The 70,702-nt window shown below is 47.7% G+C and overlaps 1 protein-coding gene across 1 annotated transcript; it reads left to right on the top strand.

Annotated features, from left to right (window-relative positions):
• The first annotated feature begins 3,197 nt into the window (after positions 1-3,197).
• Positions 3,198-38,307, top strand: LOC129737385 (heat shock factor protein 5-like). Its single transcript, XM_055726954.1, has 8 exons — positions 3,198-3,252; positions 13,063-13,248; positions 13,620-14,231; positions 17,033-17,407; positions 20,358-20,455; positions 25,470-25,988; positions 30,721-30,880; positions 36,791-38,307. The coding sequence occupies exons 1-8, from the start codon at positions 3,198-3,200 to the stop codon at positions 36,970-36,972; spliced, it is 2,187 nt and encodes a 728-aa protein (XP_055582929.1). The 3' UTR covers positions 36,973-38,307.
• The last annotated feature ends 32,395 nt before the right edge of the window (positions 38,308-70,702 follow it).

Here is a 70,702-nt window from a genome sequence, read left to right on the forward strand (position 1 = left end):
CTTCAGAAGGGAGATTAGCCATAGATAGGTACGTGCTTTCTTTCTCAAAGTGGGGAAGGATGGTGTGGGATAGTCCTTTGCTCAGTGGTCCTGTGGGCATGTGCACTGGAGAGGAGCCATCACAGGCCACCTCTTCTTGAGCAAGCCACCACTCTGGGACGCACTGAGATGCTCAGCAGAGGCAGTTTAGGAGCGACAGGGGTGGCTGGTGATCTGTCCCGCTGCTTGGAGGTAATCCCCTCCATACAACCCTGAGATGCAACGTACCCAGCTAGAAGGAATCCCAGTAGAGATGGACAAAAAGATGAACACGTGCAGGTATTGCTCCCCAGCAACATGCAAAAAAATTCATCAGCAGTACATATCCTGGCATGTATCCGTTCATATGGAAGGTGGATATTTATGGTTTTTAGTGTAAGTCAAAAGTTGTTGGACAGTCTGTTTTGCCTTGGAACGAAACTATAAAATTAAATTTCGCAAAGCAACCCGTGTTTCAAATCCGTGGACAAGGTGAAATGCCATGTGCATGAGAGCGTTTCTCGTCAGCGCGGATCTTTGCTGTCTCTAAGGCAGTGCAGGCTGGGGCTGTGGGTGCTACTGGAGATATGCAGCCCGCCTGCACTGCAGGAAGGTCATTCTGGTCTGACTGTCAGATGGAGCTGTATGTTGTACAATATTGTACGTGTTGTGCCAAGCTTTCTGCAGGTAAAGAAAGAAGCAGTCATGTTATTTGACAACAGCAATCACAGGTGATTCTATGAAGAAATTCAGGGAAAATCTGTGGTGTATGTGATTTTGACTATTAGTAATGTGTCATCAATTTAAAAATAACCAGTGCAGTTAAAGAGCATGGGTGTTGGTCAGAAATGCCTGGTTTCTCATGTGTAAATTCACCAAGTCAGACGCACTGATGCAAGTGCCTGGATGAATCGGTAAAACAGGGCTGGGCTAGCCAGGGCTGGCACGGGCAGCGTGTGCAGCATGTAGTGGTTTAGGCAATAGCTCTAATTCAGAGTTATGATGGAGGTGCTGAACGTGCTTGGTTTTGAAAGCACACAGTCTTTGTTAGCTTCAATGGAAACTGCAGGATTCTGCTGTCCAAATCAATGAAACTGTGAGATACAATCCACTGTTCAGGAAAGTCAGAACATGTTTTTAAGGAGGTCTCTGTTGGGAGGTAAAACCGCTGCTGAAGCAATAGCAGCGATGGAGCGTGTGTAAAAGAGCCTGGGGAGACCCGCAGCCTTCTGGAGCCAGGCAGAATATTTCCTCTTCACTTGAGCTATTCCTCATGAAGGGAAGATGCTTCCTACAAACCGGGTTTTGTTCTAATGGAAATAGGTGACTGGTGAATAAAGAGGGCAGTGGAGAGTTGTCTTTTTCCCCATTTTTGGAAAACGGAATGCATTATTGTTCCAGTTTAACAGTAGGTGGCATTCGGTTCCAGTGCAAGTAGTTATCACTTCATTCCCTTAAAAAGAAATCCATACAATTCTATCGGTTCTGATTCTGAATCAAAGAATGAAAATAGCTTCTGAACAGGGTCTTGACTAATAATTCATGTGCTGTGATATCTGCATGGTGTGTCTTCATTGCCTTTCACTAAAATTCCTCTTTCCTGTGAAACCAGTTGTGTTTGTGGGTTTGGGATCTTTTTTTCTTTCCTCCCCTTGTTCAGGGAGCAGTAGCCCAGCACAGTTCCACTTGATTTTTTTCTGGTGGTGTTACAACTAACATTGTGCAGTCCTCCTAACTCTTTGTCCATCAGTAATGCTTTCACTTTTTTTGTTGTTCATGTTTTAAGATACTGTTTTCTTTCTAAGGGCTGTATTTTTGTTATGTCTTGCATCATGAGTGAATTCAAAGTACTTTCAATGGCGTAATACATTTTGTAGTGTAATTTTGTGAAAATGCTTCTCTATGAATTAAAAAAAATATTTCATTTTAGATTATTTCAGGGGTAAACCCTGAATTAATCAATCTTGGATGTGGAGTTTCTGTCTTCTAGAAATACATGAAGCTTAACTTTGTTTTTATAGGTTGAGAACGAAAAAAGCAAACAAAGATGTTCAAAAGTGCAGGCCGTGGCAAAACAGGAATGTGTGGATAAATTAAATAACATCACTAATCGGCAAATGAAACAAAAGATTACTGTAAGGAAGAATGACTGTTTGAAAATGGAGAATGAAAACACGATAGAAGAAAAAGACAAAAAGAGTTTTTCATCTGGGGAGAGCTCAAAATTGATTAAAATGCCAATGAAATGGTAAGCTAAGGAAATAATCTCTAATTCTTATTTGTAGTACTATGTAAGTGTCTTAGGTTTTCTAATACTGTAGTAGTTGAAGTAGTTTCCTCAGTGGTGAAAGCCATAGTGAGTAGTCCACTGCTTCTCAAAAAATGAAGAAAATTTCTTTTTAGAAAACACGAAGTGCATGATGGAGGTTCAAATTTATTGCCTGCTCTAAAAAAAGAAAAGGGGAAAAAAAAAGTAAACCCCCACCCAAATTCCTGTGATTTCCTTGTCAATACTGAGGCAAAATGCATCTTCAAAACCAGAACTGAAGACTAGAAAAAGCAGTTATTTTTGTAGGAAATGGCCACCTAGAAAAGAAAAGTAGGAACTTGCGGTTTGCTACTACTCCCTTTTTTAGGTGATTTTAGTGATCTCTGTGCAGTTGGTGTTTTCATTAAGTTAATATGCCCTTTGTCAGGAAAAGATGATAGTATCAAACCAATCTCAAAAGTCTAAAGAAGGCACACATATTTTAATGTAAACCTAAGCAGGAGTTTTTTCCTGTCTGTTCTTCAAAGATGAAGAACCTCTCTGCTCTAGATGCTTTCTGTACTGTGGCTATTTGGGTATAGTCCAGCTTAACCTGGATCTAGCTCAGATTCCATGTGTCCCCCTGACTCCTAGGGCAAGGATTTTAAATACTTGGGTATCTTTCATGATCATTGCAGTCAGGTCTGTGATTTTATCATAGATATTTGTTGTCTCAGTTGTTTCTGGACATCATCTTAAGTATATCTGTTTCACAGAAATATTTTTTGCAAACCTACTCACTTGGTGATTTTTTTCTTTCTTTCTGTTTAATGCAGTAAAATTGCCCTGAATGCCAAAGTTGCAAACAAAAGTAAAAGACAGCCTTCAAAGCAGAGGGCTCATCAGCAGATGAGCTCTTCCAGTGGCAATCATGGTCAAGTACCGGATGATAGCACTTCCAGTGAAACATCTGAGGATGAAGGAAGGTATGCATATAAGGAATGTTACAAATACAACTTACTGATAAAAATTGACCTGAGAGCTGGAGGCAAGTTTGGGGTTTTGTTGTGTTTCAGTTTTTTTGGCAAATATGATGCATATGAAGATTCTTGTTCTTTCGTGTGACCACACTACCTGATGCGCTTTGTGTTGACAAACACTTCTTTTTTGTTTAGAGTGCCTTGAGCATGCTGGCCAAGTTAACGATAAGGTCACGTGCACAAATTCTGATTAATTACATGAGTGTGTGCACAGGCATAGAAGTATTTCATGTGTTTAAAAAGGGTGAGGTATCTCAGGTTTTTGCACTGCAGGTATCTCAGGATTTTTTGCCCTGCTTCTCGCTCCACCTTTTCTCTTGCAGCTGTGTACCCTCCTGACTTCTTGCCCACCCTGAACTTACTTGTGTGGGTTGTGGCAAAGTGAGAAAGAGAAGTTGTTGACGCTGTTCAGCCCTAGGTAAAAATCTGGTGTGTTATCAACACTGTTTTGGTCAGAAATCTAATACACAGTGCTGTGTGGGCTGCTGTGAAGAAAATAAACTGCATCCCAGCCAGACCCAGGACAGCAGAGAATCCAAAATTACAGTTCTTTGACCTGTAGGGGAAGGATTCTCAGTACTGAAGAACTGCCTTTTCTGGTGGCCAGCTTTCCGAAGAGGGTCTCACACAGGCAAGAGACGAGCTTCTGCAGAACCAGAAGCAGGCAGGCTGTGTCCGGGCTGTGCTGGATGTGGTGTGCCAGACAGGAGAGGGGGTCTCTGCCTGTGCACTAACTCAGCCAGGGCCAGAGAGGTGCAGCACAGGCAACGCACAAAACCGACAACACGCTGTGCAGGATACAACAGGGCCACATCATTTTCTTGATGTCCACAAGGCCGAACCAAAACCTGGTTCATGCTCATCTGCGACCCAGGCACGTTCCAGGCTGTCTGCCCTCCCTCCTCTCCCCTCTGTGTGTGTAGCTCTCCACATTACTCTTGACCTCTGCATTGATCCTTTTTTTCTGCAGCCACTAATTCTTCCCACTGACAGCAGGATGCCCCAGATTATGACCTCCAGAAACTTTGCGCTAGCCTTTCCTCTTCCTTTAGTTTTCCAGAGGGAGGCAACTGGGTGTCTGTTATTATCCCTCCCATGGCTGGAGCTCTCTGGTTAGGGGCTTAGGATGGTCTGTCAGTTGTCCAGGCTCTGCAGCCACCGACTGCCTCTTGTACCAGGGAGATCCAGCTTCATCTGGAAGCCAGAGCGGCCACCCAGGCTCAGCCCACCCCTCCCGCCCACCCATCAAAATAGCTTTGGGGACCATGCTGAGTGCAGGAACGCGAAAGACCGGCCCTGCTTGTTTGCCCATGGTGTGACAGTGAAGCCACGGGATTTCATGTGGAAAACACCGAGGAAGTAAGAAGAAAGAGCAAGGAAAAGCAAATCTCTGAGACGGTAAGGGATTTTTCTGTTTGCTTTCCTTTTTTATCGTTAGTGTTTGTTGGGGGTTGCATTTTAGTCTGCAGGACTGTGTCACAGCCCCCGGACACACAGGAGAAACAGACACTTAAGGCAAACAATGTTTGCCTCATTAGCTTGCCCTTCTCTTGAGTAAGTTCACAGACGGCTTGTAAGAAAATGTCAACGTCCCACAGAATCTGTAGTATCTGAAGCAGGAAAACAAATTCCTCTTTTCTTGCTGGTGCTTAAAGACGGTGACAGTCCAAAAACTAATGCTCTCTTCCATTTGGCTTAATGCATATGTGGTACGTCTATTTCAATAGTGGAGAAAAGTGATAATTTTATAGGGAGATCAAAGCTTCAGGCACACTTACTGCATGACTAGTTTTCTGCTCTTTCCAAAGCCACAGCTAGTCACAGTTGCAGTATCAGGTGCATCATTCACCCTTCCACTTCCGTCTGCATCGGGACTTGCAAGCAGTGAGCTGCAGACACAGCATTTGCCGTGCACCGAGCTTCATGTCTTCTAGCACCACATCTCAGCATTCCCTTGCAGAGTTCTGCGAAGAACACGTGCACACCCACCAGCCCCGAGCCCAGCCATCTGCAGGAGGATAGCACAAGAGAAAGTCCAAGACCCTCTCTGACTCCCTTCCACCACTCAGAGGCAAATCACACCATCAGTCATCAGGGGCTGGTAAAGACTGAACTTTTCTTCATACCTTTACTTTGGTCCGTCTCCATTTTCTCTGCTGTTTATAAATTTGACATGTTGAGGCTACCGCTCATTTGTGATCAATACCTTTCACAGTGAAGTGACTAAGAATATAAATTTCTTGTGTCTGCCACCTACTACACTGTGCTTTACTACAGAGCAGGACATAAAACAAGTTTATGGTGCCATTTTATCACTAAGGACCAAGTGAAAGCAACCTGAGATGGGAGCTGTGAGAGAAAAGCAGAGCTTGTTTTATAAAGTATAGTTTATATTCTTACAGATTTGAGCATTACTTTTTCATGGCAATGAGGCTTTGGGTTTCTTGTGTTTCCAAATTAAAAATATGATGCACAAATGGGCCATACACCAAACTCCTCTGTAAATTTTGCTATGGCAAATGTCAAACAGGGACAATGGTAGGGAAAGTGTGTTTTCCTTTCGCTTTCAGGAGTAACAAGGGGCATATAAATACTTAACTACTTTTGGGTTTGGGACATTTTCAATAAGGAACACCTGGGGAACTAGTTCAGCTTCTTAACCTTAAGCACAAAGCAAGGAACAATTCCACGGTTAGAGCTCAGGCAGAAGAAAACAGAGCAGAGGCAAAGAAGCCCAGCAAGCCCCACTGTTCCGCAGGGGGCAAGGTGAGGTCTGCGGAGAGCAGCAGGAGCCACAGGCAGGTGCAGGCAGTGGTGCCTGGCAGGGGCGGCTGCATGGGCGACATCGGCCCTGGAAGGTGGGAGATCAGCAGGGCGAAGGTGGAAATAGTATCTCGACAAGGACAGAGGAGTAGGATTAATAGTAAGAGTGGGAAATGAGGATAGCCACCCTCCTTCAGTTTACAACATCAGGAGAGCTCCCAAGATCTGGTAGGGGCAGCAATGCAGCAACTGGGGAAGCGAGGAGGGGCTGCGTAGCAAGGGAAGAGCCAGCGCACCTGCTGGGAAGGGTACGGAGAGAGGGGCACATGCAGCTAGCAATTACTCAACTTCTCCTTCACAACTAGAAGGGTCCTGGTGGCCTCTCTGTGGCCCTCATTAGCAGGGAGGGATTTGGGAAGCATGCAGCTAGCAAAAGAAAGGACAGTCCGCAGGAGCAAACCATTCCCGTTCTGCTGAGCTCAGCAGCCACAGGGAAATCTTAGCTGCTTCCAAAGCTTTCAGTGAGCAGGAGCGTGCTGCGGCTGGACTAAGGCTTCCAAACAGAAATGACCTTACGTGTTTAAAACCTGTGTCTCAGCCTGAACTTTCTTGGCCTCAATATACAGCTGACGGGTCTTTTTGTAACTTTGCTGACTGGGATATCATCAGTTAGGCACAACATCTGCTGTCGCTTAAGAAGAGAAGCTGTTCCAAGTGTCCTGAGGGGAGCAGACCATAAGAAATGGCTGCACGGTGTCTAACCCTGTGTCCTGTTGCCAGTCGTGGCCACCAGCAGGTGCCTGGGGATGCAAAGCCTCCAGTGACACCTCCTGGTATGCACTCTTGCCAAGAATGTGCAGCTTATGGACCTCTCCAGAGGGATTCAGGAAAATCTTTGCATTTATTAGCTCAACAGAATTTCCTGTCCAGGCTTTTACACAGTGTCCTCTTGAGATCGTGTAAATGGCCATCATTCATAGCATCCTACAGCAAGGCTTTCCACCAGTTTAACTACATATTGTATAAAGATTCACCCTGTTTTGTTCGGTGTGAACTTGCCTCCTGCGAGGTTCATTGGCTGAACCCTAATTGTCCCACAGGGAAAGAAAATAAACAATAAACTTCTCTGGCTATTTGTGCTTTTATATGCCTCTGTCACATATTGGAGCTTTTCTGGGCTGAAGAGTCCTGGTCTGCACAGTCTTCCTTCACATGGAAGATACTCCATACCCCTGATCTTTGCTGTTCTCCTATGAGCTTTTTCCCACTCTGTCTTTATGAGATGAGGCAAATAAAGCAACACATTTAATAACTGGGTGCAAAATACATCTAAACAGTTTCTCAGTTTTGTTAGCAGCTTCTGCAGTCCTTGACAGTTGCTCCATCCTGAATAACTTCATATTATTTGTAAAGATCGATACCTCATCTGTCATTGATACCTACTCCTAAGTTGCTCATGAAGGTGAAAAACAGCCTTCTGACCATTTACTGAACGTTTATCCTTATCTTCTGTTCCCTGTCTTTTACCCAGTTATTTAACCATGCAACTGCCTTCCTCCTTATAATGTCTGAATTTCCTTAAGAGCCTTTGGTGAAGGACCTTGCCAAAAGCCTTCTGGAAAACCAGCAGTCAAGCCCCTATCAATATGCTTGTCAACTCCTAGAACCTGCAGGTTGGTGAGACAGGACTGCTCATCACAAAAGCCACATGACTCTGGCTCAGTATCTGATATAATGGTCCAAATCTGCATTAGATAGAAATTAAACTTCTAAGATAACACCAAAAAATCCCAGACATTTGATGTGCGGAAGGAAGAAGACAGAAACAGGGCAGTCAGTAATACTATTGGAGAAGTGCTTCAGCAGAGATGGTGAAAAATTGTGGAGGATTAAGAAATATTTCAGACGGAAATAGAAGTAGCAGTGATGAAATTTAACTTGGAGTAAGTAAACACACATTAGCCTAAAATAATCCCATACTTCAATTACTTAGCACAATTACTGTGCTCTGGGTAGGCAGAACCTCTCCGTAGGAGCAAACATAAATAGCAATATCGATTTCTGCCCAGCCTCCACCAGAAATTACAGAAAATACAGATAACACATTTTTTAAATGAGCAGAGGAAAATCAAACATATGACATCTTTATATTCTTCAATGCTATTGTTGTATTTGAAATGCTTTGCTAAAGCAAAGATTTTAAGACACAGGGACTAGCTGAAATGGTAGCAGGAAAAATAAGCTTTAGAGTTCCTTTTACTGTAACATTTGGCAGTGCGAATGGAGAGAAAGAAAAGGAAAGAAGCGGCATGTTTTACAATTATTGGGAAATATATTTAACATGTGTAAGTAAACTGTGGGATTCACTGCTGCAGGAGGCAAAATGTCTGTGATGACCTTGAATGATTAAATGACACATCCCAAAATATCATGAAGGAAATCACATGGGCAAGGCCACAAACAGGAGTCAGAAAAAGATATTCCACATTAATCTGTAATATTAGAGAACTGACTAACAACAATAGGAATTATTGGTCCTTGAGGAACTTTTCACTGGATGGATCAGAACATGGTGTGTGTGGGGTGATTTTCCTTTTGAAAATTGCAAAGTAATAAATATGAAATGTAAAAAAGTTTCTATTTTCCAAATGCTAACTTAACCCCTCCTAAATTATAGAAGCAGCTAAGCCAAGCAATGTGTGATCAGCCAGCTAGCTGTCTGCAGTATTTATGGGTGTCATGGGAATAACAGTAAATGTCAGAACTGAATGTATGCTGTCATAGCCACTAATGCAAAGTCACAGCAACTTAATTCTTCCGGTCTTCTTGTTAGTGATACAAGGCTTAAAATGGTTTTAAATGCATTTAGAGAGTTCTTTGTTAAAAACCTTATGAATGTCCAAATGCTGGCACGTTCAAAAGAATTTTGGAATAACGTATTATGCTAAACTGTCTGAGAATGGCTACGCATCATTGTAAGTATCAGCCTGGCTTATCCATCTCCCAGACACTGTGAATTTGGACAATGAAGCCAAATCCAGAATTCTCATTTTGTTGTACCTGCCCTGACTTCAGTGGAGGACCTTCCTGAGCATGATCACAGCATTAACTGAATACAGGAACTTAAGAGCACATTCTGCGCGACACAAACACAATCCCACCCCACATCCCTCAATATAGAAAATCAGACAAAATTCCTGACAATGTGTGCAGAAGTCCAGATTTGGTCATTCTACAACCTTGGCGAAGAGTGAGCTACCAACTCTTCCTTGAAGATGATCATACTCTGATCTTATAGTCATTGATACATGAGAGTTTCAAAGATGTGTAAAGAGAGCAATGAATTTCACTTCAACAATGATGTAGCCAGGAGATAGCTTTTAAGGACCAGATTATGAGAGTATGTAACAAAGCCACTGACTTCCCTATTGTCATATTTTGTTTGTCATTTTACATATAGTCATATTACAATAACGGTAATTTTTCATTTCTGTGATTGGTTTGTGAGGACAAAACTTTGGGTTTATCTTGCCTGAGGTAGTTCAGATACTTATCCACCTGGATCTGAAATATCTATGCTCTTACGATCCAGCCACTTGTCCTACATCTTGGGAACACTTCAAAATTTTTCCAAAGTATGTCAAAAAAGATGATCTGTGTGAATGGATAATTACAAGAGACAGTCATGTAAGGCTTGTCCTACCCTTAAAACTTTTTGTATCAGAAGATGCTTATCTAGCCAAACTGCTTTGCAACTCAGGCTGACCAGAACACACCCGTTGCTGCTGTAGCTCAGCTGACAGATAGTACTTTATTAAGATGCATTAGCTGGGTGGATTAGGACCACCGACTAAATTCCTGCGCTCTGCACCCAAAAATCATGATAGTAGTGCATGAATTTTTGGGAGCATGAATTTATAGAGCACTCATCTTGATAAACATCAAAGTCATAAACCTCTTTCCTCCACAGACAATGGAGTAGAGCCCTATGCTGGGAGCCCTCACCAGCATCTTCTGGTTCTCAAATGCTGACTTAGGGGGGGCTGCCTGTCCTTGGAGCGAGTGTGCCCTGGGCTTGGGGGGTGCCACCTCGGTACCCTTCCTACCCCCACCCCAGCAGACTGCTCACCCATCAGACCCCAATCCACAGCACAGAAGGGTGCTGTTTGCATCCTGCTGACCCCACACCAGGGAACAGCAGGGAGTGAAATGAAACCGGTTTTATAGAGGGTGCAATTAAAGGAAGCAAGGGGCAGAAGTTCATCATCCCCCTTTAACAGGTGGTGAGTTTAGGTAAGCTGCTCTGATGACAGAACTGCTGTGCAGTTGGATAGCCACAGACTTCTGAACTTTGTGGAAGATAGGTCTTTGGTTTACATTTTGGTCACAAAGGATTTTTCTTCCCACTGACATACAGTCCTTGCCCTGACATACAGCAGACAAGCTAACAATAACATTTTTGTTCAGCTCTGCAGAATCAGTTTGCAAAATGTGTAATTTCCATCGTTAAGTTGGTAGGGTTTTTTTGTACTATATATATGTATAAGCAAGGGAAATGTAGAAAACTAGGAGGTTATTACAAAAGGTTGGAATGGAGGTTAAGTACTGGCAGAAGAGGATTATGAATTTCTGGCAAAGGCGCCCCTTCTCGTCTGTACAATGGACACATCTCTGGTGTCCCGCAGCAGGGAAGGAGGAAGAAAGCTAGCTGCAGAGAAAGGCACAGCTGTGAGAGAGGCAGACACCAGAGAGTAACTGCCATGGTACATGGCAAATAGGGGCGTGCGGGCTAACAGCAATTTGAGTTCATATGGGTGAACAAGAAGGAAAGCACTGAGTTCATATGTCAATGACACAAATTAGTAATAAGCTATTTATTCTTGCAGCTCCCATCACCTTTGGCTAATAACAATCTTTGACGATTAAAGTAACCATTTAAAGTCCTCAGGACCAAATTTAACCCACTGACCAAGAAGTGGCAAATGAATCCACTCTTGTGGCTGAAGTCAAGAATGGCCAGTGGTACGAAAGGGACCGCTGTTTCTGTGTGTTAGTTTTAGGGAATCATGCTCTGCATTTCAGTTATGGACTACGTATTGCTGGCTCTGCCCTGAGTTACGGATGATACACTAAAAACCTCATCTGTCCCACCATCAGGTAGTCATGGTCTTCTGGCACTCTTGCTGCACAAGGAGAGAGAAACCCAGATTCATTTCACTGAAGTAATGCAAAAGACAACCTCAGGAATGCCAAGAAGAATTTATTGTGAAATGGACATTTTTCTGGATTTTTCAGATTTGCTTTACTTAAGTTTTAGCTGTTTACACTGAGCAACATAATTCTTAATAAGTTATTACCGAGGGGAAAAAAATTGCAAAGCGTCTTGGGAAGATGACAGCATGAGCTTACTAGAATCGCAGGCCATTAATTCCTTGGGTAAAGCAGCATCCTTCTGTGGTGCTGGATTTCAGCTTTGATGACAACATTGACAAAATTTCTGCTTCTGGTTTAATTTGAAGTGTGAAACTCTGTTAAGCAACCCCACCCAAACATCATTTTCCTCACTTCAGCTATGCAGAAGAGCAGAGGGATTTTGCTTTCAGTTTAAAAATAGGAACAGTTTCCCATCAGCTTATTCAATTTTGTTCCCTTTCTGGAACTTACTGCGCTTTTACTTGCCTTGGTGGTTAGGGGCTGTGCTGTAAACCAAAGCAATAAGGACGACTTTAGTTAAAGAAGAGGTTTGGTTTTGTACCTTCTTGCTAAGAAAACTTACGACAACTCCAAGATAATGTATTTTGAGGTCACAAAACACACAGGTGCTCAGTCTTCTCACTACTGTCTTGCTTTGAGGGCAGCCAAGACAGAGGAATGTCATTTTCTTCTGCCACTGCTGGTGACCTGTGGGCAAATGCAAGCAGAGAGAGAGATCACCGCACTCTTCCTTCCCTGGCTCCCTGCTCTTCTTTGCCTGTTGGTTCGTAGCAGATTCCTGTTCTGCAGCGGTAAGGATGGTTCTGCTGGTTCCTGCAGTCTGCCTGCAGTCACAGCTGACAGCACAAGGCTGAGAAGAGGGCAGATCTGCACCAGTGCAGCTCAGGCACCGCCTCAGAGCTGTGCCAGCGCACAGTGCAAGCACTCGCAGTGACAAAGGTGCCGCTTAAGAGTTCTGGCCTTTGTGAATGTAGCTAATCTTGTTCTTTTTTCCTCTCTCTTTTCTTCACACACACGCACCCCCCCACACCCTCCCTTAGCCAAGTAACATTGTGGTACCCAAAACATCCTGTGGCAATTAGTTCCCCGGTTTCCCTGTGATTAAGTACCTGATTTGATTTCTCCTGTTTGAAATCCTCCATGAGTCGTGCTTGCCTCCTTTACACTAACTACAACTTTACTACCTATATTTTTATATAACTGCCCCTCTGAAGATTCCTTCTTCAGTATTTCCTTCCGCTGAAGCTAGTTCTTACCCTCGCTGCTGATTTTCTCTGCCCCATTTTAACTCCACTTGATCTGTTCTGGCGTGGGGATCAGAACTGCACAGGTCCTGGGGGGTTTTGGGGCAAATGTGACACAATTCCCGATTTGTTCCGCGTTCCTCTGCACTCCTTATAAATTTGCTTTTCCTTTTGTGAACTGCCAGTGGTTTTTAAGCCGACACTTTTGCTCTGCCGGCTGCATTCCTCCCGGAGGGGTACGCACCAGCCCGGGGTGCCCCCGGCACATGGAGCAGCTCCCGAGCCCCCGCCGCCCGCGCCCCTCTCCGTCCCCGCCGCCCGCACCCCGCGGCAGCCGCGGCGCCCGGGCAGGTCCGGCTGCTCAGCAGAACCCGCCCCCGCCCCCGCCCCGCCCCTCCCCTCCCTGGGATTCGATGTTGTGTCACGTGGTCCTGCGGCCCCGCCCCCTTTCCCGCGCGCGGTCCCGGGGCGGCGGGCAGCCATGGCGGGGCGCGGGGCTGCGGAACGTGTGTTCCCCGCTCTGCCCCGCCTGCAGCCGCTTTCCACGGCCCGGCGCCCGCCCGCGCCGTGGTTCAAGGACGTCCAGGCTGCCGCCGGGACGGCTCCGGGCTGGCGGCGGGGCCGCCCCGAGCGGCAACTTTCGGCCCCGGGCCTCAGCCGCCCGGTCGCTCACGGAAGCTAGGGGAGATGCTGGTGGCAGCGGAGCTGAAGGGCCGGCGGGGTGAGGGGACCGGCGGGGCGGAGGGGGATGGCTGAGGGACATGGTGGGGGCTGAGGGACATGGCCCGGCTGAGGGGACTTGGGGAGCTGAATGGACGGGGGGAGTGAGAGGGATGGCGGGGCTGAGGGGGGGCTGAGGGCAGCGGCGAGCTGAGGGGGATGGCGGGGCTGAGGGGGAGCTGAGGGGTTGGCCGGGCTGAGGGGATGGCGGGGCTGAGGGGGGGCCGGGCTGCGGCCGTGCCGTGCCGAGGGACCGGGGCGCTGCGCGGACCAGCGCCGCGGCGGGGCTGAGGGCCGGGGGCCGCGCGCGGCGGGCGGCGCCTCGCAGGCGGGGCACGTGCCGTTCGGCGCGTGGCGGGGGAAGCGGAGGAGCGGGGCGGCGGTTGAGCGCGCGGCGGTTGGTGCCACCTACCGACACGGACGCGTCGCGGCAGCCCGTCCCCGTCGGTGCCGACACCTTCCCCGCCAGGCTGTGGCGGCTGGTCAACAGCCCGCGCTGCCGCTCCGTTCGCTGGGGCGCCTCCGGCCGGGGGCTGGTCATCAACCAGCCGCGCTGTGAGTGCGAGCTGCTGGGCGCCGGGCCGGCCGTCGCCGCGCAGCCGGGTGGCCGTGGGGCAGCGGCAGCCGCCGGTTTCTTCAAGAACTTCAGCAGCTTCATCCGGCAGCTCAGTCTCTATGGCTTCCGCAAGGTGGGGATGTTGCCGGGGAGCAGTGTGGTGGGGCCCGGGCCTGGGCCGGGCCCAGAGGGTGGACAAGGCAACGGTGGCAACTGCACTGGGCCCCTGCATCGCTTCCGCAGCCCCCACTTTCACCGCGACCGCCCCGACCTCCTTGTCCACCTGAAGCGCCTGACGAAGGGCAGCAAGGCGAAGATGGCAGCGGGCCTGGATGTGACCAGCCGCCCACCCAACCGCTTCCAGCGCTTGCCTGGCACGCCACTGAACGGGCAGCCGCTGCCTCCGCCCTCGATGCTCAGCAGGCCTGGTGAGTCAGAGTGGGCCATGTGGGGCCTTGGTGGGTTTTTGAGAAGCGCTGGGTGGCATGGGATTTGAAAATCAACGCTCTCCTGAGGGAGAAGGGTTACCTGTCCTTGCCGGTGGCATCTCAGTTCACCTGGTGTAGGGAAGCTGTTGTTGTTTATGCAGGTAGATCTGCTGCCAGTAAGCATGAGTAGCATGGTTCACATGTATTTCAGGCTGCCTGTAGACTACAGTACAGTCTCCATTGCGTACTACACTAAGAACACCCTTGCTCGATCTCTGGAGCTGGCACAGCTCTACCAGATGAACGTTACTGCTTCTTGCCTGTCAGTAAGGATGCCCATCAGTAGGGATGCTTAATAAGCTGTCATTACGTGTGTGTGAAACAGTGAGTCATGTGAAGTGATAACTAGAGCATCCTGTTAGTTTTGTGCAAAGGCGACAAGACCTGGTAGTAAGATTTTTGTCAGTTGTCTCCTGAAAAAGAATTCACAAGCTATGTAGTTTTTAAAATGGAATGAATAAGTAGGTGAGAGCTAATGAGAAAATAATACTGCTGAAAAGCCCTAGAACATGTTTTCTTTCTTTCTAACCCTCTTTGAGAGGATCTGAGTTTTCCCAAGATAAGTGTGAGCCCTCAGGATTTTTCCACAAATTTTGTATCAGCCCTAAAGCTTTGTAGTTGGCGCTGTGTAAGGAAGATGTGAATATCTTGCTTTGCAGTGCTCTTGGGCTGCTGCCAGAAGAGCACTCCGGCTTCCCATTCCCTTGGTGGCATGTTAACTGTCGTCTTCCTTGCAGCTGATACAGCAACATGTTGGTTCAGTTCAATGATCGGAGAAGACTTTAATAGCCTGGCTGGCTCTTGGACCTGGGTGATGCACCCCATGGGTGCAGAGCTGTAAGGTGCGGTGTAGGAGAAGCGGCAGGACTGTGCGACCAGGAGAAGGGGAGAAGCAGTTGACAGTACTGCTGTCTGCAGCACCGGCTGGCCTTTAGAGCAGAGTAGGGTATCCCCATGCTCTTGGTTACTGTGTCAGGGTAGGAACTGTCATCTAATTCAAGTGGTGTTTTCTGTGATGTGTGTGGAACTGCACGTGCAATACCAAGAAGACAAAATGAAGCATCTGAAAAGGGATGGAACTTACTTCAGTAGGGAGGCTAGGAAGCATTTAAAGTAATGACTTGATGTTAACCTTGTTAAGGCTAAGGTGAGTCATTGCAGACTTCAGTGACATGTGGTTTGTCTGATGTAATGCAGACCATTGGTAAAGGAAATTATTAGAAAGAGATGACACTTTCATTTTTTGTCCTCTTTTTATGGCTGCAGTTTCAGAGTTTTTGCTCTAGGAGTCTCATTTTCTAGAAAGACAGAACAAGGAAAACATTGGGGTTTCTATGCGGTCAAGTTCTGACAGGCTGACAATGCACTGTGCGCTCTGTACTGACTATTCAGCGGCATGTCTTTGCTGTAAATGTGAGGTAATTTGATAGATAAGAGATACTTGTGTTTGCAAAGCGTCAGTCTGTTCCCAGTGTCTTGCAGCGTGTAACGCTGTGTTAAACATTCAGGAACAATTCCTGGACAGCAACTGGAGGTTGGTAACTTGGCATCCCGTGGTGTCTTGTTTACGTGTTAGAACTAGATAATCTTCATGTCCCTATCCAAAGGTAAAATATAAACAAAAGAATTTTCATACCCCTGTTCCTTCTCTGTTTATAAATGGTGAAAGTACTGAACAGGAAATAAACGGTCCTATACATTAAGTCTTAGCAAATCTTCAGGGTCAGCTGGTATTTATTTAGTGATTCTTAATGGTTAAATGTGAACTTGCAGAATAATGACTGTATGTTACTGATTTCATCAGAGGAGTGCAAGAGGTAAATGTGAGGCTATTTTTAAAAAAAGTCCTTTTGGGTGAGAATTGGAAACTACAGGTCTGAGAAAGCCTGGCTTCTAGATAAGCCCTATTGACGTGAACCATCCTGAAACTTGTAATTCTCATGGCTAAATGCAATCCTGCAGGGGAGTCACAAATGCAGTAGTTCTTGCAGAAATCAATGAGCACAGGCGTTTGCGGTGTTACTGTCAGTGTTTCCACAAAGTCACCAAAACAGAAATTGAGCTGTCATGGTATAAAAGCAAATGCCATTTCATGAAACAGTAACTGTCTGAGAGAGGAAACTATAAAATAATAGAGAAGAATAAAAGGACTGTCTAGGAAATAACAAAATGGCAAAGACTGGGATATTTTAGTCTGCACTGAACTAGTTGAGCTGACTGAGAAAAAATTGGCTTTGAAATTTTTTCTTGACCAAATAAATGACTTGTCATAAAGTACTTGCAAAGTCCATTGGAGGATTTTGACATTGCCCTTCCCTTAGCTGTTTGTGAGCTGTCAGTAGTGGAGTTTGGTCAAATCTTGCTTTATGATGTCCCTTTTTTAAAATGTATTGTCTGATTTAACACACAGTATTTTCAAAATTGCTTTTGTTTGGTTTAGTAAGTTACTACACATTTTGATTTATAGCACATTTCTAAATATGGGTAACTCGTTACTGCCAGTTTAAGGAGATTGAATGCTACGCAGACACCTCTGGGTTGGCGCTTCGCTCGTGTGCCACACAGCAGTTAGTGCATGCTCGGGTCTAAGAGTACAGTCTCCTTTCTGGATTAAGTATGCTGGAGCAAAGGTAGTCTTCCCAAATCATGTTGTAGAGCCTTGGCTCCTCCTATTGCCTTTCTTTGCCTGTGAAAACTCCTTTCCTTAACACTTGTTTCGCTTTATTTTGTACCCACTGCAGGACTGCTGACTGTAGGACAGTTTCATCAACTTTACGGTCAAGGTGTTTTCTCTCCTTACTCCTACATGGCAACCTCGTGCCAAGCCCCCAGCACTTTACCAGCACAAAGATTAGATCCGACTCCAGTCCCTTCCACTTGGATCCAGCAGGGACCACTTGGGTTGCTGCCAGGGCAAGGGGCTTCCCCAGCTTTTCCAGATAAAGGGGCTGCCTTTCCTGTACTCCAGACGCTTCCAACAGGAGCCACGTACACCCTCCAGCCTGTGGCTTCTCTTCCGCCACTTCAGCAAGGGACTCAAAGTGTTGCCGCATCCATTGCAAATTGCAGCAGCTCTGCATCTTCAGTGCCGTGCTCACAAGCCTGCTATCCAACAGGTATGAAAAAAAATTCTGCATTTGCTTTTCAAAAATAGATTTTAAAGTGAGACTTTCCAATATTTTTCTACAATACTCCACCATGTGTATATCTCAAGTGAGAATTAGAAAGTGTCAAGTCTAAAAGGAAGATGGACCTAAAGCAAAAGGAGTTTCTGTTTGGTATTCGTGCCCTTCCTCCAGATTTTGTGTGTCCCCTGGTGATTTTCTGGATAGCCTTTCTGTTGAGGTGAAAGGGCGAGGAGAAGAACATTTGTCCAATACTAGTCGGTGTGAGGCTAACTTTCATTTTTGTTTTTTTAATTAAGCAAAACTTGGACAATGGTATTAAAGCACCGAGACCTTGTTAAGAAGTAGTATCCTAGGCCTTGGTCTCATGTTTTTCCAGGTTAAGGTTTTAAACTCAAAGATCAGTCAAAAGTATTGTGCAGAACAGGGGTCCTCAAACTTTTTAAACAGGGGGCCGGCACGCAGATTAGGTGGCAGGCAGTCATCTGCAGCTGCTTGGTTTCCCCCTCCAACCCCCGGTGGGGTGGTGGTGGTGTGGGGGTTCTGTAAATACGGGGGAGCGGATTGAGGACCTTGGGGGCCATATCCGGCCCGTGGGCTGTAGTTTGAGGACTCCTGGTGTAGAATATTTCGTTCTGCTCATACTGTTTTTGTATCTAAATTTTTTTTCTTGCTTAGCTTCTTTATGTTGTATTTTTTTACACACTGAAAACTAGAAAGTACAAAGTCTTGGTTCCTTTCTTTTTTCTAAATTATTTCTGCCACAATTGTCAGTCACATTTAATCACTCAATTACAAAGTAAATCAGTCTCACTGAAGTGTTTTTATCCTTCAGAAGAGGAGTTGAAGCAAATTACTGTTCTTTTCCTTGCCCTTACCTTGAATGGGAAAAATCACATGATAGGGTATTTTCTGGGGAGTGGTGGTGTATTTGTTGTGGGTTTGTGGTGTTTATTTTAATTTCCCTAAAACTTCTGAAATTCAGAACAGTGACTCTTTCCTTGAACAAACTAAAGCTCAGTTGTTATTCTTTCCTTCTGCCTGCTCCTCCTTTGGCAGCCGCACCTTCACAAAGACAGCTATCTATCCCTGTTTAGAAATCCTACACAGTGAAATCATTACATCTTTTGTGCATGTCTTCTGAGACCTCTGCTGAGAACATTTCGGACAATAATCAACAGTTTCTGTAACGTCATTTTTGTCAAGGAAGGGTTCTGAGGAGCTGGGCATTTCTTGTAGACACACTTAAATGTTTAAGAGACAGGCAACTTCTGCCACGTGCTCCTTGCCTTGTGCCCCTTATGCAGAGATTACTGTGGTGGCCAAAGTGTGGAGCCTGCCTTACCAGCTGCTAACTATCAAGTCTTCTCCCAGGAGCAGGTGTCCTGAGAGTCATAGAATGGTTTGGGTTGGAAGGGACCTTAAAGATCAGCAAGTTCCCACCCCCCTGCCATGGGCAGGGACACCTTCTATTAGACCAGGTAGCTCCAAGCCTCATCCAGAATACTTGCTTCATTAAGGTGGGAGGTGGTCCCCGCTTTGCGTTTCTATTGGTTACAGAGCATAGGCTGAAACTCATCATGATGAATTGTAGTTGTCTCTGTCTCAGCTAAGGCCCCAGCCCTCTCCCATAGTCAAGGGAAGGAAAGGGGCGTCTCGGGTGCGATTTCACGTAGCTCGGTTTAGAGTTTGTCTTGGGGTAAGATTCCTGGTGTCCTGGAAGTGCCTGTTTTGAAGTACTGCCTGTAGGGGAGCTGAGGGAGACCAGCGTAGATTTAGACATGAATATGGAGATCTCTCTCACTGGATGACGCTCGTTGCTTTAAGTTTAAAGGATAACTTGGCTATGTTGCTCAGGTAGAATCTTCTCGGGTGGGAGGTGGGTGCGAGAACGCAGTGAAAACATACCAAATTTTGCAAGGTGTAATCAAAACTAAAATACAGAAACTTAGGGAATCTGAGGCGTTTGAAACCTCCAGTGAATTAATTCGCGTTTCTGAGAGTGTAAGTGACATTTCACTGGAGTATGATAAATCTTTTAATTTTCACTGTCACTCTAGGACTGTCTCAGCGGTTTTACTTCTGTGCCTGTGTATCTCTTAATCTCTCCGCTATCCTTTCTTCTATATATTATAACATACAGAATGCTGAAGGCGTGTTTCTTCAAATGTCCACATGAAAAAGTCTGGTTTCCTTCATCATGAAAGCACAGCAGCAAGATTAGTTTGTTTGGAGAGTGATAGTTAACCTTAAGATATGTATTTAGTAAGTGAGAGAACTAAAGAATGTATGTTCAATCTTATTCTTGACTCTCTTCATTTCACTTTTGAAGTCCCATTAAATGAAATCAAAGTAGAACTTTGTCAAAAGATTTCTTTTTGTGTGTATTCAAACTTGTTTGTTAACTTCCGTGACAAAAAGATTTCCCTGGTTTTTCATTATGATTCTTATTGAAAAGTCAGTAACATAAAATACGCTCATCTAAGTCTTTTTTTTCCCCACTAGCCTTAGACCATAATTAGTTTAAGGATTTAGTTCTGTTTACTTTCAACTATCTGCAAAACCTTTGACAGTAGTAGAATTGCGTCAAAGAAATGCGTTGAAGCTTTATTATCCGAGAGTGTCTAATAATGAAAAATCAGTCATGGAGACCATGTGAGAAATACTAGTTATTGGTGCCACCTGACAGTGCAAGTCCAGTCGCGCCTTTTGAATGCATCTGTGGCTGTAGGGTTCATTTACCTATGAAGACCTTTCTGGTGAGTGGTAGTTTAGGAGTAGTCATGATATTCTTCGGAATGATACACTCTTGGTTAAGAATAAATTTCTGGAATTTCGCTTACTGTGTGATTATTGAAATGTTTAATCAAAGTAAGCAATAGAACTCTGCACACCAGGCACAAGTCCCGGCAGTCTGATAGCTGTGTTTGAATTCTTGCAGCCACACCGCAGAGCTGTTCAGCAGCAGCCCACACAGATCCTCTGGCTGGCTGTGCTGGTCCTACTGCTTCAGCGTGCACCCATGACAGCTTTCTCCAGGTGAGCGTAGCCTACTGAAAGGAGGTGAAAGCGAAGGAGACTGTATGAATGAACTGCAGGTTTATACACTTGTGAAATTAAGGATATAAATTTGAAAATGGATCTGCTTGATAAAGTGAAAGTGATGTGGTTTACAAATACCTATTTCAAAGAACCACTGAATGTTAAACGAGTAGTTTTGTAATTCAGGTTAGGTTTCAGGGTAGCAGCATAGTGGATGTCCTCATCAGTGGAGTGGTTTTTTGCTTGACTTCACCAGAATCACTTTTAGTTAATGAGCCTGCATTTGTATTTGAAGAATGTTCTTGCCTGGACAAAAAGAAATTCTTTAATATTATGAAAATACTGAGAAGCAGCTCCACTTCTTTGTCTCAGATAGTTTCCTGCAGTCCTGAGTTTGATTTGATGAACGAGAAAAACTAAGGTGACTTTGTGGAATGGGCCCCACCTCGGAGATCTCTTATTAAAGATAACTCCAGTACTTCCTGTAAATGCTTTATGTAATTTTAGTGGAAACTGCGCCTTATTTGGAGGGCCTGGCTTATCAGATATCAGAAGATCTGAAGTAAAAATGCAAGAGCTTCCTTTTTTATTACAGCATAACGCATATACTTTTTTCCCCCTCACAGAGGACAAGCAAAGCAAGTTATGCTTATGCGTGTTGAAAAAGGGTTGACCTACCCAAGCTTGATCATCCAGTTTCCTGTCTTGCAAATATCAACCTTTCTCTTTTATTCATGACTTCTTTTAAAAAATAAGCTTATCCAAGATGGGCAGGTTATGGCCAGGGTAACACGTTAGTGTAAGGCTATAAATAGCCAACAGCCAGTCATGCCGTCGATATTGTAGTACTTATTTTTTGCACAGTGCATCTTTGTCATCTCACTTTCATTGTGAGCTGCTTTTTTCCTCCAGGACATGAGGATCCATCTGAGCGATGGGCAGTCACAATTAAATAGCTTATCTCGGAAGGCCGAGATCCATGGGATAGTAAATCATTCCAAAGGAGTTGTCAGAGGTGGTGTTGTGGCTAGATTGAAGGATAATATACAGTGTCCAAAGGGTCTAGTAAAAATCAGTTGTTTGGAGAAGCGAGTCCATGGGCAGTGTGTGGAGTCAGAAGAGCTTTCGGCCACTTGCTAGTGGTTGCTTTGTTTCCTGGAAACCCCCAGCAAAAAGCTGCCGAGCATCTGGGCAGACTGCGGGAAGGCGATCCTCTGCGTGAGAAGGCCAAAGGCGAGCAGTGCCCTGTATCAGTTCCACCAGGTCAGTAACCGGCTGTCTCTGAGCAGGGTAACACAGCTATCGTACCGCATGGATCAACGGGACTTCTAGAGATTTCCGATCTTAGCATAGCCTAGGTCATTTCTCCTGGAACGTGGTGACAGGCTGTGCAGGTGGTACAGAAGACAGCAGTTTGCCTGCGGTTCTTGCTGAGCTGTGGGGAATAATCAGTTTGCCTTTTGTGTGTTCTGGGGCATATACTTCCCCAAACTTCTGCTGGGGGATGTGGCAAGCTGCAGTACTGAGCATCCTGCCCGGCTGGTGTACTGATCATCCATCAGTAACCACTTGCACAAATCCTCAAAAGCGGTAAAATTCATCAGCCCTGGCTGACTAAGCATTTTTATTGTTCTTCACAAAAAATAGAACTATTGCATGGTATATTTCCTATCGTTCCACTCAATACCTTCTACCAGTTGCAGGAATTCAGTGCGATGCTGTTGAAGCGTGGTTTGCGGGGCGTTTTAGGCTGTTTGGTCCCGCTGTGTGCTGCTAGGTAGGAGTGGCAAAGCCTATGCGAAACTGCTGGACCAGTCCCGAAGACAGCGAACCGTATCGGCACACTAGTAGTCAGCAAGCTGGTTACCAGCCCCGTTTCTGTTGGATCCAGACGGTGCTTTGTGGTCTCAGAAGGAAAAGCGGGCACTCTTGGACAAGGAAGCCTAACCTTGTGCTGTTCCTTACTGGGTCTTGCAGAGAGCATCACTTTTAAGTTTAGGAGAGATTAAGACAGGTGGAGTTTCTGGGTCTTGGAGGCCAGCTGCTGGGCTTGTACAGTACGCACCTGAGCTGCTGAAAGTGTTAGGTGACCCTGACTGGAACATGGGCAGACCAGGCCGGTAACTAACTGGTTGGTTGGCTGCAGTTTGCTCTCCAGGAAAAGCTACAGAGAATTACTGCGTGGAATGGCAAGGGGACATAGGTGGTTATACCCAGACACGGTGGCTGATGATGGTGTATCTCACCAGGTTTCTGAAATCGGGGTTTCAGAGGTTTGTATTACACTCATCACGGTTGGTTACAAAACAGGGAGCTCAGGTACAACTTCTTACCCATTTTTCATTTGGGTTCTCTTAAGTGGGGTTTGGATTAGTGTGGTGAATCAGTATCCTTGGGTAGGAATGAGTCTTTTGAGAGACCTCCTGCTATCTTCTGCAACAGCAGTGCTGGCAGCTCACAACCATTAGCTCAATACTTCCCCGCTGCTTTATCATAGATGTGAACTGAGGCTACATATTGGATTTCAGCGATTTTTTTAATTTTTTTTTTCCTGCCCTCACCTCGTTTTGTTTTTTTTTAATAGCAGCCCTGCCGTTTGATTATTGCTATTACCGTGGTTATTAAGCTGTCGGTATTTCCTTGTGGAACTGAAGCAAGAGGTAACGGGAAATGGAAGAAATAAACGTGCAAGAAAAAAGAACAACTTTCTGACCTTAAAAGCAGTCCTAAGTAGTTTGCTTTTGTTTGTAATAAGGAATGATAATCAGCCGTGTTATTTCAAAAAGAAATCAAGTCTGAACTAATTCCGATTGCCCAAGCACTCAAGCCAGATTTGTGTAGTCCTAGCGGTCCCTGAAAAGGTGTGGTTGTGCTTTAATTCCTGCACACGCTACGCTAATCTTGTAAGTGAAATGCCCGTCTTCTCTTTCACCACTTCTGCTAAGTTAGACCATTTTTCCTCTTGAGCTTGCATGACCAGCAAGCTATTAGTCTTTCAGGCCCTGACTTCTCAATCTTTTATCGGTTTTCCTTGTTTCATTGCTGCCTCCCCCCATCCTTCTCCAGGTGAACTAAAAGGATTTAAATTGTACCTTTGTGTGGCCCCTTTCTCCTGTTGGAAATACACACGAGATCCTGTAGTGCATCCAAGAGGACAATATGTGCTGTAACAGCTTCAAGCTGAGGTCCCCTAAGAAGAGGCAGAAAAAGCTTCAGTATGGGTGGGTTGGTTGGTTGGTTTTTGGCAGGGATGATCTTATTCCTGGATGGTTTGGTAATCCAGATCTTACTTAGAATCCTGACTACTTATGACACTAAACAAGCAATGCAACAGAAATGAAACACCTTATTAACATTTTAAAAAAATAGAACTGAAAAAAAAATCAAATGAGAGGAATAATGTTTGAACCTATCTCATAAAAACATAAAGGTGGCTTAGCCTTTAATGAAAAGATTTTGCTTAACTTAACCTAAATTTCTCAAATTCCAGGTTTTATTTCCCCCTCCGTTTCCCCCCACCCTCCACAGTTTGTGGCTATCTGCAAACTGGCACATCTACACGAATCCACACTAGGACTTGCCTTCACACACCCAGGAGACAGGATCTCATCTCTTTGTGGTATCTCCATCAGGGAGAGACCAAGTCCTTCACTGGCATTTGATCTGATACAGCTTTCCTAGTAGGTGATCCTGTAGCTTCCTGTTCTCTAATTTACTCGTCTCTGGAAGTAGCTTTTCATTAACCATGACCTCAGCTAAAAGGTCTAAGGATAGTCAGGCACTAAGGACTACTCCTTCATACTGGATCTCTTCCAAAAGAAGGCTGTATTTTAAATAGACCTGAGTTTCTGTTCAACATCATTGTATGACTTGTATTTGTCAGAAGAAATGACCCTTCTAGTGTCCTTTGACTGAGTCACCTCCAGAAGAAGTAGCAGTACAGACACTGGCTGTTAAAATGCCATCTATCATTTCACTTGGGTAGGACTTGCTGCTTTGGAAAAACTCTTTCATTGTCTTCATTCTGTTTTAAAGGTTATTCGATATATATGAATGCTACTAAAAAAATCATCACTGGATTGCTGATTGTGTCCTGTCATCCTGTGATGTCATTACAGTGAAAAATTTTAGTAGTGTTCAGACCTGATCTGTGATGGCAAAGGCAGTCTCTGTAGGTTCTACAAGAAGTGTTTCTGACCTGAAATTCTGTCGGGTTTTTATGCAGATCGATGCAGACTTGGGGTTGTGCCTCTGTGGGACACTGTCATGACCGGAGAGTCCAGATGTGAGGCTGTGACAGGCAGGGCAGTTTTGCAGTATTTGCTTTCACCGGTATTTGAACTCCCACTCATCCTGGGACTGGGGCGTTCCTGGGGGGCACCCCTTGTGTAGATGTGCCTATGGACAATCACTTGAGGAGGAAAATGGTATTATTGGTTAAGAAGCGGTGAGTTCCTCAAGTTGTGTTGTCCATATGCACATTTACAGCATGTGGACCTTTTTCTTTTGCTTAAAAATGATGTGGTTTATACTGATTTTTTTATACTACAACAACAGGAATGCTTGAGTTTTAGAAGGAACTGAAGGCGGGTGGATTTTCTCTCTCATTTTCTATTACGTATGTGGCACGTGAAGAGGGTGGTTCTAGTGTACCCCCACAGGTCCTACTAAGACCAGAAGTCTCTGATTTGAATGCTTGGGTATATTTAACACCTGCGGTGCAAAGGGTGTGCAGACAATGCATCTGCAGGCATACACCAGCTCCTAGTAAGTAACCTTCTCTCCAGGATAGACCATGAATAGAAGAAAGGAAGCGTGCCAAGAGTAAGGTGGTTAATGAAAACCAAGACAAAGCAGTAGCTTTTATCTTTTTTCTTCTGGTTAAACTTGCTATTTAACTGAGAATAACGGACAATCTTTCAAGCTTGGATAAATGGATAAACAGAATCAGTACACATCCTGTCACGGTAATTTTTTGATACACAAGTTCACTGTATTTTGTTTTTTCCAGAATCCTCCAATGCAGTCATCTTATGAAGCTGAACTGATGCCGTCTGACTGGCTATGTAATATATCTGAAGAAAACAAGAAGGCAGAAGTCAGTCTTGAAGCCACGTTTCAGGTTGCCGCTGAGGTGCATTCATCATGCAAAGCTGAAAAGGTGGGAGTGGCACCTGTAGAGAGCCAGTATTCGATCCTGGAGTTTAATGGAAATCAGGCACCGCCTGTTAATAGTTACGCACCACCTTCAACTGAGGAAGGCCAGCTGGAATGTCTCACTCCTGTAACTTCAGACACATCATTTCTGGTGGAAGCAGATGGAGCACTGAATTTGTCTCCATTACAGCCTTCTGACATTCTTTGTGCTGCCGATACCACTCTGTCTATGGAAACTGCTGCTGCTGCTAAAATACTACAGGAACTTCTGACCACACAGGAAGCAGATGAAAAATGGAGCAAAGAACCAGATCACTGCCCAGCTGAGTTCTCCCTCATGTTTTTTCAGGAAGAATTGTTCAGTCCAGAGCAGGTAAGGGGTAAGGGGAGGTAAACCAACATCTTTCTTGAGCTAACTATATTTGATAGTAATGCTAGGGTCTGGACTGGTAGCTTTTCAATATTCTTGCCTGCTTAAGAACTGAAGGCTTCTTTAATTAAGCCTTTTTATGGCTTTTTTTTTATGGACAGTGAAGGGTTTGCTTGGTAAAGCAAGATATAAAAAAGAAGACGGAATGAAAAAGTATCCCATGTTTCCCATGTTAATGAGCATGACATGTGTCAGCCTGTTGGCCAAGTTAGGGTGCTCATTTGCATGGGAAACATGCGTAGTGCAGGTGTATTCGTGGTGATGAAGTGGATGCTTTTTTAGGTTGTAACATACCATCTTTAATCTCCAACAAAGAAGGGTATTTTGAGAATTGCTGCTGGAGGCAGATTTTTGCTTAAATTTAGATAAACGGTTAGATTGTTTCTGATAAATAGTTGTAAGTTCTGTTTTCTGTGGAAAGTATAGTTTATTCACATTTGACTGGTATAAAGCATCTTCATTGGTTTATACTTTGTGGTGTACAACAAGTTGTAATTGTACTTCGGTCTACCTGTACCTGGTCTTCCCGGTATGTAAAATTATAAGTCTCATGAGGGGTGAGGGGCATTCTAGATGTTACTCTGTTAAGGCAGCAAATGCGTGCTCTGCTTTTTGTTTTGTTTTGTTTTGAAAACAAGGTAAGCTCAGGAGATTGACTGCATCTGTTTCTGCTGCATGAGACCTACCTTGCATGTAGGCACTCAATCTCATTTTTGTGTGTGCATTGAAGCTACTGTCTTATTGTTCTGTCGGTAGCTTGACGCCTTCACTGAAGTTTCTAGATCGGAAATCATCAGCTGGCGCAAACCTCCCGTTGTTGCTTTCAGCGTTATAAAGATTAGTCATCTTCCTCTTGGGTATCTTTCTAGAAAGGGGTGTGTATCCTGATCAAGCCTCTGCATAGCTCAAGCCTAGACTAGACGGTTCTGCTCAGTACCGTGTAGGGAAGAGCACATCCCTGTGCTAGTGCATAGAGTTGGCAGCACTCCTTAATTGGTGCCCACTCATTATATTAAGTGTTGACCGCACTTTAAATGTTGTCAGTTTTAGAATTTTGGAACTGCATTTTTAGAATGATAGGTTGTCCCTTGTTGAAGGCCTTTGGAGTCCGTGACCCGAACTTCCTTGTCAAGAACTGGGGGAATTAAGCACACGAACCACGTAGTTGTTTGGGAGGGAGGTTTTGTATATTTGTGAGAATCCTGATGTTGGTCCTGGACTGTAACGGGTTAAATAACTGGCCTCATTTTTTGAGCAATTGAAAAGCAATTCAGGGACTGTTCAGCGTTTTGTTTGACAGATTCCCTCTTTCTGTTAGAACTCCTCTTCAACCAGTCTCCTCCTCCCAAACTCGGGAGAGGGAAGGTTAACTTTAACACCCTACTTGTCCAGAGCCTGGGGTCATGGCAGGTGCAGAACTCTCCAGAGGAGGCTTCGGTGCCTGTACTCCTCACATCAGGCTCCAGCACAGTTTTCTTCCTCATCCCTGAATCTGGAAGCACTCAGGCTTTCAGTGGCTGTTGGTACCATGTGTTTTAGAGCAAGCTTATGACAGAATAGTGGGCGTGCACAGAAGACCGCTCTATTCCTCTCTACACAAGCAGAGGGGGAGCAATTTCCTCCACTGTTCATACAAGAGCATCAGAACAGCTCTGCTGGGTCAGATCAAAGGTTTGTCTTGCCCAGCGTCAAGTCTCAAAACAACAGCTGTAACCTGATGTGTAGGGAAGAGCAAGAACAAGGAGCGCAAACAGAGCAGGGCATTCCTGCTTACACATTCCAGCTACTTTCAGCCGGAAGACTTGCGATGATACTGTGTACTTCATCTTGGGTTTCTGCTCTGTGGACTGAAGTCAGCCCTTGAAACCGTCGGTTTTAGCATACGGGACCTTTTGACCAAGCTGGTACTGTTTTGTTTTCTGTTTCGTTCACAGTATTTCCCAGCATTTAATTACTCTTGTGACCAGCACTGAGCCTTGAACTGTCTTCCTCGTAGAAGTAACAGTTTAGTAGAAACCTGCTTTATTCTGCTTTCCCGATTTCCTAAAAGACAGCAAATTAAAGAGCAGCTCTTTACATGAAAAGAGTTAGTACATTCAACAGTTCAGATCCAGCGTTGTCCTCTCAGCCTCAGTGAATTTCTGTCCTAGACTTTTAGAGGCTTTGGCCTTCAATGGGCACCTCTTATTCCACTCCTACTCCTAAGAAATGTTTTATTTTCTTCTTAAAGTGGAAATAGAACATTTCTGTAATGCTTGATCAAGAGGAATTTGCCTCCGATTTCGTTCAGTCTCCTTGGCAGCATACCTATGTGAAGGCTGAAACGCTTGCTTTCTTTGGGGAGGGTTAATCCAGCAAACCCCGTTCATGCGAGTTGCTAATTTTAGTACCTCAGCTTCCCATCATGGTTCCAGCTGGGTATAGGTATAGTCCAGTCAGTGTCTCGTAAGTCGTGTAAGTAGTGAGATGCAGCAGTTTTGGCGTTTTTCAGTAACTGAAGTGAAAAGGCAAAACTTTCACGTCTGTCAGCTTTGGTAGCTTTGCTTGATTCTCTGCCAAACAATGTTTTGGACTCTGAAGTTGCAGAAGTATCAGACCTGAGTGGAGGGTCTGTCCACAGGTGCGGTGAATCCATGGTCAGAAACATGTTCGCTTAAAAGACCGAACAATAAAAAAAAGGGATAGCTTGGGAACCAGACTTGTGTGGGCTAGGCTGATGCTGTTAGGATGAAAATGGTATTATTACCTATTACATTAGATTACTGAAGAGTTGGTGTGTAAGATTCTATAAACACAGTGATAAAAAGAAATCTGAAAGGGGTGCTGTGCAGTATGACTGCTCTTCAGTTTCCACACACGCAGCTGTAAGGGTTAAAATTGGACACAGCGTTGGAAGTACAGGTTCACCAGTGAGGGGGAATGAAATTTCCTCAGTTTGCTGGCCACGCTCGTCCCGGTGTAGCCCAAGGTGTCGTTAGCCTTACTGGGCACTGCAGCATCCCCAGGTCCTTTGCAGAACTGCCAGTTAGAGTGTCTAGACTACTTTCACCACGTAGGCTAGTAACGGTTTCTTAATAATGGTGATCCCCATATGCATGTTACTTGTTTTTTCTTTATCAAACACTGCAATTTGGTTTCTACATCCCCTGCCTGGTATTGCTTTTCATTAGTCTCTTCTTTTTAAATAATGAAGTTTGCAGAATTGTTTCTAGAGCAGTTGTCCAGTGGAATATCTGGTTTAGAATGCTTACCTGAGAAATCTTCCCTTCTCTCACTACTTGATGAAGGCTGCTCACTGATTTTTCTAGAACTTGCTATTATGGAAATGTCACCAGGAATAGAGAAGTCATCATCACTCGTGAGACTTGGATTCTAGCTGGTGAAGGTAGTGACCTACAGCCTGCCTGCCTTCTTTGTTTTTGTGCCTGGGAAGGAGTTGTGGTTCAGACATCAGACAAAAGGCACTGCTAGCCACGTGTTTTTCACGTGGCCTTGTTAACAGTACTAAAGCAATACATCCAGACAGCACATTTCAAAGAGGAAAAACCGAGTCAAATGGGTATCCAGCAAGTGCAGGAGGTGTGTGGGAGGGAACTAGTTCTCCCTGGAGTACTCCATTACTGTATTTGCACAGGCCTTTTTGAATGTTATTATACAACTTTGTCAAGCAATGTATGTGTGTTTCTATTGATACGTATACACATAGCCTGTTATATACTCAACATTGAGTAATGACAGACTCAAGGTGGTGAGCATGATTTTTGGAAAGACTATCTTATTACCAAGTGTGACCTCTTGTCTTCTGTAAACTCACACATAATGGTTTTCAAAAGCTTTTTTTCCCCTTAATAGAAGGAAACATTGCAGGCTCTGAGCAGTCATTCATCTTTAGGTTATTGATGCATAAGATATTTGCAGAAGAGATGACTATTCTAGAACAGGTGATACTGTGAAAATTTTTCTGTCTAAAGGTAGATTCCAGGTGCTTAACTTTGGGCCTGTACTGCCTCAGTGAAAATGAAACAGAACTTGGTTGTCCGGGTCTTTTTTTTTTTTTTTTTTTAAGCTACAGGTTTTTGCCACATGATCATGGAAATGTACCAGTTTGCCAAATGGTTGCCTGCAAAATACATGTAGAGCAGCAGCAGAGGGCTCTAAAAAGCAAGCAACACATTATAACTTAATGTCTTAACGACTGTGTGGGGTGGGGTGAGATTCCCAACCAGAAATGTGTGGTTCACGTGTGGTTCTGCATCACACAGCTCTGTCAAGTTGTTTGAGCTACATCTGTCGTTATTATTACACGTGCTGGTAAGAATGAGTGCACCTGTATTTCTTCTAGCTTATTTCTTCTAGCTATTTTAATAACTGAGGGAAAAGTTCAGACTGTGGGGACATGTACCCTAACTTTGTGTATTCTAGTTTTCTGATCTCATATTTTGCTTAATATGATGTTTTGTAAGAGGTTGTTTCAATTTAGCAACCTTACTTCTGAGTTAAAAACACTTACTATGTCAACTGTCTAGGCAGTGTTCACCACCTGTTAGATGCCCTTTTGGAGTGGAGAAGAATAGCTTTTATTTTGTTTTATTGGTTTTATATTAGTTTTATTATAAGATAACATTGAGTGATCTTTGGTTTTATTTCTTTTGGTGTTGTGTTGTGTTTTTTTAAGGAGAATACTAGTGTTAAAAGTGAATCCAGGACATCGGAGACAGAAGAGAGACAATTCACTTCAGGAGCTGAGCCTGTGAACGAATCTGTAGAACAGACAGATTCATCTGTAAAATCTTTCTCCCGGAAAAGACGCAGTTCAGACACAGGCAACTCTCTCGGTAAGAAAGATTCTACGTTTTCTCAGAGATTACGGTGACAGCTACTCTGAAACTAACTATTACAGAAAGGGGAGAGTAGAAGAATTTACTTGTTGTCTGCCGTGTGAGTACTTCATTGTTCCTTCCGTTAAAATACTAAACTTGTACAACCTCTTAGTGTACTTACCAACACACTTCAATAGAGACACTTATGCTAATTACTCTGATGTGGGCAAGGGTATAAATTATGTAAGTAAATAAAACTTGAAGTTCTGGGAGTTGTGCCAGAAACCTGGATGTCACAATACTGAGATTAAGTCCATAGACGTGTTCGCTGGAGGGCGACAGTGCTGTGAAGGAAACACTGAGTAATGAGGTAACTATGGAAGTTCCAGGGGCAAAACCCACCAAACTGATGAAGCTAGTGTAGAAGTCTGAACTCTTTGTCTCAGATCACTGAACACATTGTACCAGTCTGGTAGTGTCCTGAAGCACATGAGAAAAACAAGCCGCAGAGTATCTGAGGCTAAAAACTTCACAAATCTAGTAACTGAAGGGAAAACCGAAATGTCCACAGATTAGAGAGACATAAGAGGACACAAAAAGTACTTGGGATCCATTCTAGAGGGGAATTTGGTTCAGCCTGCAAGTCTCTAAGAAGCTGTTTCCCTCACAGCTGTTCATCAAAGAGCCGATGGTGGGGTTTGAAGAGCTGTTGCTCACTTCAAAGGGTGGTTTCTAGATTCCAGATCATGATGCTGGTTAATAGTTCAGCTCATAATGCCCATCAGTTTCAAACATTTAAGTAAGGAATAAAGTCTTTCTGTCAGGAAGCTGAGAAAAAAGGTGGGATGCCACCTTGAAAAAAGACAAGCTTTTGTTTAAAACACATAATCGAGAGTTCTTGTTCAATTACTTCCTGGTATCACAGATAACTAGCAAACTTCTCAGCTTTCATATCTGAAGCAAAACATTTGCTTAACGTGCCAGTTGTAAAGTTATGTACAGGAACATGTTGGAAAGCATTCCCATGGGATTGTTCCACAGGGATGAAACACTGTTGTGCTAACGCTAATTAGCAACGATTGGCATAGTCTGCTCTCTGGGAAATGTGACGGTCATCCAGGTCTGCATTTCCACTGTTGTACCTTTGGGGCTTGGTGTGCGTGTTAAGGGTAGAGATAGACAGCACACCTGAGCCCAACGTGATCAGGCTCAAGCTAGCCCAAAGTCAGTTGGGTGCATGATAGAAGCCTCCAAGCTGGCATAGCCTGTCGGCTGCATGTCAGCTGTAAGCCTGAAGCAGGCAGGCTCAAGTGCAACCTGACTTCTGCTGCTCTGACTACACCTTTGTCAGCACCTCCTGTCCTCTGTGAGACTCTGGAAACAACTTCTTTTTTAATCTCTCTGTGCTAAAATGCATCACGATGATTTCCAGGTGTTTCTTGGCAACTTGCCCTCTGAGTGTGATGGAGTCCTCTCTGTTTTCCTGTTTTCCTTTGGGCACTCCTTTGCAAGTTTTCTGAGCCTGCAGTTTGATACATGCACCCTGCTGTGAAAAAGGCTCTTCTTCCATCTATTTCAGTAGGCTGTTTTTTTCTATGTTAATGTCACTTTTCTTTAACATCACTTTTCTTTGTTACGTGGTGACACCAAGTTCTAGATACCACACAGCGAGAGCCAATATAATGTGGTACATTTCAGTGACTGGGAGCAGCTCTGAGCCCAACCCGAGCTGTTAATCTGTAAAAACGCACCAAGAATCAAACCCGCCTTTGTGGAGAAGGCATTGCTTCCCTCCAAAGAGTGGACTGGACTTCTTTGCATTTCACAGCTGTTCTGTAGCAAGAAAAGACGAGCGTCCTTTCCCTAAAACACCGTCCCCAGGGTTTCCCTCCATAGCTGCCAGCCCATCTCTGCAGCACCATAAATCACCGAGATGGGTTATCTGCTTCCTTCAAATGGAAAACCAATGTATTTAACCAGCCTTCTCAGCTAAATTCTAGTTTACCAGTTTTAAGAACATTCTGCCCAGCAGAATCTAGATGAAAGGTGTCTCTAGTTCATTGTCCTGTCTCCAACAGTGTCTTCGGCATTTCTGTACCATTAAGCAGAAAAGGCCTCAGTAACCTTCAGTTGATTTTTAGAGTCCCTTTTTGAAGCTGTGCAAACATTTAGCATCCACTGTGGGTTTTGTAAGTTAATGTCATTAATGCAGATTAACTACACAGCGGGTGAAGAACCCTCCTCTTCAACTACTTCTGAGTCCTCCCGGGAGCCAGAGTCTGCTACAAAGGGTGCAGAACTTAACTCGGCGCTAAGATACATCATTGCAAATGATTACGGGCTGTGTCATCTGTTCCCTTCCCACTCTTTTTCTTGAGAGGCGATGGGTATGGTGCTCTAGCTCCTGCCGTGTTTATCACACGGAGGTGCAAGGAATAGGTCACCTTTCAGGGACTGCTTTTTTTCAGCCCCAAGCTCGCTCTTAGGACATAGATTTGAAGGTGCTGATGATGCATCTGCTTTTCCCACTACTTTCTAGCTGAGCTTGTCTGTTAAAATGGGAGTTTTGAAATAAATCTGTCTGCTTTTGTTGGCAGCATACACACTTGCAACAGGAGTCCTTTTGGACTTCACAAAGGATTAAGAGGAACTCTGTAAATACTTTGAGTCTCCTTCCCCATCTCCTCTGCATTGTGCTCCACAGGCACACTCAGCTCGTGAGCACAGCTGTACTGGACCTAATATCTGTGGCTTGTGCTTCCTCTTCTCAAAGAGCACGGGAGAAGGACCAGATTCTGATGGGAGGAATTTTTGTTTGCAGCCCGTCTTTCTGGAAATAGGCATCTCAGAATGGAGCAGGGGGCATTTGTTACTTGTGGATTGAAGCATTTAAGCTGATGCTGAGACATTAAGCAAAAAATCTTTCTTTCTCGATGGCTGACCATATATTTTCTGTGAGTCGTCTAGTCCTGCAAATAATCTGATGACTTTCTCTGACTTTTTTTCTTTTTTATGCTGCAAGGTGCCCTAGACATTTACCACCCACTCCCATGCCGCTGCAGTTGTGTCACTGTGTGTTCTCTCTCATTCCCTCCAAGGTAAATAGATTTCTAGGTGCAATTGCTAAGGGCAAATCTTCATTCAGGCAAGGTCTCCCATGCTGTCATCTGTTCCCTTGAACTGTTTCCTGCACCTTCCAGCCAAAAATACTGTTAATGTTCATTTAGTTTTCCTATCCGGTCACAGTGAGATCTCTTCCTACAAAGGTGTTAAGAGTTAATGTGGGGACAGGCCTGGCCCTGAGCTCTTGAACATCTGTGTGAAGCCCAAAGCAAAGTTGCTCTCGGGAGTCCGAGCGGCAGCTGCTTGCTCCAGCTCAGTTGCCATTACCTTGACGTCATTATATATTCATTGAAGGCATTTCAAATTGCCTGTCCTGGCAGTCTGCTCTTTGGGATGAGTGGGTGTCATACCCTGTGTCTTAACTTGCCATAATTTAGAGGTGCATTGTTACAAGCCCCCTCATTTCTCCATCCCTATGCGTTTTCAAGATGTGTTCCCAACAGAGTCTGCTTTGGCAGGAGACAGGTGTCAGAAAGTGCAAAAGTGGTGCCTATTGGGCAGGAACTTTGTAGTACAGAGAACGAACAGAGGCTGGAAGATGTGAATGTGTTTGTTTAGAGGTTAAATTTCTTGTGGGTGATGTTTGCAGTGGTAGCGCTGTTGTGACTTTATCGGGGTACTTGTTCACTTTCTTGACCTGCAAGATCTGGCCATACGTGGGAAGTATCTCTGTGTTGCTGTGGATCGAGGTAACTGTCAAAAAAGGAGCCTCTTGTCTGTCCTCTCTGTGACGCCACGAGTTTTTTTTCTGGGATCCTGGCGCTGGCTGTGGTGTGCTTTGAGGCAGTTGTGCCTTTTCTGGGTAAACAAAGGGATATGGCACAAGCAGGTCAGGCCTTTCTGTAGATACTGCCAGGGGCTTATAGTAATTAATGTTTGGCTTTTGGTATCCATGGTGGCAAAGGCATTTCTAAATAATACATACTGAAGAATGGGAGCACTTTTCTTATAATCTGCTTTGGGGTTTTATATTTAAATTTTTGAAAAATTGGAAGAATTCCTGTTTCTTTAAACAGTAGGCCTCAGGTGATCAGGTTATAGTCTGACATTGAAAGCATATTTTATAGTACCTGATAGAAATGCAATTGCTCTGTATGCTGCCAAGGGAAACATATCCAAGCACTGATACGTACTCGGTATTCCCTTTTCTTCCTAGATCTCCGTCTACCGGTGGATGTACCTCGGAAGCGGGGGTGCTTTCTGGAGGATGAAATAAGAGAGTGAGAAGTGGGTGACAAATGTGCAGCAGCTGCCAGCTGGATTCCCCTGTCAGACTCCAGCAGCCGTGGAGCTTTGCCCACAACAGCCACTTTGGATCATTTCAGCTGTGTTTAAAAAAAAAAAAAAACAAACCCCAACAAAACACCAAAGACCACACACAAAAAAGCCCCAAACAAAACAACAAAAAAACAGCAAAAAAACCAGCCCCACACCACTCTATTTTTTGCTTTCTTTTTAACTTGGTAGGGTATTGTTTAGTAGGCCTCTTTCATTACATTTTCTACCTGTCAAGTTATAAAGCACCGAGTGGTCAGAGTAATTAATATGAAGTAATTCCTTAGCTGTTTGTATTCTTTAGATTTGGAAAGTCTGAACTTTACAGGAACCCTTAAACACTTTCTTGAGACATCCTTACTGGGAAGCAGATGGGTTTTAGTGCTCTGTTAGGAATCTGTTTCACTTATTTATTTATCTATTTAACGTTGTTGGGAGCTACAGTATGCTCGGCATAGGTGGTGGTTGGTGCTCTCGCTGTCTTTGCTTGCAGTCGTACCGTGGCCCTTTACTGGGGATCGTGTATGAAACAAAAGCATTGGAAAGTCGCAAGATTCTGGGTCTGAATGGGTCTGAGATTTCAGGAGAGCAGCTAAAGGAAAGATGAGCTAATTTTCTAAGTGATTAACCAGGAAACCTTCTTCCTTCCTGAACCAGCTCTCTGTTTCACCAGCAAGTGTATGTATGTCACAGCTGCTGATCTTTTACGTTCCTGGGGAATTCTTCTGGTTTAATAATTTCCTTTTGATGCTAATGGTATCTGTAATGATAAGTTATTTATTATTCTAGTACTCTGTTCTAATTATGTCTTGAAAATATTTTTTAAACTTTTAGAGGAAGATTGTACTTATGTTGATAGCAGATCTTAAGTTTTTAATAGCTATACATTTGTGTTCATGTTAAAATACTGTTTGAAGGATAAAGGGGGCACATCCTCTACTTGTGGTGTTCAGGAGATCCATGTGGAAGAGCACCTAAACCATCCATGTAATGGCTTCATGCGTGTTCATACGAGCCAGCCCTGAGCAAAACGCACGAGAAGGGAGCAGAGAAGCTGTCAGGACCGCCTCGGCTTGTGTAGCTCCCAGCTGTGGCCGGGATGTGCTAAGGGAGCACCGGGCAGTAAGATGAACTGAGGCGAAACCTTTCCTTACAGCTTCTGTAATAAGATCTTTCTTAACCAGTAGTAACTTCTGTAATAAGGTGGTTTGTAACAAGATACTACTTTTTTAAAAATAACTTTTGTAATAAGATGTTTTGTAATAAGGTATTTTAAATAAGTAGCACCTTCTGTAATAAAGGTGTTTTTACCGATAGTCTTGTTACCGGGAGCAGGGTGGGATGTGGTTTCCCGTGTGTGCCCTGTTGTACCCCTGCCCAGGCAGGGTCGGCCTCAGGTGATCAGGTTCTAGTCTGCCGTTGGAAGCGTATTTTGTAGTGCCCGACAGAAATGCGGTTGCTCTGTACGCTGCCGAGGGAAACATACCCGAGCCCTGCTGTGTACTCAGCGTTCCCTTTTCTTCCTAGATCTCCGTCTGCTGGTGGACGCCCCTTGGAAGCGGGGGTGCTTTCTGGCGGTGACAGATGCGCAGCAGCTGCCAGCTGGCTTCCCTTGTCAGACGTGTAGCGATGTTGCAAGAAATGGAGCTTTGGCACGGCAACGGGTGTCGCATCGGTGTTCTCTCCGTGTTCTCGATGACCAGGGGTGAGTGTGTCACAGCTGGAAGAAACAGCTGCTTCCTGTTCCAGCGGTTCTCGCTGACACGTGTATCACCCAGCGGCCGCTGCCCGGCGGAGCAGTTCCCAGGCCGGCGGCCGCTCTTCCTTTGCACCCCGTCCCAGTTCCTGCGGGGCGGCTGCGGCAGCGAGGGGGGGCGCCCCGCGGGGGGACGGTGCGCGGGGGCGCTGCTGCGGACACTCCGCTCTGCTCGGCCGCGCTGCCTGCGGTGGTGGGTGCTGCCCTTGATGCTGCTGGGGGCTCTGGGCTCCGCTGGCACCTGCCTGCCTGCTGCCTGCGCGCCACCGCGGGGACTGCCTGCTGGCTTTTAACCCTTTGTTATTAGAAATACCGACTGGGGGGGGTGTGGGTTTAAAAACAGCGACCAGACATCACCAGACCCACGCAGTTTTCTTAAGCTGCAGGAAATAACTCTGGCCCAGGATTTACAGCCCAGTTTCCACCCGCCCCGGCCCTGGGCTTCCCGGGCTGCAAGCACACGTTTCTGGGCCAAGTTGAGCTTCTCATCCACCAACACCCCACAGTCCTTCTCCTCAGGGCTGCTCTCCATCCGTTCTCTGCCCAGCCTGTGCTTGTGCTTGGTGTTGCCCCAGCCCACATGCAGAACCTTGCACTTGGTGCTTCTTTCCTACTTTCCGTTAGATCTAAAGATGTGGGTGACTTCCCTTCTATGGAACATGCAGCAAGAGCACTATGTCAAATCAAGGTTCTCTCTCTTTGAGTTTCAGATTTTTTTCACAGATTGGTACTTGCGTAATGGCTGCTTAGAAAAGAACTCTTTGCCCAGAGGAGCCTGCTGTGTGGCCCAGCCCTCAACGAGGTGTTCAGGCCTGGACATAACTTTTAATACCAAAGTGCAAACCAGTTCTGTTTTGATGGAGTTCTGAGAGTTCTGACACCGTTTAGGTAACAGCATGAAATGTTGGCATGTGGCTGAACTTTGTTGATTCCATAGCTGGTAAATATTCCCTGGTCAGCCTTCCAAAAGTAATCTGCCCAGGGGGATGCAGGAGGCTCGGCAGCAAGTAAAGCAGGGCTTTGCAGGGTGGGGGGTGGTTTCTCATTGAACGTGTCCTCAGGGAGACTGACATGTTTGAAGCAAACGGGAGGCTGGTGGAATAGGTGCACACAGCCAGTGTGCGTGTTGTAAATAGATGTTATGATTGCTAGCCTTAGACTCTGTGTTAGCAATTACTATATCCAAATATAAAAAAATTGGAAAATATCAGAGCTGCACAACAAAGGACAGCCCTGGGAAGCACAAAAGCCGGGAAACAAAACCAGTGCATTTACAGGTACCTTAACTCTGCATCTTTGTGTTACATGGTTTGCTGTTAGATGCTGGCAAAACAGAGTGTATTACTTCTGGAAGAACTAAATTCTGCAGCAGAGTAATAATGGGTGCTGCTTATCGTATGGAGCCTTTCCCTCTTTGTAGACAAGTCAGCTAAGAAGTTAACTGTATTTGTGATTGCTTTTGCTAAAAATGGTCTGGCGCTGGAGGCTGTCCCAGTGTGCCTCCCCAGCCGAGGGCAGAGCCGTGTCTTTTTGCTACTCTAACGTTGTTCCTTACTTGATAATACCGCTGTAAGGGTACCCAGTAATTCACAAGTGGAGCTGCGACCCTTTGCAGCCTGGGATCAGATGAGAGGATGCCAACAAGTGATGTTGCAAGGTGGGACAAGTGCTTGCCCCTGTGTCTCTCTCACTTTCATGCACTCTTCAGCCTTTGCCCTCAAGATCGAAGTCTTTTGGCCAGGAGGCTCGGTGAGGCCGTGGCTGCTTCTGGAGTGCCTTGTGCTGCATGAAAGGGGAAGAGATGAGAAGCCCTACGCTCAGTTCCTCCTCCTCCTTGCTCATAGTTCAGGAGAGAGCGCAGAACCCAGCTGGAGTGTGTGCATCCCTGTAGGGACTCTGTAACCGTAAGGCTGGTAGACTTCAGAGCTTTGGGAGAGCAACTCTGAATTCATTGGGTCACAGATCTATACAACTTGCCACCAAAGGTACCACGTGATCAGTTTTCTATACAAAGTGTAATTTAGCTGTTAGGCAAAGCAGAAGTTCAGGTCTCCATCTCTGGGTCCTCAGTGGAGATGTACAGCAGAGATGCAGGAGCCTCCAGGCACAACAGTGAATTGTGTAAAACAACGCCAAGGATGCAATTAACTATTCAGCTGACTGCAGAGGCAGACGGGCACTGTATGCCAGCCGCTCCTCGTTATTACTCTGTCTGCACAGCCACCTTGAGAAGACCTTGGGACTATGTTAGCGAGAGAGCTCCTCACAGACGCTCAGCATCACCTTGCCTTGTTCATGCTGCAGTGGCTGTCGGGGCAGCAGCGGGAAACCAGCGGGCGTTGCTCCAGCACCATGGCTGAGCGCTCAGTCTCGGGCTCTTCAGATCACGCCAGAGTGAGCCAGGAGTTTAGTTGAGACTTGAGAAACGAAAGCACCTGTAGACGTGCCTCTCAGCTGGGAACCTTTAGGTGACAGCTGTGTAAACCCTCTCTCAGCTTTTTCTTGTTTCAGGCTAAGCTGTTTGGCTTTGCGTTGTGGATGAGCACTTTTACGGCCAGAAAATAACAGAGAGGTTACTTGATGCTTTCTGGATGATTGCTGTGGGCTAAATGGCATGTACTGATGGTATCAGATGCACTTTAGCCTTGTGCTCCAAACGAATCTGGGAGTAAAAACTCAACTGATAAACTACAAATGCACCGCATACTCTGGCTTTGGGTTCTTGAGTAAGTTCTTTACTTAAAAGTAAACTGAGGCTCTCTAAAGAATAATTTTGTCCACATATGTTAAAACACGATGGCACCTTCTGCCATTCCACTTTCAAGAAAGGAGCTTTTTCCTTTCCCCCTCCTCCTCCTCCTCCCCCTCCTCCTCCTCTGCCGTGCGCAGCGGGCGAGAGGCGCGGGCATCTCCTCTGCCGGGCAAGCTCAGCCGGCAGCCTCTGCACTGCGAGGCCCAGCCAACTCGGGCGAGTCGCCAGAGCCCCGGCGCGGCAAAGTCCCTTCAGTCCCTTCTGGCCACCCTGTCCGGACTGCGCGGCCGGGCTGAGGAGGGGGGCGGCTCCCCCGTCTCTCCCTCCCTCCAGCTCCCGGGCAGGACGAGCAAGCCAGCACCAGTGGGAAGCGCGCGCACCAGCATGTCAAAAAAAAAGAAAAATGGACTCCGAGTGCGGGGTGTTCCAAGAAAAGTGGACTTCTGATTATTTTTTCAGGGAGTACAAAGAGCGAGCTGTTTGTCTGATATGCCAGAATTCAGTGTCTGCGTTCAAGGAATACAATTTGCGTCAACACTACGAAACTCAACATAAAGATAAATATGATTCTTTGGTCGGACAAGTGAGAAAAGTTAAAATATTAAGACTGAAACATGGGTTGACAACTCAGCAAAATACTTTTGTGAAGCAAAAGCAGCTCAATATATCATCACTTTGAGCAAGCGATCAAGTTGCCAAGCTTATAGCATGCGCTGGCAGAGCATTCATAGAGGGAGAATTTGTTACGTGTTTTGGTAAAGCGTTTAGAAGAAGAATTAAATTATTTAAACTAACTCTGGTACTGAATTAGAAATTATGATTAAAAACCATACCTGCATTGTGGCAAAATATGTAGATACACTATTCATGGTGGGTGGGTGGGTGGGGTTTTTTTGTTTCGAATGATCTACGCAAGTGAGTAAAGTGCTTCATATGTGAAACTGTATTAGGAGTCATCTGAAAATACTGAGGAAAAATAAAATATTGTGGAGGCAATATTGAGGCAAAACCCATCACTCGGATGCCTGGAAAAGGCAAGAGCACGCCTGCAGTCCCGGCAGTGAGGCTGTGAAGAGGCTGTGTAAGGACACTGGTGATGACTGATAGGTTGTCCTCTCTAGATGCAGACTTGTGTGGTTTGCAGCAAAACAAAACAGCACGTCAGCACAGGATACGGATGCATTTCCACAAGTCATGACAAAACGAGCTGGTTTGCCTTTACAATTCATTTATCAAAGCCGCGGGGGTCCCGGTCCCGGTCTGAGCCCCGTGGTTCCCGGCCCGGTCCGAGCTGCAAGGGTCACTATCCCAGGGTTCCCGGTCCCAGTCTAGGTCTCGAGCCCTAGTCCGGTGAGTCCCGGTCCGAGCCCGGGGGTCCTTGTTCCACTCCCGGTCCCGAGCCGCGGGGGTCCCGGTCCTGGGGGTCGCGGTCCTGGTCCGAGCCGCGGGGGTCCCGGTCCCGGGTGTCCAAATCCCGAGCCATGGGTGTCCCGGTCCCAGTTCCAGTCCTGAGCTGCGGGGGTCCCGGTCCTGGTCCCGACCTCAGAGAGCCTCGTCCCGAGCCGTGGGGGCGCCGGTCCCGGTGATCCCGGTCCCTGTCCCGGTCCCCAGCCGCGGGGTCCCGGTCCCTGTCCCAAGCCGCGGGGGTCCTGATCCCAGTCATCCCGGTCCCGGCGGTCCTGGTTTCAGGCCTGACCTGAGCTACGGGGGCGCCTGTCCTGGCTGTCCCGGTCCCTGTCCCGGTCCGAGCCGCGGGGGTCCCGGACCCAGACATCTCGGTCCAGGTCCCGAGCCGCGGGGGCGCCAGACCCGGCTGTCCCGGTCCCCGTCCCGATCCGAGCCGCGGTGGTCCCGGTGGTCCTGGTTTCGGAACCAGCCTGAGCCGCGGGGGTGCCGGACCCGGTCCCAAGCCGCATGGGTCACGGTTCCGGGGGTCCCAGTCCAGGTCACAAGCCGCAGGGGTCCCGGCCACGGGGGTTTCGGTCCCGGTTCGAGCCGTCAGCCGCAGGGGTCACGGTCCCAGGGCTCCAGGTCTTGGTCTCGCTGCGAGATGCAGAGGGTCCTGAGCCGCAGGGGGTCCCAGTCCTGGTCCCTGATCCAAGCCGCGGGGGTCCCGGTTCCGGCCGTCCCAGTCCTGGTCCCCATTCGAGCCGCGGGGGTCCCAGTCCTGGTCCCTGATCCAAGCCGCGGGGGTCCCGGTTCCGGCCGTCCCAGTCCTGGTCCCCGTTCGAGCCGCGGGGGTCCCAGTCCTGGTCCCTGATCCAAGCCGCGGGGGTCCTGGCCCAGGGATCCCGGTCCTGGTCCCAAGCTGCGGGGGTCCTGGCCCCGGAGATCTTAGACCTGGTCCCGGTCCGAGCTGTGGGGGTCCTGGTCCCGAGGGTCCCGGTGCCGGTCTCTAGCCGTGGGGGTCAAGGTCCCGGGGGTGCCGGTCCCAGTCTTGAACCGCTAGGGTCCGTGTCCCTGGGGTCCCGGTCCCGAGCCACGGGGGTCCGGGACCCGGTTCAGTCCTCAGCCGCCAGGGTCACGGGTCCCAGTGGTCCAAGTCCCAGTCCTGAGCTGCGAGAATCCCGGTCCCAGTCCCGGTCCTGGTCCCTGTCCGAACCGCGGGGGTCCCAGTCCCGGGGGTCCGGGTCCCGGTCTCGGTCCCCAGCTGCGGGGGTCCCGGTCCTGGGGTCTTGGCCCCAGTCCCGGTCTGAGCCGCGGGGATAACTGTCCCTGTCCCGGTCCTGAGCCGCGAGGGTCTCGGTCCCGGGTGTGGCGAATGAAGAGACGGGACACCGCTTGATGCAAGCAAGTGTCCATTTATTAGTGATTTTCTCACAATTATATATGTTTCTACCTTCTACATATTACACACTGATTGGTTAAATCTTAAGCGTAAAAAACACTGATTGGTTGATATTTAAGGCACGCCGTTAGAACAATAGGAACTTACTAGTTTATCTTGCATAGCAGTAATTTCTATTCCAAGGTTAGGGAGTTTCTTTCTACGCGGCTTTCTTGATTACATATTGGCGCCATCTGTTCCCTTATCTGGCTACTTGTTTCTCTGTCCGTCTGGTTGCCTCCTCAACTGTGACGGCTCAGGGGCCTGCAGTTAGCTTGTTCCTTTGCTCCCAGGGCTTGTGCCCTACAAGTTCTAACAAGTCTCTGTTCATCAGGCTATCAGTACTTGGACTCTTGTCCTTGAGGCCTTGTCCTACATCTCCCCCTTCCTGTTGCACAAAAAGAACCCCTGAAATCGAACAAAAACAAGGCACAAGTAATAGAACAAATAAAAAACCAACTAAGACATATTATCAATGTCAAAATAACCCACTGTCTTTGTTCCGTACAATTTTACAATTTCCCCTTTTTGTTTTTGAACAGCTAGTACCAGGTTTGCCATGTTCTGCAGGGCCCTTGCAAACATGACAGCAACCAAGGTAATAGCAAACAAACAATACTGCCAATGGAGTGAATGGATGCCAAAAAAGGCTGAAATTTTCTCAGATTTTGATAAAATGTTGTTGCAATGGGCGCCTAAAATCAACGCAGCACATACCATCCAAATCCTCACAGCCATGTCCTTGAACCAACAACAAAAAGCAGTGGCAATTTTGACTCACATGCTTAACTGCCTACCAAACAAGGTGATTTAACTCTTTAATGCTTTCCCTGCTGTTACTCTGGATAAGAGAAGAACCGTGCGACACGTTCCCATCATAGCCTCCTACTACATTAGCATCTACAGAAAGACAATTATCGACATTCAAAGTGTAAACAATATCAGCTTCTTTTGGATTAACATTATACATAGGTGGAAGGGCACACCAAACAAGAACTGGTTCAGTCAAAAAGTTCGAAACATCGCATGCCTTCTCTGAACATACCTCGGGGTCATTCCCTTCATTCCTTCTCTTTTTTATGCAAAGAGAAACACTTTTACCATAACAGAGAAGCCCCTATTTACATCTCTGAGCCCGGACACAAACCGCAGCTGTATGCTCCACCAGGCTCAGGGCAGGAATCATTCATGCAGTTACATAGCTATATATCACTACAAGCATGCAGACACCTATTAGACACTAGATAACCATGTTTATCTTTCCTAGTCTCCTTCACAATACCCAGCTGTTCTCTCATCTCTTGTTAGGTCAAATAATTCTCCAGCTTCCTCTCCTATCTCTCTCTTCAGACATTCTCTATCCTCTTTTTTGCTTGTTAATTGTGACAAGGCAAAGGGTGTGTATAGCTGGGTGACCATGACCTGCTTTAAGTTACAATCAACTAAACACTGAATACAGAAGAAAAAAGCATGGGAGACATAAGGCAAACATCGATAAGGTGGTTAAAGATAATTATAATAAATCCTGTAATACTTTTGAGTCAGGGCCCAAAGTTTCCCAGCCGTGAGAAGAGACCAAAGGCATCCCGCCCCTGGCTCTGCTGCAGATCTTTGTTTTAAGGCTTTTGAGTTTTGTATACTTTTGTGAATTAATTCACAGTGGTCACTCAGATTCACGTAACACATCCTATCAAAGTCTTCACACTTGTGTCCCTGTGCTAATAATAAAAATCAATAGCAACTCGGTTCTGTAGCAACATATGATGGACAGAATCAACATCTGTTAATAAGCCAGAAAAAAAAGAACAGTATTTGTAGTATTGCTTTGTTTAGCAAGCTAGCAGCCTAATTTACTAAGCAAGTTAAGAGCGTGTACTATTCTTACAGAAGAGATTAGAGAAGCAAAAATGTGTTATGCTGCGTTCCAGAACTCAGCCTGAGAATTACAGTCCGCTGTGAGTTCTGCGTTACAATCATTTGACACATGTTGGGGTTGCGATTGTGAAAGTTGCCCGTTTACAATTTTCATTGGCATTATCACAGCTAGCTGTTTTAAAAGCAACCCTTGAGCTTCCTGATGTTCGACTTGTTGCAAAATATTCTGAAGCCAATCAATCAAGTTAGTATTAAAGTTAGTGACTCTCTAGGACCCTGCAAGACTGTGGCAAGACTCCCGCATCCTGACTGCCTTAATAGCCATTCCTTCATTTGCAAACAGCTGTCCCTGGGATACCTTGCCTGACTCACAGAATCGGCACAGTTATTTTCTCCAGCCAACTGCTCATAGTTAACAGCAATTCCCCGATTAAGGTTTTCAGTCAAGGCCACTACACATAGCTCACAAAAATCAGATAACCACATCATATACTGTATCAGTTAGTACCATACAAAGCAATGACTTCCAATCATGCAGTGTGAGTGTATAAGGCTCTGCCATCACTTCAGGAAGGGACACAGCAAATGTATGATGAATCCTCCCTTCCCGCACTGCTTTGCTTAACTCTTTAACAGCCTCGTACTGCACAGGCTGCCACTCTGCAGGTTGATTTGTCTGACAAAATACTGAACATGCCATAGCGACTCCCAAAACCCATCACTGAAGTGTTTCCCACTTGCATTCCTGTCACCAATCCCTCAGACTCCCTTTCACCCTCCCCAAAAATACAATCAATGCATCAGGAGAGACGAGGGGGTGGGGGAAAGGTCTAGCTCCTTTTCCAGATCTATAGGACCTGGATCAAAAGGTTTATCAGTGTCAATAAAATCATTGTCCGAGTTGTCCTGTTCCCGTGCTTGGTCCTGTGTTGTGAGGGTCGCTGCAATCAGTGACAGAAGCTTTGGGGGCAGAGGAGGTGTGGACGGAATCGCCATCGCTGACAGTGTCTTGAGAAGAGTCGCGCTGTCGGTGGAATTTACAGCTTCCTCTGGTTTAGCACCGTTAGTAGAATTAGTCCACACTTGGCAAAGAGTGCAACGAGCGAGGGGAAGCATGCGGCTGACTCAATGTGAGTGACAGAGCAAGCTTCAATTTATTATGGCGCGATTATGTCTTATATACAGTTCCAGTTAATTATGCCTACAAATCATCTGCTGATTGGCTAAGCTCTAAAGGATTACACTTTCATACGTCCTCCTATTTGCGGTTTCTGCGGATAGCTAACTACATATATTTTTTTTTCTCTCTTATCTATGTGAATTCCTCAAAGTTATTTACAAGGTCAGCATAACCTTATCTCTCTTCCCTTATTAGCAAGCCTGGTAATTCTCCATTTTTAGCAAGCCTGGTAATTTTCCATTTCTAGCAAGTCTGGTAATTTCTCGCTGCGGCCTAGCTTGGTTCACTCCAGACTTATGTCAAAAAGCTGTATCACACAGTCCTTCTATGGAACCGTGGCCGTTCTCTTTCGTCCATTCTGCAACAAAAGAGTAGTCAGAATTTGCCACCAAGGTGCTAAATGCATTCCCAACACGGAGTTCCCCTCTGCGGCAGCATCATGCAATTGTCTGCTGACCGCTTTAATTTCTTTCAAAGTCTCTAAAGTTTCTTGACTGCTCGCCTGTCTCAATGAGTACAGGTTTCTAAAGCTTCTTAAAATTTCTTCAAATATTTAAAATCTCTAAGGTTTCTTTGCTGCTCACCTGTCTCGATGCATACAGGCGTTATCCTCGGGGTTTAGGTTGTCTGCCTGGTCCAGACAGCAAGACGATCCTTCAGCCAAGCCGTCTCCTCCGGAACGCAGCCCTCTTCCACGAGCTGTCTTTTTTCCGTCCTTATTCTTCCAAGCCTTCGGAACACCACCATAGAGGTCACCATTTGAGGAGATTGAGGCACGGACTCCCTGATCTGACTAGAAGACCCTTTATGAGTCCATATACGTCTTTTTCTGGGGACGAAGCCTGATTCCCCGTTACAGATTTCCCACAGCTCACCTCTCAACTCCGGAGGGATTTATGGCCAGCCGGCTCCTGCTTCCTTTCAGCAGATCATTCAAAGTTCTGTGGGATTCGCTGCATGTCGCTCAGATAGGCGATTCGAGAGCCCTTCACGTTAGATCCTTAAACGTATCACGTCGGGGTCACCAATATGCGGCGAATGAAGAGACGGGACGCCGCTTGATGCAAGCAAGTGTCCATTTATTAGTGATTTTCTCACAATTATATATGTTTCTACCTTCTACATATTACACACTGATTGGTTAAATCTTAAGCGTAAAAAACACTGATTGGTTAATATTTAAGGCACACCGTTAGAACAATAGGTACTTACTAGTTTATCTTGACATAGCAGTAATTTCTATTCCAAGGTTAGGGAGTTTCTTTCTACGCGGCTTTCTTAATTACATATCGGCGCCATCCGTTCCGTTATCTGGCTACTTGTTTCTCTGTCCGTCTGGTTGCCTCCTCAACTGTAGCGGCTCAGGGGTCTGCAGTTAGCTTGTTCCTTTGCTCCCAGGGCTTGTGCCCTACAAGTTCTAACAAGTCTCTATTCATCAGGCTATCAGTATTTGGACTCTTGTCCTTGAGGCCTTGTCCTACACCCGGGAGTCCCGGTCCCGGTCCCTGGTCCGAGCTGCGGGGTTTCCGAACCCGGGAGTCTTGGTCCCTGTTCCGGTCCCGAGCCGCGAGCTTCACGGTCCGGGGGGTCCTGGTCCCGGTCCAGGTCCCGAGCCGCGGGGGTTCCGGTCCTTGGGGTCCTGGTCCAGGTCCCGAGCCGCAGGGGTCCCGGTCCACGGGGTCTGGAGGTCCCCGTTCTGAGCCGCGGGGGTCCCAGTCCTCGGGGTCCCCGTCCCAGCCCGAGCCGCAGGGGTCCTGGGCCCAGCCATCTCGGTCCCGGTCCCGAGCCGTGGGGGTGCCAGTCCCGGCTGTCCCGATCGTCTCCATCCCGGTCCGAGCCGCGGGAGTCCCGGTCCGCAGCCGCGGTGGACACGGCCCCGGTCATCCTGGTCCCGGCGGTCCTGGTTTTGGGCCCGGCCTGAGCCACGGGGGTCCTGGTCCCGGCAGTCCCGGTCCCGGTCCCTGGTCCGAGCCGCGGTATTTCCGGTCACCGGGAGTCTCTGTTCCGGGACCGAGCCGCGGGGGTCTCGGTTCCGAGGGTCCTGGTCTCGGTCCCTAGCCGCGAGCGTCACGGTCCTGGGGGTCCCTGTCCCGGTCCCGAGCTGCGGGGGTCCCGAGCCCTGGGGTCCCGGTCATGGTCCCGAGCTGCGGGGGTCCCGAGCCCCGGAGGTCTTAGCCCTGGTCCTGGTCCGAGCTGCGGGGGTCCCGGTCCCGAGGGTCCCGGTGCCGGTCTCTAGCCGCGGGCGTCAAGGTCCTGGAGGTGCCGGTCCCGGTCTCGAACCGCTAGGGTCCGTGTCCCCGGGGTCCCAGTCCCGAGCTGCGGGGTTCCGGGGCCCAGTTCGGTCCCGAGCTGCGGGGCTCACGGGTCCCAGTGGTCCAAGTCCCAGTCCTGAGCTGTGAGAATCCCGGTCCCTGTCCAAGCCGCGGGGGTCCCGGTCCCCGGGGTCCGGAGGTCCGGGTCCCACGCAGCAGGGGTCCCGGTCCCCGGGGGTCTGGGTTCGGTCCCGAGCCGCGGGTGTCACGGGTCCCAGTGGTCCAGGTCCCAGTCCTGAGCTGCGAGAATCCCGGTCCCGGTCCCAGTCCGAGCCGCGGGGGTCCGGTCCCGAGGTCTTGGCCCCAGTCCCGGTCCCGAGCCGCGGGGGTCCCGTTCGCGGTCCCGAGCCACGGGGGTCCCAGTCCCCTGGGTCCCGGTCCCGGTCCCGAGCCGCGGGGGTCCCGGTCCCCGGGGTCCGGAGGTCCCGGTCCCGAGCCGCGGGGGTCCCGGAGTCCCGAGCCGCGGGGGTCCGGGTCTCGGTTCCGAGCCTCAGGGTGTCCTGGTCCCAGTGGTCCCGGTCGCGGTCCCGGGCCACGGAGGTCCCGGTCCCGGGGTCCCGGTCGCGGTCCCGAGCCGCGGGGGTCCCAGTCCCCGGCGTCCCGGTCCCGAGCCACGTGGGTCCCGGTCGCGGTCTCGAGCCGCTGGGGGTCCTGGTCCCAGGGGTCTAGGTCCCGGGCCGGTGCAGTACCCACCTTTGGTCAGGAGGTGGCAGCAGGTCCCCACCAGCCCTGTGCTGAGCACCGGCCGGGCGAGCACTGGGCCGGGTCTCAGCCCAGTTTACACCACCGGGCCCCGGGAGTGCTCGCTGCGGCTGCGGGGTGCCCTGCGCTCTGCCCTCTGCCCACTCGCAGCCCGGCATTCACACTCATTGCCTCCGTATGCGAAAGCATCTACGTGCCTCAAGCATTTCAGTCCTTTGCGTATGATGCGCTCTGTTTCGCTGTGGGGAACGGGTGCATTTGCTCTGTTTGCATTTGGAAGCAGCTGTTAGTAACAGCACCTTTAAATTATTTTTTTACAAAAGAGAAGAGACTTTGCAAGACTGCACTTTCTGAGTAGGGAAAAACGAGCGGTGTAAATGGGTGGCTTAGGAGAAGCTCACACTAGGTTTCCCCTTGCACAACTAACTAAGCAATAAGGAGCTCTTGTGTTCAGAGCCGCTCCCTGTGATGGGAAAGAGAGCTGTTACCTCAAGAATTCCTTCCTGTCTCATTGCGCGGTGAAGTTGTGCATGGGGTGTGCCTTGGAACAGTTTGGCTCCTGCGGTTCCCCTCCTCAGCCCAGAAAGCAGGTAGAGCAACTTTTGTGGTGCCTTTCAGCTGGCTACAGGCACAGTGTAAGAACTACCATCAGAACTCCTTTCTGGCACCTTCCCCAGAGAAGTTGTGCATGGGGTGTGTTTGGAACATTTTGTCACCAGCCGAGTCCAAAATTCAGCGGTTCCCCATCTCAGCCCAGAATGCAGGTATAAAACTTTTTTGGTGCCTTTCCTCTGGCTACCGGGGCAGTATAAAAACTACCAACAGAATTTTTTACTGGCACATTCCCCGGTGGAGTGGTGCATGGGGTGTGTTTGGAACATTTTGTCTCCAGCCGAGTCCAAAATTCAGCGGTTCCCCATCTCAGCCCAGAAAGCACGTAGAAAAACTTTTGTGGTTTCTTTCAGATTCCTACTGGAGCAATGTAAAAACTACAAACAGAACTCCTTTCTGGCACCTTTGCCCATGGAGTTGTGCATGGGGTGTGTTTGGAACATTTTGTCACCAGCCGACTCCAAAATTCAGCGGTTCCCCATCTCAGCCCAGAAAGCAGGTAGAACAACTTTTGTGGTGCCTTTCAAATGCCTACCAAGGTAGTGTAAGAACTACCAACAGAACTCGTTTCTGGCACCTTCCCCGGTGGACTTGTGCATGGGGTGTGTTTGGAACATTTTGTCACCAGCCGAGTCCAAAATTCAGCGGTTCCCCATCTGTGACCAGAATGCAGGTAGAAAAACTTTTGTGGCGCCTTTCAGCTGCCTACCGGAGCAATGTAAAAACTACCAACAGAACTCCTGTCTGGCACCTTCCCCGGTGGAGTTGTGCATGGGGTGTGTTTGGAACATTTTGTCACCAGCCGAGACCAAAATTCAGCTGTTTTCCATCTCAGCCCAGATAGCAGGTAGAACAACTTTTGTGGTGTCTTTCATATGCCTACCGGGGCAGTGTAAAAACTACCTACAGAACTCTTTTCTGGCACCTTCCCTGTTGGAGTTGTGCATGGGGTGTGTTTGGAACATTTTGTCACCAGCCGACTCCAAAATTCAGCCGTTCCCTAGCTCAGCCCATAAAGCAGGTAGAGCACCTTTTGTGGTGCCGTTCAGATGCCTACCGGAGCAATGTAAAAACTACCAGCAGAACTCCATTCTGGCACCTTCCCTAGTGGAGTTGTGCATGGGGTGTGTTTGGAACATTTTTTCACCAGCCGACTCCAAAATTCAGCAGTTCCCCATGTCAGCCCAGAAAGCAGGAAGAACAATTTTTGTGATGTCTTTCAAATGCCTACAAAGGTAGTGTAAGAACTACCAACGGAACTCCTGTCTGGCACCTTCCCCGGTGGTTTGTGCATGGGGTGTGTTTGGAACATTTTGTCACCAGCCGAGTCCAAAATTCAGCGGTGCCCCATCTCAGCCCAGAAAGCAGAAAGAACAACTTTTGTAGTGCCTTTCAGGTGCCTACCAAGGTAGTGTAAAAACTACCAAGAGAACTCTTTTTTGGCACCTTCCCCGTTGGAGTTGTGCAGGGGGTGTGTTTGGAACATTTTGTCACCAGCCGAGTCCAAAATTCAGCGGTTCCCCATCTGTGACCAGAATGGAGGTAGAAAAACTTTTGTGGTGTCTTTCAGCTGCCTACCGGAGCAATGTAAAAACTACCAGGAGAACTCCTTTCTGGCACCTTCCCCGGTGGAGTTGTGCATGGGGTGTGTTTGGAACATTTTGTCACCAGCCGAGTCCAAAAGTCAGCCGTTCCCCATCTCAGCCCAGAATGCAGGTAGAAAAACATTTGTGGTGCCGTTCAGATGCGTAGCAGGACAGTATAAAAACTACTAAGGAACTTCTTAATGGCACCTTCCCCGTTGGAGTTGTGCATGGGGTGTGTTTGGAACATTTTGTCACTAGCCGAGTCCAAAATTCACCGATTCCCCACCTCAGCCCAGAAAGCAGGAAGAACAACTTTTGTGGTGCCTTTCAGCTGCCTACCGGAGCAATGTAAAAACTACCAAAGAACTGCTTTCTGGCACCTTTCCCGGTGGAATTGTGCATGGGGTGTGTTTGGAACATTTTGTCACCAACCGACTCCAAAGGTCAGCGCTTCCCCATCTCAGCCCAGAAAGCAGGAAGAACAACTTTTGTGGTGCCTTTCAGCTGCCTACTGGAGCAATGTAAAAACTACCAACAGATCTCCTTTCTGACACCTTTCCCGGTGGAGTTGTGCATGGGGTGTGTTTGGAACATTTTGTCACCAGCCGACTCTAAAAGTCAGCGGTTCCCCATCTCAGCCCAGAAAGCAGGTAGAAAAACTTTTGTGGTGCCTTTCAAATGCCTACCAAGGTAGTGTAAAAACTACCAACAGAACTCCTGTCTGGCACCTTCCCCGGTGGAGTTGTGCATGGGGTGTGTTTGGAACGTTTTGTCACCAGCCGACTCCAAAATTCAGCGGTTCCCCATCTCAGCCCAGAAAGCAGATAGAACAAGTTTTGTGGTGTCTTTGAGGTGCCTACCGGAGCAATGTAAAAACTACCAACAGAACTCCTGTCTGGCACCTTCCCCGGTGGAGTTGTGCATGGGGTGTGTTTGGAACATTTTGTCACCGGCCGAGTCCAAAATTCAGCGTTTCCCCATCTCAGCCCAGAAAGCAGGTACAACAACTTTTGTGGTGCCTTTCAGCTGCCTACCGGAGCAATGTAAAAAGTACCAGGAGAACTCCTGTCTGGCACCTTCCCCGGTGGAGTTGTGCATGGGGTGTGTTTGGAACATTTTGTCACCAGCCAAGTCCAAAATTCAGCGGTTCCCCATCTCAGCCCAGAAAGCAGGTAGAACAACTTTTGTGGTGCCTTTCAGCTGCCTACCGGAGCAATGTAAAAACTACCAAGAGAACTCCTGTCTGGCACCTTCCCCGGTGGAGTTGTGCAGGGGGTGTTTTTGGAACATTTTGTCACCAGCCGACTCCAAAAGTCAGCGGTTCCCCATCTCAGCCCAGAAAGCAGGTAGAACAACTTTTGTGGTGCCTTATCAAATGCCTACCAAGGTAGTGTAAAAACTACCAACAGAACTCCTGTCTGGCACCTTCCCCGGTGGAGTTGTGCATGGGCTGTGTTTGGAACATTTTGTCACCAGCCGACTCCAAAAGTCAGTGGTTCCCCATCTCAGCCCAGAAAGCAGGTAGAACAACTTTTGTGGTGCCTTTCAGCTGCCTACCGGAGCAATGTAAAAACTACGAGGAGAACTCCTGTCTGGCACCTTCCCCGGTGGAGTTGTGCATGGGGTGTTTTTGGAACATTTTGTCACCAGCCGAGTCCAAAACTCAGCGGTTCCCCATCTCAGCCCAGAAAGCAGGTAGATCAACTTTTGTGGTGCCTTTCTGGTGCCTACTGGAGCAATGTAAAAACTACCAGGAGAACTCCTGTCTGGCACCTTCCCCGGTGGAGTTGTGCATGGGCTGTGTTTGGAACATTTTTTCACCGGCCGAGTCCAAAATTCAGCGTTTCCCCATGTCAGCCCAGAAAGCAGGTAGAACAACTTTTGTGGTGCCTTACTGGTGCCTACCAAAGCAATGTAAAAACTACCAACAGAACTCCTTTCTGGCACCTTCCCTGGTGGAGTTGTGCATGGGGTGTGTTTGGAACATTTTGTCCCCAGCCGAGTCCAAAATTCAGCGGTTCTCCATCTCAGCCCAGAAAGCAGGTAGACCAACTTTTGTGGTGTCTTTCAGATGCCTACCGGAGCAATGTAAGAACTACCAGGAGAACTCCTGTCTGGCACCTTCCCCGGTGGAGTTGTGCATGGGCTGTGTTTGGAACATTTTGTCACCAACCGACTCCAATGGTCAGCGCTTCCCCATCTCAGCCCAGAAAGCAGGAAGAACAACTTTTGTGGTGCCTTTCAGCTGCCTACTGGAGCAATGTAAAAACTACCAACAGATCGCCTTTCTGACACCTTTCCCGGTGGAGTTGTGCATGGGGTGTTTTTGGAACATTTTGTCACCAGCCGAGTCCAAAATTCAGCGGTTCCCCATCTCAGCCCAGAAAGCAGGTAGAACAACTTTTGTGGTGCCTTTCAGGTGCCTACCGGGGTAGTGCAAGAACTACGAGGAGAACTCCTGTCTGGCACCTTCCCCGGTGGAGTTGTGCATGGGCTGTGTTTGGAACATTTTGTCACCAGCCGACTCCAAAATTCAGCGGTTTCTTATCTCAGCCCAGAAAGCACGTAGAACACCTTTTGTGGTTTCTTTCAGCTGCCTACCGGAGCAATGTAAAAACTACCAAGAGAACTCCTTTCTGGCACCTTCCCTGGTGGAGTTGTGCATGGGGTGTGTTTGGAACATTTTGTCACCAGCCGAGTCCAAAATTCAGCGGTTCCCCATCTCAGCCCAGAAAGCAGGTAGACCAACTTTTGTGGTGTCTATCAGATGCCTACCGGAGCAATGTAAAAACTACCAAAGAACTGCTTTCTGGCACATTTCCCGGTGGACTTGTGCATGGGGTGTGTTTGGAACATTTTGTCACCAACCGACTCCAAAGGTCAGCGCTTCCCCATCTCAGCCCAGAAAGCAGAAAGAACAACTTTTGTGGTGCCTTTCAGCTGCCTACTGGAGCAATGTAAAAACTACCAACAGATCTCCTTTCTGACACCTTTCCCGGTGGAGTTGTGCATAGGGTGTGTTTGGAACATTTTGTCACCAGCCGACTCTAAAAGTCAGCGGTTCCCCATCTCAGCCCAGAAAGCAGGTAGAAAAACTTTTGTGGTGCCTTTCAAATGCCTACCAAGGTAGTGTAAAAACTACCAACAGAACTCCTGTCTGGCACCTTCCCCGGTGGAGTTGTGCATGGGCTGTGTTTGGAACATTTTGTCACCAGCCGACTCCAAAAGTCAGTGGTTCCCCATCTCAGCCCAGAAAGCAGGTAGAACAACTTTTGTGGTGCCTTTCAGCTGCCTACCGGAGCAATGTAAAAACTACGAGGAGAACTCCTGTCTGGCACCTTCCCCGGTGGAGTTGTGCAGGGGGTGTTTTTGGAACATTTTGTCACCAGCCGAGTCCAAAACTCAGCGGTTCCCCATGTCAGCCCAGAAAGCAGGTAGATCAACTTTTGTGGTGCCTTTCTGGTGCCTACTGGAGCAATGTAAAAACTACCAGGAGAACTCCTGTCTGGCACCTTCCCCGGTGGAGTTGTGCATGGGCTGTGTTTGGAACATTTTGTCACCAGCCGAGTCCAAAATTCAGCGTTTCCCCATGTCAGCCCAGAAAGCAGGTAGAACAACTTTTGTGGTGCCTTACTGGTGCCTACCGGAGCAATGTAAAAACTACCAACAGAACTCCTTTCTGGCACCTTCCCCGGTGGAGTTGTGCATGGGGTGTGTTTGGAACATTTTGTCACCAGCCGAGTCCAAAATTCAGCGGTTCTCCATCTCAGCCCAGAAAGCAGGTAGAGCAACTTTTGTGGTGTCTTTCAGATGCCTACCGGAGCAATGTAAAAACTACCCAAGAACTGCTTTCTTGCACCTTTCCCGGTGGAATTGTGCATGGGCTGTGTTTGGAACATTTTGTCACCAACCGACTCCAATGGTCAGCGCTTCCCCATCTCAGCCCAGAAAGCAGGTAGAACAACTTTTGTGGTGCCTTTCAGCTGCCTACTGGAGCAATGTAAAAACTACCAACAGATCGCCTTTCTGACACCTTTCCCGGTGGAGTTGTGCATGGGGTGTTTTTGGAACATTTTGTCACCAGCCGAGTCCAAAATTCAGCGGTTCCACATCTCAGCCCAGAAAGCAGGTAGAACAACTTTTGTGGTGCCTTTCAGGTGCCTACCGGGGTAGTGCAAGAACTACGAGGAGAACTCCTGTCTGGCACCTTCCCCGGTGGAGTTGTGCATGGGCTGTGTTTGGAACATTTTGTCACCAGCCGACTCCAAAATTCAGCGGTTTCTTATCTCAGCCCAGAAAGCACGTAGAACACCTTTTGTGGTTTCTTTCAGCTGCCTACTGGAGCAATGTAAAAACTACCAAGAGAACTCCTTTCTGGCACCTTCGCCCGTGGAGTTGTGCATGGGGTGTGTTTGGAACATTTTGTCACCAGCCAAGCCAAAAGTCAGCTCGTCCCCATCTCAGCCCAGAAAGCAGGTAGAACAACTTTTGTGGTGCCTTTCAGCTGCCTACCGGAGCAATGTAAAAACTACCAAGAGAACTCCTGTCTGGCACCTTCCCCGGTGGAGTTGTGCATGGGGTGTGTTTGGAACATTTTGTCACCAGCCGACTCCAAAATTCAGCGGTTCCCCATCTCAGCCCAGAAAGCAGGTAGAACAACTTTTGTGGTGTCTTTCAGATGCCTACCGGAGCAATGTAAAAACTACGAGGAGAACTCCTGTCTGGCACCTTCCCCGGTGGAGTTGTGCAGGGGGTGTGTTTGGAACATTTTTTCACCAGCCGACTGCAAAATTCAGCGGTTCCCCATCTCAGCCCAGAATGCAGGTAGAAAAACTTTTGTGGTGCCGTTCAGATGCCTACCGGAGCAGTGTAAATATTATCAACAGAACTCCTTTCTGGCGCCTTTCCAGTTGGAGTTGTGCATGGGGTGTGTTTGGAACATTTTGTCGCCAGCCGACTCCAAAATTCAGCGGTTCCCCATCTCAGCCCAGAAAGCAGAAAGAACAACATTTGAGGTGCCTTTCAGGTGCCTACCAAGGTAGTGTAAAAACTACCAGGAGAACTCCTATCTGGCACCTTCCCCGGTGGTTTGTGCATGGGGTGTGTTTGGAACATTTTGTCACCGGCGGAGTCCAAAATTCAGCGGTGCCCCATCTCAGCCCAGAAAGCAGGTAGAACAACTTTTGTGGTGCCTTTGAAATGCCTACCAAGGTAGTGTAAAAACTATCAACAGAACTCCTGTCTGGCACCTTTCCCGGTGGAGTTGTGCATGGGGTGTGTTTGGAACATTTTGTCACCAGCCAAGCCAAAAGTCAGCTCGTCCCCATCTCAGCCCAGAAAGCAGGTAGAACAACTTTTGTGGTGTCTTTCAGATGCCTACCAAGGTAGTGTAAAAACTACTAAGAGAACTCCTGTCTGGCACCTTCCCTGGTGGAGTTGTGCATGGGGTGTGTTTGGAACATTTTGTCACCAGCCGAGTCCAAAATTCAGCGGTTCCCCATCTCAGCCCAGAAAGCAGGTAGAACAACTTTTGTGGTGCCTTTCAGGTGCCTACCGGAGCAATGTAAAAGCTACCAAGAGAACTCCTTTCTGGCACCTTCCCCGGTGGAGTTGTGCAGGGGGTGTGTTTGGAACATTTTGTCACCGGCCGAGTCCAAAATTCAGCGGTTCCCCATCTCAGCCCAGAAAGCAGGTACAACAACTTTTGTGGTGCCTTTCAGCTGCCTACCGGAGCAATGTAAAAACTACCAAGAGAACTCCTGTCTGGCACCTTCCCCGGTGGAGTTGTGCAGGGGGTGTTTTTGGAACATTTTGTCACCAGCCGACTCCAAAATTCAGCGGTTCCCCATCTCAGCCCAGAAAGCAGGAAGAACAACTTTTGTGGTGCCTTTCAAACGCCTACCAAGGTAGTGTAAAAACTATCAACAGAACTCCTGTCTGGCACCTTTCCCGGTGGAGTTGTGCATGGGGTGTGTTTGGAACATTTTATCACCAGCCGACTCCAAAATTCAGCGGTTCACCATCTCAGCCCAGAAAGCAGGTAGAACAACTTTTGTGGTGCCTTTCAGGTGCCTACCAGAGCAATGTAAAAACTACCAACAGAACTCCTGTCTGGCACCTTCCCTAGTGGAGTTGTGCATGGGGTGTGATTGGAACATTTTGTCACCAGCCGAGTCCAAAAGTCAGCGGTTCCCCATCTCAGCCCAGAAAGCAGGTAGAACAACTTTTGTGGTGTCTTTCAGCTGCCTACCAAGGTAGTGTAAAAACTATTAAGAGAACTCCTGTCTGGCACCTTCCCCGGTGGAGTTGTGCATGGGGTGTCTTTGGAACATTTTGTCACCGGCCGAGTCCAAAATTCAGCGGTTCCCCATCTCAGCCCAGAAAGCAGGTAGAACATCTTTTGTGGTGTCTTTTAGATGCCTACCAAGGTAGTGTAAAAACTACCAAGAGAACTCCTGTCTGGCACCTTCCCCGGTGGAGTTGTGCATGGGCTGTGTTTGGAACATTTTGTCACCGGCCGACTCCAAAATTCAGCGGTTCCTCATCTCAGCCCAGAAAGCAGGTAGAACAACTTTTGTGGTGTCTTTCAGATGCCTACCGGAGCAATGTAAAAACTACCAGGAGAACTCCTGTCTGGCACCTTCCCCGGTGGAGTTGTGCATGGGGTGTGTTTGGAACATTTTGTCACCAGCCGACTCCAAAATTCAGCGGTTCCCCATCTCAGCCCAGAAAGCAGGTAGAACAACTTTTGGGGTGCCTTTCAGCTGCCTACCAAGGTAGTGTAAAAACTATCAAGAGATCTCCTTTCTGGCACCTTCCCCGGTGGAGTTGTGCATGGGGTGTCTTTGGAACATTTTGTCACCGGCCGAGTCCAAAATTCAGCGGTTCCCCATCCCAGCCCAGAAAGCAGGTACAACAACTTTTGTGGTATCTTTCAGCTGCCTACCGGAGCAATGTAAGAACTACCAGGAGAACTCCTGTCTGGCACCTTCCCCGGTGGAGTTGTTCAGGGGGTGTGTTTGGAACATTTTGTCACCAGCCGACTCCAAAATTCAGCGGTTCCCCATCTCAGCCCAGAAAGCAGGTACAACAACTTTTGTGGTGTCTTTCAGATGCCTACCGGAGCAATGTAAAAACTACCAGGAGAACTCCTGTCTGGCACCTTCCCCGGTGGAGTTGTGCAGGGGGTGTGTTTGGAACATTTTGTCACCAGCCGAGTCCAAAATTCAGCGGTTCCCCACCTCAGCCCAGAAAGCAGGTCGAACAACTTTTGTGGTGTCTTTCAGATGCCTACCAAGGTAGTGTAAAAACTATTAAGAGAACTCCTGTCTGGCACCTTCCCCGGTGGAGTTGTGCATGGGGTGTCTTTGGAACATTTTTTCACCTGCCGAGTCCAAAATTCAGCGGTTCCCCATCTCAGCCCAGAAAGCAGGAAGAACAACTTTTGTGGTGCCTTTCAGCTGCCTACCAAGGTAGTGTAAAATCTACCAAGAGAACTCCTGTCTGGCACCTTCCCCGGTGGAGTTGTGCATGGGGTGTGTTTGGAACGTTTTGTCACCAGCCGAGTCCAAAATTCAGCGGTTCCCCATCTCAGCCCAGAAAGCAGGTAGAACAACTTTTGTGGTGTCTTTTAGATGCCTACCAAGGTAGTGTAAAAACTACCAAGAGAACTCCTGTCTGGCACCTTCCCCGGTGGAGTTGTGCATGGGGTGTGTTTGGAACATTTTGTCACCGGCCGACTCCAAAATTCAGCGGTTCCCCATCTCAGCCCAGAAAGCAGGTAGAACAACTTTTGTGGTGTCTTTCAGATGCCTACCAGAGCAATGTAAAAACTACCAGGAGAACTCCTGTCTGGCACCTTCCCCGGTGGAGTTGTGCATGGGGTGTGTTTGGAACATTTTGTCACCAGCCGAGTCCAAAATTCAGCGGTTCCCCATCTCAGCCCAGAAAGCAGGAAGAACAACTTTTGTGGTGCCTTTCAAATGCCTACCAAGGTAGTGTAAAAACTACCAGGAGAACTCCTGTCTGGCACCTTCCCCGGTGGAGTTGTGCATGGGGTGTGTTTGGAACATTTTGTCACCGGCCGAGTCCAAAATTCATCGGTTCCCCATCTCAGCCCAGAAAGCAGGTAGAACAACTTTTCTGGTGTCTTTTTGATGCCTACCAAGGTAGTGTAAAAACTATCAATAGAACTCCTGTCTGGCACCTTCCGTGGTGGAGTTGTACATGGGGTGTGTTTGGAACATTTTGCCACCAGCCGACTCCAAAATTCAGCGGTTCCCCATCTCAGCCCAGAAAGCAGGTAGAACAACTTTTGTGGTGCCTTTCAGCTGCCTACCAAGGTAGTGTAAAAACTACCAAGAGAACTCCTGTCTGGCACCTTCCCCAGTGGAGTTGTGCATGGGGTGTGTTTGGAACATTTTGTCACCAGCCGAGTCCAAAATTCAGCTGTTCCCCATCTCAGCCCAGAAAGCAGGTACAACAACTTTTGTGGTGCCTTTCAGCTGCCTACCAAGGTAGTGTAAAAACTACCAGGAGAACTCCTGTCTGGCACCTTCCCCGGTGGAGTTGTGCATGGGGTGTGTTTGGAACATTTTGTCACCGTCCGACTCCAAAATTCAGCGGTTCCCCATCTCAGCCCAGAAAGCAGGTAGAACAACTTTTGTGGTGCCTTTCAGCTACTTACCAAGGTAGTGTAAAAACTACTAAGAGAACTCCTGTCTGGCACCTTCCCCGGTGGAGTTGTGCAATGGGTGTGTTTGGAACATTTTGTCACCGGCCGAGTCCAAAATTCAGCGATTCCCCATCTCAGCCCAGAAAGCAGATAGAACAAGTTTTGTGGTGTCTTTGAGGTGCCTACCAGAGCAATGTAAAATCTATCAAGAGAACTCCTGTGTGGCACCTTCCGTGGAGGAGTTGTGCATGGGGTGTGTTTGGAACATTTTGCCACCAGCCGACTCCAAAATTCAGCGGTTCCCCATCTCAGCCCAGAAAGGAGGTAGAACAACTTTTGTGGTGTCTTTCAGATGCCTACCGGAGCAATGCAAAAACTACCAGGAGAACTCCTGTCTGGCACCTTCCCCGGTGGAGTTGTGCATGGGGTGTGTTTGGAACATTTTGTCACCGGCCGACTCCAAAATTCAGCGGTTCCCCACCTCAGCCCAGAAAGCAGGTAGAACAACTTTTGGGGTGCCTTTCAGCTGCCTACCAAGGTAGTGTAAAAACTATCAAGAGAACTCCTGTCTGGCACCTTCCCCGGTGGAGTTGTGCATGGGGTGTCTTTGGAACATTTTTTCACCGGCCGAGTCCAAAATTCAGCTGTTCCCCATCTCAGCCCAGAAAGCAGATAGAACAACTTTTGTGGTGCCTTTCAGCTGCCTACCAAGGTAGTGTAAAATCTACCAACAGAACTCCTGTCTGGCACCTTCCCCGGTGGAGTTGTGCATGGGGTGTGTTTGGAACATTTTGTCACCAGCCGACTCCAAAATTCAGCGGTTCCCCATCTCAGCCCAGAAAGCAGGTAGAACAACTTTTCTGGTGTCTTTTAGATGCCTACCAATGTAGTGTAAAAACTACCAAGAGAACTCCTGTCTGGCACCTTCCGTGGTGGAGTTGTGCATGGGGTGTGTTTGGAACATTTTGTCACCGGCCGACTCCAAAATTCAGCGGTTCCCCATCTCAGCCCAGAAAGCAGGAAGAACAACTTTTGTGGTGTCTTTCAGGTGCCTACCAAGGTAGTGTAAAAACTAGCAACAGAACTCCTTTCTGGCACCTTCCCCGGTGGAGTTGTGCATGGGGTGTGTTTGGAACATTTTGTCACCGGCCGACTCCAAAATTCAGCGTTTCCCCATCTCAGCCCAGAAAGGAGGTAGAACAACTTTTGTGGTGTCTTTCAGATGCCTACCGGAGCAATGTAAAAACTACCAGGAGAACTCCTGTCTGGCACCTTCCCCGGTGGAGTTGTGCATGGGGTGTGTTTGGAACATTTTGTCACCAGCCGACTCCAAAATTCAGCGGTTCCCCATCTCAGCCCAGAAAGCAGGAAGAACAACTTTTGTGGTGTCTTTCAAACGCCTACCAAGGTAGTGTAAAAACTATCAACAGAACTCCTGTCTGGCACCTTTCCCGGTGGAGTTGTGCATGGGGTGTGTTTGGAAAATTTTGTCACCAGCCGAGTCCAAAATTCAGCGGTTCCCCATCTCAGCCCAGAAAGCAGGTAGAACAACTTTTGTGGTGCCTTTCAGGTGCCTACCAGAGCAATGTAAAATCTATCAAGAGAACTCCTGTCTGGCACCTTCCCCGGTGGAGTTGTGCATGGGGTGTGTTTGGAACATTTTGTCACCGGCCGAGTCCAAAATTCAGCGATTCCCCATCTCAGCCCAGAAAGCAGATAGAACAAGTTTTGTGGTGTCTTTGAGGTGCCTACCAGAGCAATGTAAAATCTATCAAGAGAACTCCTGTCTGGCACCTTCCCCGGTGGAGTTGTGCATGGGGTGTGTTTGGAACATTTTGTCACCGGCCGAGTCCAAAATTCAGCGGTTCCCCATCTCAGCCCAGAAAGCAGGTAGAACAACTTTTGTGGTGCCTTTCAGGTGCCTACCAGAGCAATGTAAAATCTATCAAGAGAACACCTGTGTGGCACCTTCCGTGGTGGAGTTGTGCATGGGGTGTGTTTGGAACATTTTGTCACCGTCCGACTCCAAAATTCAGCGGTTCCCCATCTCAGCCCAGAAAGCAGGAAGAACAACTTTTGTGGTGCCTTTCAGCTGCCTACCAAGGTAGTGTAAAATCTGCCAACAGAATTCGTTCCTGGCACCTTCCCCGGTGGAGTTGTGCATGGGGTGTCTGTGGAACATTTTGTCACCGGCCGACTCCAAAATTCAGCGGTTCCCCATCTCAGCCCAGAAAGCAGGTAGAACAACTTTTGTGGTGTCTTTCAGATGCCTACCGGAGCAATGTAAAAACTACCAGGAGAACTCCTGTCTGGCACCTTCCCCGGTGGAGTTGTGCATGGGGTGTGTTTGGAACATTTTGTCACCGGCCGACTCCAAAATTCAGCGGTTCCCCATCTCAGCCCAGAAAGCAGGTAGAACAACTTTTGTGGTGTCTTTCAGATGCCTACCAGAGCAATGTAAAAACTACCAAGAGAACTCCTGTCTGGCACCTTCCCTAGAGGAGTTGTGCATGGGGTGTTTTTGGAACATTTTGTCACCAGCCGACTCCAAAATTCAGCGGTTCCCCATCTCAGCCCAGAAAGCAGGAAGAACAACTTTTGTGGTGCCTTTCAAACGCCTACCAAGGTAGTGTAAAAACTATCAACAGAACTCCTGTCTGGCACCTTTCCCGGTGGAGTTGTGCATGGGGTGTGTTTGGAAAATTTTGTCACCAGCCGAGTCCAAAATTCAGCGGTTCCCCATCTCAGCCCAGAAAGCAGGTAGAACAACTTTTGTGGTGCCTTTCAGGTGCCTACCAGAGCAATGTAAAATCTATCAAGAGAACTCCTGTCTGGCACCTTCCCCGGTGGAGTTGTGCATGGGGTGTGTTTGGAACATTTTGTCACCGTCCGACTCCAAAATTCAGCGGTTCCCCATCTCAGCCCAGAAAGCAGGTAGAACAACTTTTGTGGTGCCTTTCAGCTACTTACCAAGGTAGTGTAAAAACTACTAAGAGAACTCCTGTCTGGCACCTTCCCCGGTGGAGTTGTGCATGGGGTGTCTTTGGAACATTTTGTCACCAGCCGACTCCAAAATTCAGCGGTTCCCCATCTCAGCCCAGAAAGCAGGTAGAACAACTTTTCTGGTGTCTTTTAGATGCCTACCAATGTAGTGTAAAAACTACCAAGAGAACTCCTGTCTGGCACCTTCCGTGGTGGAGTTGTGCATGGGGTGTGTTTGGAACATTTTGTCACCGGCCGACTCCAAAATTCAGCGGTTCCCCATCTCAGCCCAGAAAGCAGGAAGAACAACGTTTCTTGTGTCTTTCAGGTGCCTACCAAGGTAGTGTAAAAACTAGCAACAGAACTCCTCTCTGGCACCTTCCCCGGTGGAGTTGTGCATGGGGTGTGTTTGGAACATTTTGTCACCGGCCGACTCCAAAATTCAGCGTTTCCCCATCTCAGCCCAGAAAGGAGGTAGAACAACTTTTGTGGTGTCTTTCAGATGCCTACCGGAGCAATGTAAAAACTACCAGGAGAACTCCTGTCTGGCACCTTCCCCGGTGGAGTTGTGCATGGGGTGTGTTTGGAACATTTTGTCACCGGCCGACTCCAAAATTCAGCGTTTCCCCATCTCAGCCCACAAAGGAGGTAGAACAACTTTTGTGGTGTCTTTCAGATGCCTACCGGAGCAATGTAAAAACTACCAGGAGAACTCCTGTCTGGCACCTTCCCCGGTGGAGTTGTGCATGGGGTGTGTTTGGAACATTTTGTCACCGGCCGAGTCCAAAATTCAGCGGTTCCCCATCTCAGCCCAGAAAGCAGGAAGAACAACTTTTGTGGTATCTTTCAGATGCCTACCGGAGCAATGTAAAAACTACCAAGAGAACTCCTGTCTGGCACCTTCCCTAGAGGAGTTGTGCATGGGGTGTTTTTGGAACATTTTGTCACCAGCCGACTCCAAAATTCAGCGGTTCCCCATCTCAGCCCAGAAAGCAGGAAGAACAACTTTTGTGGTGCCTTTCAAACGCCTACCAAGGTAGTGTAAAAACTATAAACAAAACTCCTGTCTGGCACCTTTCCCGGTGGAGTTGTGCATGGGGTGTGTTTGGAAAATTTTGTCACCAGCCGAGTCCAAAATTCAGCGGTTCCCCATCTCAGCCCAGAAAGCAGGTAGAACAACTTTTGTGGTGCCTTTCAGGTGCCTACCAGAGCAATGTAAAATCTATCAAGAGAACACCTGTGTGGCACCTTCCGTGGTGGAGTTGTGCATGGGGTGTGTTTGGAACATTTTGTCACCGTCCGACTCCAAAATTCAGCGGTTCCCCATCTCAGCCCAGAAAGCAGGTAGAACAACTTTTGTGGTGCCTTTCAGCTACTTACCAAGGTAGTGTAAAAACTACTAAGAGAACTCCTGTCTGGCACCTTCCCCGGTGGAGTTGTGCATGGGGTGTGTTTGGAACATTTTGTCACCGGCCGAGTCCAAAATTCAGCGATTCCCCATCTCAGCCCAGAAAGCAGATAGAACAAGTTTTGTGGTGTCTTTGAGGTGCCTACCAGAGCAATGTAAAATCTATCAAGAGAACTCCTGTCTGGCACCTTCCCCGGTGGAGTTGTGCATGGGGTGTGTTTGGAACATTTTGTCACCGGCCGAGTCCAAAATTCAGCGGTTCCCCATCTCAGCCCAGAAAGCAGGTAGAACAACTTTTGTGGTGCCTTTCAGGTGCCTACCAGAGCAATGTAAAATCTATCAAGAGAACACCTGTGTGGCACCTTCCGTGGTGGAGTTGTGCATGGGGTGTGTTTGGAACATTTTGTCACCGTCCGACTCCAAAATTCAGCGGTTCCCCATCTCAGCCCAGAAAGCAGGAAGAACAACTTTTGTGGTGCCTTTCAGCTGCCTACCAAGGTAGTGTAAAATCTGCCAACAGAATTCGTTCCTGGCACCTTCCCCGGTGGAGTTGTGCATGGGGTGTCTGTGGAACATTTTGTCACCGGCCGACTCCAAAATTCAGCGGTTCCCCATCTCAGCCCAGAAAGCAGGTAGAACAACTTTTGTGGTGTCTTTCAGATGCCTACCGGAGCAATGTAAAAACTACCAGGAGAACTCCTGTCTGGCACCTTCCCCGGTGGAGTTGTGCATGGGGTGTGTTTGGAACATTTTGTCACCGGCCGACTCCAAAATTCAGCGGTTCCTCATCTCAGCCCAGAAAGCAGGTACAACAACTTTTGTGGTGCCTTTCAAATGCCTACCAAGGTAGTGTAAAAACTACGAGGAGAACTCCTGTCTGGCACCTTCCCCGGTGGAGTTGTGCATGGGGTGTGTTTGGAACATTTTGTCACCAGCCGACTCCAAAATTCAGCGTTTCCCCATCTCAGCCCAGAAAGCAGGTAGAACAACTTTTGTGGTGTCTTTTAGATGCCTACCAAGGTAGTGTAAAAACTACCAAGAGAACTCCTGTCTGGCACCTTCCCCAGTGGAGTTGTGCAGGGGGTGTGTTTGGAACATTTTGTCACCGGCCGACTCCAAAATTCAGCGGTTCCCCATCTCAGCCCAGAAAGGAGGTAGAACAACTTTTGTGGTGTCTTTCAGATGCCTACCGGAGCAATGCAAAAACTACCAGGAGAACTCCTGTCTGGCACCTTCCCCGGTGGAGTTGTGCATGGGGTGTGTTTGGAACATTTTGTCACCGTCCGACTCCAAAATTCAGCGGTTCCCCACCTCAGCCCAGAAAGCAGGTAGAACAACTTTTGGGGTGCCTTTCAGCTGCCTACCAAGGTAGTGTAAAAACTATCAAGAGAACTCCTGTCTGGCACCTTCCCCGGTGGAGTTGTGCATGGGGTGTGTTTGGAACATTTTGTCACCGGCCGACTCCAAAATTCAGCGGTTCCCCATCTCAGCCCAGAAAGCAGGTAGAACAACTTTTCTGGTGTCTTTTAGATGCCTACCAATGTAGTGTAAAAACTACTAAGAGAACTCCTGTCTGGCACCTTCCGTGGTGGAGTTGTGCATGGGGTGTGTTTGGAACATTTTGTCACCGGCCGACTCCAAAATTCAGCGGTTCCCCATCTCAGCCCAGAAAGCAGGAAGAACAACTTTTCTTGTGTCTTTCAGGTGCCTACCAAGGTAGTGTAAAAACTAGCAACAGAACTCCTTTCTGGCACCTTCCCCGGTGGAGTTGTGCATGGGGTGTGTTTGGAACATTTTGTCACCGGCCGACTCCAAAATTCAGCGTTTCCCCATCTCAGCCCACAAAGGAGGTAGAACAACTTTTGTGGTGTCTTTCAGATGCCTACCGGAGCAATGTAAAAACTACCAGGAGAACTCCTGTCTGGCACCTTCCCCGGTGGAGTTGTGCATGGGGTGTGTTTGGAACATTTTGTCACCGGCCGAGTCCAAAATTCAGCGGTTCCCCATCTCAGCCCAGAAAGCAGGAAGAACAACTTTTGTGGTATCTTTCAGATGCCTACCGGAGCAATGTAAAAACTACCAAGAGAACTCCTGTCTGGCACCTTCCCTAGAGGAGTTGTGCATGGGGTGTTTTTGGAACATTTTGTCACCAGCCGACTCCAAAATTCAGCGGTTCCCCATCTCAGCCCAGAAAGCAGGTAGAACAACTTTTGTGGTGCCTTTCAAACGCCTACCAAGGTAGTGTAAAAACTATCAACAGAACTCCTGTCTGGCACCTTTCCCGGTGGAGTTGTGCATGGGGTGTGTTTGGAAAATTTTGTCACCAGCCGAGTCCAAAATTCAGCGGTTCCCCATCTCAGCCCAGAAAGCAGGTAGAACAACTTTTGTGGTGCCTTTCAGGTGCCTACCAGAGCAATGTAAAAACTACCAACAGAACTCCTGTCTGGCACCTTCCCTAGTGGAGTTGTGCATGGGGTGTGATTGGAACATTTTGTCACCAGCCGAGTCCAAAATTCAGCGGTTCCCCATCTCAGCCCAGAAAGCAGGAAGAACAACTTTTGTGGTGTCTTTCAGATGCCTACCAAGGAAGTGTAAAAACTACTAAGAGAACTCCTGTCTGGCACCTTCCCCGGTGGAGTTGTGCATGGGGTGTGTTTGGAACATTTTGTCACCGGCCGACTCCAAAATTCAGCGGTTCCCCATCTCAGCCCGGAAAGCAGGTAGAACAACTTTTGGGGTGCCTTTCAGCTGCCTACCAAGGTAGTGTAAAAACTATTAAGAGAACTCCTGTCTGGCACCTTCCCCGGTGGAGTTGTGCATGGGGTGTGTTTGGAACATTTTGTCACCGGCCGACTCCAAAATTCAGCGTTTCCCCATCTCAGCCCAGAAAGCAGGTAGAACAACTTTTGTGGTGTCTTTCAGATGCCTACCGGAGCAATGTAAAAACTACCAGGAGAACTCCTGTCTGGCACCTTCCCCGGTGGAGTTGTGCATGGGGTGTGTTTGGAACATTTTGTCACCGGCCGACTCCAAAATTCAGCGGTTCCCCATCTCAGCCCAGAAAGCAGGTAGAACAACTTTTGTGGTGTCTTTTAGATGCCTACCAATGTAGTGTAAAAACTACCAAGAGAACTCCTGTCTGGCACCTTCCGTGGTGGAGTTGTGCATGGGGTGTGTTTGGAACATTTTGTCACCGTCCGACTCCAAAATTCAGCGGTTCCCCATCTCAGCCCAGAAAGCAGGTACAACAACTTTTGTGGTGCCTTTCAGCTGCCTACCGGAGCAATGTAAAAACTACCAAGAGAACTCCTGTCTGGCACCTTCCCTAGAGGAGTTGTGCATGGGGTGTTTTTGGAACATTTTGTCACCAGCCGACTCCAAAATTCAGCGGTTCCCCATCTCAGCCCAGAAAGCAGGAAGAACAACTTTTGTGGTGCCTTTCAAACGCCTACCAAGGTAGTGTAAAAACTACCAGGAGAACTCCTGTCTGGCACCTTTCCCGGTGGAGTTGTGCATGGGGTGTGTTTGGAAAATTTTGTCACCAGCCGAGTCCAAAATTCAGCGGTTCCCCATCTCAGCCCAGAAAGCAGGTAGAACAACTTTTGTGGTGCCTTTCAGGTGCCTACCAGAGCAATGTAAAAACTACCAACAGAACTCCTGTCTGGCACCTTCCCTAGTGGAGTTGTGCATGGGCTGTGATTGGAACATTTTGTCACCAGCCGACTCCAAAATTCAGCGGTTCCCCATCTCAGCCCAGAAAGCAGGAAGAACAACTTTTGTGGTGTCTTTCAGATGCCTACCAAGGAAGTGTAAAAACTATTAAGAGAACTCCTGTCTGGCACCTTCCCCGGTGGAGTTGTGCATGGGGTGTGTTTGGAACATTTTGTCACCGGCCGAGTCCAAAATTCAGCGGTTCCCCATCTCAGCCCAGAAAGCAGGTAGAACAACTTTTGTGGTGTCTTTTAGATGCCTACCAAGGTAGTGTAAAAACTACCAAGAGAACTCCTGTCTGGCACCTTCCGTGGTGGAGTTGTGCATGGGGTGTGTTTGGAACATTTTGTCACCGGCCGACTCCAAAATTCAGCGGTTCCCCATCTCAGCCCAGAAAGCAGGTAGAACAACTTTTGGGGTGCCTTTCAGCTGCCTACCAAGGTAGTGTAAAAACTACCAGGAGAACTCCTGTCTGGCACCTTCCCCGGTGGAGTTGTGCATGGGGTGTGTTTGGAACATTTTGTCACCGGCCGACTCCAAAATTCAGCGATTCCCCATCTCAGCCCAGAAAGCAGGTAGAACAACTTTTGTGGTGTCTTTTAGCTGCCTACCAAGGTAGTGTAAAAACTACCAAGAGAACTCCTGTCTGGCACCTTCCCCGGTGGAGTTGTGCATGGGGTGTGTTTGGAACATTTTGTCACCGGCCGACTCCAAAATTCAGCGGTTCCCCATCTCAGCCCAGAAAGCAGGTAGAACAACTTTTGTGGTGTCTTTCAGATGCCTACCGGAGCAATGTAAAAACTACCAGGAGAACTCCTGTCTGGCACCTTCCCCGGTGGAGTTGTGCATGGGGTGTGTTTGGAACATTTTGTCACCAGCCGACTCCAAAATTCAGCGGTTCCCCATCTCAGCCCAGAAAGCAGGTAGAACAACTTTTGGGGTGCCTTTCAGCTGCCTACCAAGGTAGTGTAAAATCTACCAACAGAACTCCTGTCTGGCACCTTCCCGGTGGAGTTGTGCATGGGGTGTGTTTGGAACGTTTTGTCACCAGCCGACTCCAAAATTCAGCGGTTCCCCATCTCAGCCCAGAAAGCAGGTAGAACAACTTTTGGGGTGCCTTTTAGATGCCTACCAAGGTAGTGTAAAAACTACCAAGAGAACTCCTGTCTGGCACCTTCCGTGGTGGAGTTGTGCATGGGGTGTGTTTGGAACATTTTGTCACCGGCCGACTCCAAAATTCAGCGGTTCCCCATCTCAGCCCAGAAAGCAGGTAGAACAACTTTTGTGGTGTCTTTCAGATGCCTACCAGAGCAATGTAGAAACTACCAGGAGAACTCCTGTCTGGCACCTTCCGTGGTGGAGTTGTGCAGGGGGTGTGTTTGGAACATTTTGTCACCGGCCGAGTCCAAAATTCAGCGGTTCCCCATCTCAGCCCAGAAAGCAGGAAGAACAACTTTTGTGGTGTCTTTCAAATGCCTACAAAGGTAGTGTAAAAACTACCAGGAGAACTCCTGTCTGGCACCTTCCCCGGTGGAGTTGTGCATGGGGTGTGTTTGGAACATTTTGTCACCAGCCGACTCCAAAATTCAGCGGTTCCCCATCTCAGCCCAGAAAGCAGGTAGAACAACTTTTGTGGTGCCTTTCAGGTGCCTACCAGAGCAATGTAAAAACTACCAACAGAACTCCTGTCTGGCACCTTCCCTAGTGGAGTTGTGCATGGGCTGTGATTGGAACATTTTGTCACCAGCCGAGTCCAAAAGTCAGCGGTTCCCCATCTCAGCCCAGAAAGCAGGAAGAACAACTTTTGTGGTGTCTTTCAGATGCCTACCAAGGAAGTGTAAAAACTACTAAGAGAACTCCTGTCTGGCACCTTCCCCGGTGGAGTTGTGCATGGGGTGTGTTTGGAACATTTTGTCACCGGCCGAGTCCAAAATTCAGCGGTTCCCCATCTCAGCCCAGAAAGCAGGTAGAACAACTTTTGTGGTGTCTTTTAGATGCCTACCAAGGTAGTGTAAAAACTACCAAGAGAACTCCTGTCTGGCACCTTCCCCGGTGGAGTTGTGCATGGGGTGTGTTTGGAACATTTTGTCACCGGCCGACTCCAAAATTCAGCGGTTCCCCATCTCAGCCCAGAAAGCAGGAAGAACAACTTTTGTGGTGCCTTTCAGCTGCCTACCAAGGTAGTGTAAAATCTACCAACAGAACTCCTGTCTGGCACCTTCCCGGTGGAGTTGTGCATGGGGTGTGTTTGGAACGTTTTGTCACCAGCCGACTCCAAAATTCAGCGGTTCCCCATCTCAGCCCAGAAAGCAGGTAGAACAACTTTTGGGGTGCCTTTTAGATGCCTACCAAGGTAGTGTAAAAACTACCAAGAGAACTCCTGTCTGGCACCTTCCGTGGTGGAGTTGTGCATGGGGTGTGTTTGGAACATTTTGTCACCGGCCGACTCCAAAATTCAGCGGTTCCCCATCTCAGCCCAGAAAGCAGGTAGAACAACTTTTGTGGTGTCTTTCAGATGCCTACCAGAGCAATGTAGAAACTACCAGGAGAACTCCTGTCTGGCACCTTCCCCGGTGGAGTTGTGCATGGGGTGTGTTTGGAACATTTTGTCACCGGCCGAGTCCAAAATTCAGCGGTTCCCCATCTCAGCCCAGAAAGCAGGAAGAACAACTTTTGTGGTGTCTTTCAAATGCCTACCAAGGTAGTGTAAAAACTACCAGGAGAACTCCTGTCTGGCACCTTCCCCGGTGGAGTTGTGCATGGGGTGTGTTTGGAACATTTTGTCACCGGCCGAGTCCAAAATTCAGCGGTTCCCCATCTCAGCCCAGAAAGCAGGAAGAACAACTTTTGTGGTGTCTTTCAAATGCCTACCAAGGTAGTGTAAAAACTACCAGGAGAACTCCTGTCTGGCACCTTCCCCGGTGGAGTTGTGCATGGGGTGTGTTTGGAACATTTTGTCACCGGCCGAGTCCAAAATTCAGCGGTTCCCCATCTCAGCCCAGAAAGCAGGTAGAACAACTTTTGGGGTGTCTTTTAGATGCCTACCAAGGTAGTGTAAAAAC

The sequence above is a fragment of the Falco cherrug genome, chromosome 14 (genome assembly GCF_023634085.1).
Source record: "Falco cherrug isolate bFalChe1 chromosome 14, bFalChe1.pri, whole genome shotgun sequence".
NCBI lineage: Eukaryota > Metazoa > Chordata > Aves > Falconiformes > Falconidae > Falco > Falco cherrug.

Coding starts and splice junctions, on each gene's coding strand:
- LOC129737385 (XM_055726954.1), top strand. CDS start 3,198: ATGGTCAAGTACCGGATGATAGCACTTCCAGTGAAACATCTGAGGATG. Junction 3,253..13,062: donor ACATCTGAGGATGAAGGAAG/GTATGCATATAA, acceptor CCCCGCCTGCAG/CCGCTTTCCACGGCCCGGCG. Junction 13,249..13,619: donor GGAGCTGAAGGGCCGGCGGG/GTGAGGGGACCG, acceptor GAAGCGGAGGAG/CGGGGCGGCGGTTGAGCGCG.